Genomic DNA, 60,175 nt, shown 5'->3' on the forward strand with positions numbered 1-60,175 from the left:
CGACGCACGTGGGACACTGAAACTTTTAATAAACTTCACGTAATTAGGTTGAAACGTGGGAAATTGGCCAACTATAAAAACATGGCAAACTCAGTTTGTTTTCTGTCGTCTTAAGATAAGCCATGCGTATGACGGCCACTCCTACCGGTTAACGGGTGATTATAACCTCCTGTATGGGATAGATGTGGCGAGTCGCTCATGGTCCTTCGCGTCTTGTTAAGATGTAGAGAAGTAGAAGCTCAACGAAAAAAACTATTTTGCCCCTGCGTAGAGACCGCACATTCCCTTCCACCCGGCTATGTTTCCTGGCACAGAACAACTTCTTGACACTAATTTAGTTTCAAAATGTTTACGAGATGTTGGGACGTCGCGAGTTATTAACCCAAGAGATGCGTAGCACATCAGCTCGCTAGAAGCTTCTGCTGCGACGACGCTTTTGTAGGACACACGCTTTCCAGCTGTCGCGTTCAGGCACCCTGGTGAGGCACTAGTACGTGCTACTGTGACCGAAGTGTTTTACCACACCATCCGGTTGTGCCAACACTTTTATGATCGGAAAACACGTTACTATTCATTGCCATTATTTTAAAATCTATATAGCTTACTCATTTTACAGCCGCTATTTTCTGGCCTCTCTACAGCTATGTTTACTCTATGACTCGCAATTAGCTTTTTTTTTATTAACAACTCATCACCTTTCGCATAGTACTCGTTAGCCATAACTGGCCCCTAGCTCCATTCCACTCCATTATTCATCGTCAAAGTAAATTCTGCGGTTGACGTGTCAAAACCACGATCCGATTATGGGTGGCAGGGGAAGGATCTCGGTATAACTTTCGCCGCCCGAGGCTCCTTAATGTGCGGCAAGTGTGCGGTGAACAAGCGTTTTTTTCATTCCACTTCCAGTGGCATGCAGCCGCCACGTCCGGGCTCGTGCTCAGCGGTGCATCGGCACAGCCACTGATGCACCGTGGCCAGAATGCGATGCGGCAGCCGGATTCCATGTAAATACGAAGGGTTTCTTTGCACGTTAAGCACACCTAGATGATCTAAATTGCTCAGGGCCTGTCGTTTGCTAATTTTATAGCCAAGTATCTTGAGTTTGGGAGATAAGAAATTTAATTTACTGTAACGTATCTTGTACCTATCGCGCACATATCCGCGAAAGCATTGGTGAAGGAATATAGTTTCCCTTTGAGGAATAAACAAGACGTAAATAAAAATAAAAATCTGTCTTCGAATCAAAGTATCCTGCATGTGAGGAAACGATAGCGCAAAGGAAGAACGAAGGCCATATATGGTAAACCTAATGATAAAAAAAAGCCATCACAATTTCTATAACTGTAGTATGTTTGCAAAAACTTCGATTTCATCGTTCTACGTCGCTGATTAATGAAACACGTCAGGATTAGTAACTCACTGCCTTGCGCCTTAAGCACGTTAAAAGATTAGTCTGTAGGCATGCATGCAAATCCGCGAGCTAAATTAAGTCTGCTATATTTACATTTGGCGCATTTTGCTCCGAGTTTCACCATTTCAAACAATAATATCCCGACATATCCGAAACATCTCTGGAAGCTGTGCGTCCTATAGCAAAGGACTATTCTTTAATTATGCATGGCGCCAATAAGGGTCGCACGTGCTGCAGGGAAACGGTCTTGTTATTCCAACGACGAACTCATCAGGAGATTAGTTTTTACGCCTGGAGGGAACTCTGCATTTTTTAAAAATAATTTGAACCGTGTTCCGTGGAAACTAATGAAACAAAGTCTGGGGGTTTCCTATTTTCTTACTTTTTTCTCTTGATAGCTTGCTCTGCGATGATTTACATGACTGCTTAGGCGCCTTAATTACTCTGATACATTTCTTCTTTTAGTGCTGAACACGGGGCTAGGGATTCGCGAAACACCTTTTTTTTCTGAAAGGAGCCTATGCGCTTTCACGGTTTCTTCCTTCTGCTCGTCGAATTTGTGGTCGTAAAAGAAAATCCTTGTGCCCTTATTAGCATTTACGGCAAGTGCTGGTTGAGCTTAATGCTACTGCATGCGTTAAAGTCTTAACGTAGATCCCTAATTTCGGGTTTATGCAGTACATTTAGCGTTCATATATTTATCTCGTTAAAAATTTACTTTCGCCACACTTCCTTTTTCATCTTCGGATGCACGAACATCGTACTGTTGCAAAACGGACAGGGACCACTGCACACGCCTCACTGTCGAAGCAGCTATCGTGGCACGTGGAGGACGCGCACGCATAACACACCACTGGAGGTTGTCTACGGTTAAGAGCGCTCAACTATCACAGTGCACATAAAAGGCACGAAGTAAAAGGGAAAAATTTGCCAGTATCTCCAGACGGGGGAACCATTGAAAGCGATAGCAAAATTTATCGCAGCGCTTGGAAATCTCGCGGACGTCCTAGCTATACCGCCAGTAACGCTGCCAACGTCGTAACTCGATGGCGTACGAGATGAGAGCGACGAGAAACCGTTCCCGGTATTAAGCGTCCGGAGAAACGTTAAATGACGTTAGCTTGACGCGTACTGCCCGCTCCGCTGAGACAATGTTCAACTGCAGCTCAGCAGGAACCGCCATTCTCGGGAAGGGCTGCTAAGCACGAGGTCGCGGGGTCGAATAGCGGCCAAGGCGGCCGAAATTCGATGGGGTCAAAATACGGAAACAACAGTTTACTTAGATTGAGGTGCACGTTAAAGAGCCCCTGGTGGTCCGAATTTCCGGAGTCCCCCACTACGGCGCGCATCGTTATCAGGTCGTGGTTTTGGCACGTAAAACCCCATGATTTAATCTTATGCTCGGGAACAACATTTCTTACCAGTGCGGTGAAAGCTGCGGGACCAGAACGCAGCCTCTGCCTACGCACCACGAAAGAGCTCTCTTGATTTTTTATTAATTCTCAGATTTATGACGTTAAAACAACTACTTTTATTTATTATTACGTTAACAGAGTTATAATAAATCGTAGACAATGTGAAACCATTGTGTGCCATGGAACATAAGTTTCTCCGTCTTTACAGCGAAGCTGTTTATGGCTAGCTTCTGGCGAATCTCGTCTCCGTGGACATAGACGAACTATTTTTCATACTTGCGCCGATCACGAAGATAGTGCAATGCCGGGGCTACCTGTGACAGAGGTGAAGCAGGCGTTCAGCAGTCCTCATACCTGGACCACTCCTGAAGATACTGCAATACCGCGCCGACCCGCGGCAGAGGTGCAGTTAGCCATTAAGTCGAAGGGTGCGGATTTTTTTCTTTTCTTTTTTCCTTTCTCATATCACTCTACATTTATTGCTCACCTGTTCTCTGCAGCAAATACGGCGCGTGCTCTTGCGCTACCAAGTGGCGAGGCATATTCGGCGGCGAATGCCAACAGGAAATAAGTCAGGTAAAGTCGCAGCTTTGCCCGTAAGGCGAAGCATCGACGGCGATAGCAAATTATTAGACGGCTGTGCGAAGTAAGAATACTAGCTTTATTTCGGCCACATAAACTTATAAACGTAGGCATACTAACTAAATTAACAGGCATAGTGTCGCGCGCGGGCCGGCAAACATAAACATATCTCACTCGATGAGTGCAGACACCTGCTGTCAAAACGCTGGTGTGAGGAAGAGCGGCAGCAGCAGCGAGCGAATTGACCTGCGCGCTGTCCCTCGCATCAATGCGAACAATGTGGCGAGAACGCAGCGCACACGAAGCTATGATCCCCCGCGCGCCTAGACTCTGTACTTATCGCAGATCCCCTTTCACAAAAGACACGCACGGACACACGTGGCAGCGCCATACGCAGCAGCCGCCTGAGTTGAACGTCCGCCCCTCCACCTACTCTCCCTCCGGTGACTTGCGCGCGACTGTAGACGGCGCGCTTCCTCCCCGCTTTCTTACCTTGCGAGCGCGAGATGGAGCCCTCAGCGTCGGCTCACTTTCGTAAGCTTCCTCTCACGCTTCCACTCGCGCATACAGCATACGGCGTGTGGCGACAATGTCATCGCCCTCATGGCTCATTCACACCGGCGATTTGAGGAGGTCGCGCGACCATTTGCGACTCGCGATCAAAAAGCGACCGAAGGCGACTGATGTTCCCACCGGCAAGTCCGGCTGAGCGCGACCCGCAAGTTGCAATCCCGGAGATTATCGTTCTCAGCGAGAACTCTCGCAGTCTACGCGGAATTCGCCGCGACGCGGGAGGAGGCCGGATGTAGACACATCAAAGATCACTTCCTGTGCGCCGCTGATTGGATCATCAGTTTTGCGACCACGGTCGCGCGACTGAAAAATCGAGCAGCGAGCGACAAACCTAATGTGGTCGCTTTTCGAGAAAAGCGACCATTTGCCACTATTTGCGACTGGTCGGTTGGCGACCAACTTGGTCGCGCGACCACTGCCAGTCACCGGTTTCAATGAGCCTTTAGACTTTACACGGAGCATCACGGTGACGGCGACGGCGACGATGACGGCACAAATGCGCCTAGAGTGTCCGTATAGTTGATATCACAATCAATAAAGAGAGATAAAGACAGCAGCTAGAGTTCAGCACTCACGGCTTTGGGCCACGACAGCACTTAGCTTCGTGCGGTAATGGCGTCCGTTACTCTTTATTAGCACAGTTTCCAAATGCCAGTGGCAAAAGAGGGAAAACGGGACAATTTTTCCTCCATTTTCGGATCCTGTAAAACCAGAAACTGTAAAGGCATTTCACGGCTGAGCTATGCTTCAATACTGCCATAGCTACATGGACCTTTAAGGCAGAGATTTAAATGTCGAAAACTTTAGGTAATTATCAGGCACAGTGCGACGACTATACTCTGGCAGCTTCACTGGAATAAGGGGACAAGTAGTGATGAAGGGATACTGTTGGTGTCTAACTATTTATCGAAAGTGCTTCCATCGAACAAATCGCCATTTAAACGACGATGCAGCGGGAAAATTTTTATCTATACATTCATCAAAGCCCAATTTCAGGACAGCTTCCCTGTATAATTGCACTGATCTTTACTTTCTTTATGTACAATTGTTGCACGCTAATTTCGTCAGTGCCAGTGAAAACATTTTTGCTGCTCTTGTAGTGACGCGTAGAATTTAACTTGGGGCTGCCAAGGGATCCGCTAAGGTCGTCGCAGGCAGCCATGACCCGGCTGTCACGTACACGTGCCCGGACGACAATCCTCTTTCTTCAATCCGGGTCTTGCACAACGCCTCATAAATTGTTCAAAGCCGGGAATAAGGGGCCCGTTGCTCTGCGCTAATTTGCATCGCAAGGAATATACGGACGAAAGAGTGACGAAAGACACGGTGGTGCTTGCCGACAACCCTCTGTCATCTGGGCTTTGCTAGCCCGTTAGTGTAAAGTTATGGCGTTAGAGTTCTACGGATCTCGTGCTGCAGCAGCTGCTGTACGCCTGATATGCAAATTCAGAGGTCGAGCTCTGTTTGTTTGTTCGGCCTTAAACTTCTCTTTGTGTACCCTCGCTGCAAAAATCAACTCTGCAGCCTGAGAAAATTAATTGCTTGCACAAACGATTACGCAAATACCAACGCAAGTTCCCGCTTCGATACTTGGATCGTGGCGATAAATGTGGCAGTGTTTGGTAACTTAGCGAGGTGTGCTGACTTTGTATTGCGCGAATATATTTTGCCGCTTGACGGCCCGCGCCACTGATGTGCCGGTCGCTTAGAATTTGATTTAGTGTTACAGGTCAGCCCCATGTTACAGAACACAATATGTACAGACAACCTTTTTGGCTCACAGGGACAGTGTGGAGGTGCATTTGTCTTTTCGTCGTCCCCCTAGCTTGAATTCTCCAATTCTGATTTCTTCCAACTGTTCCCACCACGTAAGCTACTACGTATGAGGGTGTTTTTTTCCTTCATCTGGGGTTTCCATGCTGAAGTTCCTCTTGTCCATCTGCCCGGCCTTGCAACCTTGAATATCGGTAGATGTTCGAGTTAATTAACCTACAAACTGGCTGCACAATGTAAACGCTTAGGCGACGAAACTTCTGCAAGGCATTCACGAACCCGCTGTGGTCGCTTAGTGCTTAGTGTTGGGCTACCGAGCATGAGGTCGCGGAATCAATTCTTGGCCACGGTAGTCGCATACCGATGGGGGAGAAATGCTGAAGAACACCCGTCTACGTTAATTTAGGTGCGCGTTAAAGAACCACAAGTGGACCAAATTAATCCGCAGGTTCCCCACTATGGCATGCACCTCATAATCAGACGGTGGCTTTTAGCACATGAAACTCCATAATTCAATTTCTGTTTTTTCAGGCACTTACAAACGAATTCGCTGCGAGTACAGATAAGTCACTTCTCACAGTTTGTCACAGTTTGCTGTCGACGGCCACAGTATACACAGAGATGCTCAGCAGCAATGTTAGTGTGTTCATAGTGTATGTGTGCGCTCTTTGCTTATACCACCCGCGGAAGGCAGAACACTGCCGTTTCTTCGTAGCCGAGAGACTACAGCGCCGCGCTGATTCATCGCGTTCGCTGGCACTTGTACTCCGCGACTCTGGAGAAGCTCTAGCTATCCGTGCACGATCTTCGTAGGCGCTATCAGCGGGACAGACCGACAACGGCGGTGACATCAAAGGTGCTTGACCGAAGCCATGTTGGCCGATTTCGCCTCAAAACGTCTGTATAGTTACTATCTCAACAAAACTTAAAGGTAAGAGCTTTGACGAGCCGATTATCTGCGTCTGTCTTGTATGCCTTAGCCACGGTTGCGAAGCGTGACCTGCCTCGTGGCTGCAAATCCTTCCAACGCGATTTCATATTGCTAACAGCTCTGAGCCACCACAGCGCTTAGCTTCACGCTGGATTATTTATTTATTTCGAAATACTGCAGGCCGATGCTAGGCCCAAGCAGGAGGGAAATCATAAATTCTTATATACGGAAAATAATAAAAATGCGCAATTTTAACAGCACACAGGTAGAAAACACACAAGAAAGACACATAAACACAATTTTAGCAGATAAATAGACGTTCTAGTGCCCCAGTAAAATATTGGGAGGAAAAAGCAGATGGCGATAACGAATTCCACTCTTGCACTGTTCTAGGGAAAAGGCTGTACTTAAAACTGTCATTTGCAGCCAAAATTGGAGCAAGTGAATGTCCATGAACGTTACGAGCCCTTCTCACTGGAGTAGGCTTAATGCACTCTGGAAGCTGGAGGTTATTTTTTCCTGATAAAACTATTATAAAGAAATGTCAATCGAGCAGTCTTTCTGCAGGTTTCTAGTGTTTGAATATTGTGTAAATGCCATAATTGCATTTAGCTTTTAGCTTTCTTCGTAAAACCCACAGCTTTCGCACCGCAGCTGTGCAAATATTAGTAGTATTTGCTGACCATTTTAACTTATCTAATGTTACACCTAAATATTTACGTTTCTCAACCTTCAAAATACCATTACCGTGAAGCAAGTAAGGAAGCAAGTTGGGAGTTTTTTTTTTCTAGTTATTCGTAGGAGGATAGTTTTTCAATATTACATTACATTTCCCATTTGAGACACCACTCATCAACGGCAAAAATTGCTTTTTGTACGCACCTGTGATCATATTCTATAGAAATTTGTTTGACTACTACACAGTCGTCCACGAATAATTTAATCGATACATCGTCAGGGACAGCCACAACTAAATCGTTGACATAAATTAGGAACAGTAGCGGACCAAGCACACTTCCGCTACCCTTTGTTCATCCAGTTCTGAAATCCTGGCCGAAAAGAAGAGAACAAACATGAAAATTCCGCAACCACGGTTGAATCTTGTAAAGCCTAGAACGATACTTGCACAGAAAGTATCGATCAACTGTATAATAGTATGATAAGCTATAGAAAATACATGGCCACATCTTAGGCAGGCTTGAATTAGTATCCGTTATCGGCATGCCGAATCAGGCCCATAAAGCATTCCCATAGCGTAATTTCAGCACATCTGCCGCTTCACTACGGAACATGCCTGCTCTCCGGCTAGACGCAGCGCTAAAGCTGCACTAAAATTACAGTAGAAATGCGGCTTACACAGCTGCAAACACGATATTTAAAACGTGATCTATAATAACACACTTTTGCTGTTTGTAAATGGGCTTGAAATATATTCAGCTACAAGGCCTTTGTTGCTGGTGGTAAGGTTTATAGGCGCTCTTGTGTGGTTATAGTTGGTAATCAGAGAAGTGCCTGCCATAACTTCACAAAGTTTGCTGGAGTGACAGTTCCAGCTGGGCCTAATAATATGTAACCTTTCCCACGTAAAGGATCACTTCTGCGACGCTCTTAGACGGAGATAGCGTATAGGTTGAACTTCCGTTACTAAGAATAATATAAGGGGTATTTTGCAAAAAAAAAAGACGCAGTGATTGTGCTCAAGGCTCAGCAAGAGGTTGACCCGAAGAGTGATCCCACAGCCGCTCAATCAAAGCACACTTGTACGTTTTGATTGAGCGGACGTGGCGGTGCACTGTGAAGGAAGGAAAACTTTCCATACATAGCTGTCAACGCTGTGGAAGCTACGCAATGAGTTCTGCCAAGAAAACATATCCCTCCGCGCGTTCCATCTGTGCTTCGCCGTGCGCCAACAGCGTTTGATCGCGCGAACATGCATGAGAGATTCCTCGCGATGGGTTACAAATGAAAAAACACATAAAAAGAACAAAAATAAAAATGCTCTAACACAACGCATTAGCAGCCGTGTACCACACTGTATTTGTCTCTAAGTATTATAACTTGTTTCATTCAGTACTCAGCTTATGTATAAACAAAAGATGTGCACATTCGCGGCCGAGAAACACCGAGCTACATCCAAGTGCCAACGAAGCCAGTGCAAGAGGTCTCTCTACCTCCACAGCGTTGGCGCCTACGTATGGAACTGAGTCTAGAATCCTGCAAGGCAAGATGGTGAATTACGGCGAGATAGGCACTGCGATTTTCAGCCATCGTGGTCGACGCTGCACGACAAAGTGAAAGATTTATTCAGCATTAAAACTTGTTCGCTCACATGAGCGCGAAGTGCTGAACACGCCACGGCGCCACAGGACGATGAGAGAGGTGCTTCAAATTACGGCGGCAAACGGGTTTCCATAATATCTATCATCATTGTCAGCTAGAAGGTGGACGCGCAAACTTACCACGGGTAAATTATATATTGCTATGCGGAGCGGCCAACGCGGGAAGCGTTTGGAAGCGCAGTGCAGTTAACACAAACAGCCCGAAAGAAGCTAAATTCATGCATCCAAAGATCAAGGTGGGGGCCGGAAAAAGCCAAAGAAACTGAAAAAAAAGCTAGGTGTCGATTCGACGCGTACAGAGAGCGGGGTAATTAGTTTTACACTCTTACCGATAATTGCGCCTGTACGTTTCTACACATTTCTCCAGATCATCTGTGAAAACATTTATTCAATCTTTATTTTTCTGTATTTCGACCGTGTTTCATGCTGGCCTGTTTATTTTTCGGAAAATGACACGCCGTATAGATCGCATCTACCCGCAATCTCGTCATGGAGTGAAGCCAGGTAGCCTACTTCCGTCGCCGCCAAAATTGTTAACATTATCCGCAGGGTAGCCTACTGCGCTCTCAAACGTGACAGACTTAAGGCCTGGAAACACTTTTCTAACGACTCATAGTATGGCCCCCGCTAACAAGGTGAGTCGTCCCACGAACCTCGTGACGCAATAATATCTCGAATCCTTCAACTATAAGTGGAGTTATTCGCGGCGATACCCGACTTTCTCTCTCTTATAGGCTCCGCTAGCGCTCTGGAAGCTGCACAGCAGAGAAGCCAAGAGGGCCAAGCCCCGACCAACAGTTGTGTCCGATAGGGAACGGGCTCGTAGCGGCACCCTGCGGCGGCTTTGATGGAATACGCTACGCAGCACGCCGCTGCCATCTGTGCAGCAGGCGCAGCTATATGCAGTGCAGCTTTAAATTGTTCTTTCTTTCTATCTATCTATGTATCTATCTATCTATCTATCTATCTATCTATCTATCTATCTATCTATCTATCTATCTATCTATCTATCTATCTATCTATCTATCTATCTATCTATCTATCTATCTATCTATCTATCTTTGAGATATCGGAGACATATATATCTTACATTTATACAACTCGAACTTTGTAATTATGCATTACTGAGAATGTTCTCGGGCTAAAGAAATCAACCAATAGCGTTGGTCGGCCAACTACATCAGATGACGAATTGCGGATGCGAGAGCAAGCGTCTCTTCACTGCTTTTTACTCAATATTTCAAAATCTCCGCAGCATGCAGTGCAATAATATTTCGCTCGCATGTTAGCAGGAGTCTCGTCAACAGATCAGCAACGTTTTGTTACTTTGTTCAGAAAGTGTTTTAGGACCCCTTTAACAAGTAACTGTGAGAGCAAGATATGAACAAACGCATTTCCTTGAGCGAGAACTTACGAAGTGGAGGGCTACTAAACCCCGTATTCTAGAACGCTCCTCCATTCAACACTCCACGCCGATTCGAGAAATTTTCTTGTTCGCAACCTGGCTCTCAATATGTTGAGAGGCTACTCGTGCCAACTTTTATGAGAATTAGGGATATTGTGTTCAAAAATTATCGCAATTGCTCCTGTGGAGACCTATCATTTCTTTCCCTAGTGAGTACAATTATTACGAAACAAATATTCCTATAGCAAATATATGCGTCTACGTTTGACTATTCGATATTCGAATCGATATTCCATACGTACTATTCTGTTATTAAGGGTATGAAAAACCAGCTAGCGAAAACCACAACCCTTCCAATGTACTAATCGTATTCGATTCGTATTCGAAAAAAAATATATTCGCCTACCTCTATTTATTATCCCTCAGATATGTTCTGTTTACTATTAAATCTTTTTTTTTCGTTCCAACTACAACCTTATTCACTGTGTCTCACACGTAGCGGGTAGTCAACGAGAAGGGGGGTTAACCGAGGGGCCCGATTTTTATTAGTCATATCATAAGAAGATATGACGTAGCGGGTAAGATGACATAAGATATGACGTAGCGGGTAGTGTGATATAGGATTAACCAAATAAAAACTTTTCAATGTGGGTTCGCCCTTTCAACATTTACCTTCTTATGTCAGGTCTGGCGCTTTTATTTTGCGATAATTCTCGCTAAATTGGTTTCTAGTTTGTAGACGAGATCATGGCAAGAGGGAAAAAGACAGGCAGGTGATCGCTTACGAGATATGATAACAAGCACTAGATACCATTACCATTTTGAACGTTTGGGACTCTGGTATCAAGTAATGATGAGCTATTCTCTGATAAGCGAGCAGGTTTCTTTTGTAATGTTTGCGCATGCGCAGGAATCGAAACGCCACTGCAGTCGTATAGGACTGACAGACTTGCCGCCCACGTTAATGTTGACGTCACCAATGACCAAGGAGGGCAGAGCGCAAGGAGTGTAACTTTTGTAAAACAGTGTCACTATTTTCAAAAAAAATTGCTAATCAATTCTTCGCCTATTGATGGCCGATAAACCACCGCCCCAAAGGCTTCCTTAATCTTGACCGCAGAACAACCTACGCATGATGATTTTTTTTTGTACTGAACTGATTGTAATGGCATGGGAAAAGACTCTTCTTAACTACCCAGGTGTTCTAAAAACTACAACATGATGATTTTGTTGCACTTAATGCAGTTCTGTGAGCACATTTTATTTCTGAGGACAACGAAGACATGTATCCTTGCTACAGTTACCCACTTTCTGAAAGCGCTCTTTTAGGTCCATGGCCAAAATACTCCGCATACCAGGTGATAGACGATATTGTACTTTCCTTTGTTGTTTTTTTTTGTCAACGTAATATATGAGTGCGATAAGCATTTCCATTCATGGTAATCTGTTTGTTTTGTTCAAGCCTTTTCAAAATTACGTCGTCGCCCTATTCACTGCCTACGTTTCCTTTTGTTGCTCTTGCACCAACGCTAAGTCACAAGCTAAATGGAACATAGCAATACAGGCCGACCTCTCAGCTTTTCTCTTATAATGAATATATCAATCTTTCTCTTCTAACGGATCACTCAAAGATGGGTGTTAGTACAAAAAAGTTTTCTGCAGCACAAATGGAAGCTTTACCTGCTGGTCGACGTGGTCATAAGACATAGCAGCATAAAGTCGAGCATCCGGGGCTCTCAAACACTATCAGGATCGTCTTAGCACTGCGGATAAGCCTCAAGTTTTGTCGTATATATTTCAGACAAAGCTTTACCTCGGGAGCTACAATATCAACAAAAGGGAACGAAGAAACGAAGAACTTGTTTTTGTCGTGAATACCCCATCAAACTGCATATTTGATGTATTTAAAAGCAAATGTTCAATTATAGTGACTGTTTGCAGCATACGTTTTTTTATTTAAGTAGTAGATTTTGTACGAAATTTTTGAAAAATTATATTGCAAAAGCAATTACCTGAACTGCCGTATCTTCTACGACGAAAATTCCCAATAAACTATACCATCACAATTTTGTTAACTTCTCTTATAAATAAACCTATCATAGACAACAATTTATTTAACATACACCGATGTTGAGTATACCGCTAATTCGTGGGTAAAGGTTCTGCGTAACCTTGGTAAACATTGCAAAAGCTTTACGTAAACTGCATAAACGTATACAAATATTTCACGTCCGCTTCAGATGTTTCACCAGATGGCCTTTCGCGAAACTGCGGTATCTGCGTTTTGTCGCACTGTCATTGAAGTGTAGTCCTCGTGCTTCAGTTCACTTCAAGCTTACTGATCACCGACGCATTTTATAACGAGTACGAAGTCCCAAATCAGAATTCTCCTTCTCAGAAATGCTAGGATTTTCTACTTTCACTGTCTCTGAAACGAGCCAAATCTTGTTCAAATTGGTCCGACGGTTGTCTCATACAGGCATTTCTACGTTTTACGCGTATTTGAATAGAGAACTCGTAGTTGTGCCCGAGCTGAAGCTTTCCTCAAGCTAATCTCATTACCGCGAGCAGATCGCGGAATTTCCCCTTACCATCGGACCTCTGCATTCTCACTGTGCAATTTTATTCAGAGCCATCGCGGCTCCCGTCATTACATCACGTTGGCGGCTTATGCATGAATGCCCCCGTACCTATCAGGGCATGCGACGTGCCCAAATCAACTTGCGATTTGCGCATGTGACCTTTCAGTTCTTCAAAGAAACTAAACCGAAAGCGTCTGCCATATTAAATTTGCCTGCTGTCTGCCAGAGTAACGAGGCTCGGGATAATGTCACTGGAGTTGAGCGCGAGCAGTGTTATATCTCGGTTTCAGCAAGGAAGTAGCACAACCTGGTCGCAGATACTGGTATAGACTGAAAAGAAGATGAAAAGCCCCCAGATCGACGCATGTGTCCTTGGCTGTGCACGCAGTGAATAACTTTTTAAGTCTCGCCTCTCCTGGTGTTAGGCTGCTGAGCACGAGGTCGCGGGATCGAATCCCGGCCACGGCGGCCGCATTTCGATGGGGGCGAAATGCGAAAACACCCGTGTACTTAGATTTAGGTGCACGTTAAAGAACCCCAGGTGGTCAAAATTTCCGGAGTACCCCACTACGGCGTGCCTCATAATCAGAAAGTGGTTTTGGCACGTAAAACCCCATATATTATATAAGTCTCGCCTCTCCTAACTTATGTGCAAAACTTCACAGTGCTTCAGAATGTTCTGCAATCTGTGCAATCCTCTGCGTTCCTTGGCGGAAACGTGAATGTATCTCATGGTAAATTCAGATGCTATAATATAAGAACTACCGTTACCGCTCGTCCGTCCTGCTTCCCACGGCCCAAGTGTTTGTACTTTTCTTTTTTCACTTTTGAAACAGCTTAAGTGAACGATTCTAAGAAGATTAGATAGCCAGAAACTTGAAAAAAAATTTTCGCTAGGAGAACCTGTCTGGTCATCTGATATCGTCTAATCCTTCGCATTCCCGCAAGTATAGCGAAATTTTCAGAACTCGGCGGTATTAGTAAAGCTCGCTGAACTTCAATACCGCGTAGTGAAACTTTTCTGAGCTTTTCACTGTACGTGTAGAAACAGCTTGGTAACGCATATCTAGCATAAGCCGCCGTATGTTGGGGTTATTTGGCTTTCTTGTGTTAGTCCGATATAAACCACAATCCGTGACAGAGAAGAAAAAGTAATCGCCACAGCAAAGAGACGGGTACGTATGTCGTAGCCCTACAGTGCTTCACGGTAAAGCCAGGCCAGGTTTAAAGTACCACAGTAGAAAAATAGCGGGATATTAGAGAGTCTTAGTTTGCGCAGACCCAGACGTAGGTGTCTGCGCATGCGCAGTACCATCGCCCCTAGTTCTAGCGTACGCAAACCGCTTGCGTCCCCTAAACTAAACCTCTCTATTGGGAAACAAAACGCGAAAATGCAAAACTGAATAACATGCGCAACTTGCTCGTCGTCGTCGTAGGTGCTAGAAACGGTAAAAGTTAACGACGTTGTTAGGGTGTTAATGATAAATATGACGCAGCTTTAGCATGTTGATTTGATGTTTCAGCGACAGTTTCATATCATTGTGAATTTTATTGCGATTAACATTCTTTGCCTACTTCAGAGAGACAGACAGACAGACAGACATAGACTCTAAACACCTATCTGTCTGTCTGTCTGTCTGTGTCTGTCTGTTGTTGGAACCTCAGTGCTGACGCCCGTTGTTGCATCTGGGTCGCAAGCCCCAAGGGTAGCGTTGGCCTGGCGGCCTGGGGCACAACTGGAAGCATCCGAAGGTCCCGGCAAAGCATGAGTCGACTGCTAACAAAACAACTTGTTTATTCTAGCATCGCAAAAGAGCGGCCGGTCAGGTCGACCGAAGTGGAGAGACGGGAGAGCACGCTTCTCGACGGAAGAATTCGGGGCCTCTCTCTTGGCGTCCGGGGGCAGCTGCTTTTATACTCTTGGCGTCGCGGGCAAGAAGGAAGGTCACGGGATGAGACCACGTGACGGCGGGGCACGGACGAGCTGAGAGACATGTTGAGACGAGTGTAGTGACGCATCAGCCGGGGGCGCCGGTCAGACCTCCTCGCTTCACACTTGGGGAGCTCCTCTCCCCGGCTGCCGCGCTTTGACAAGCGTGGGCACACACACACACACGCACACGCACACACGAAGACACGTGGCACTGAAACATGCCGGGACGCGCTTGGCGGGGATCCGTTGTGGCCGCTCCGAACGGGCCAAAATGTCCGCCGCTTTGAACGAAGCCCCGGCGTCCGTTGCATCCGCGCTGGCTATACCGCGCGTCGGAGGCGAAACGTAACACTGTCTGTCCGTCCTAAACTAATCTAAATCATAAGAAGCCAACAAACAAAGACACCAAGGGCAACATAGGGGAAATTGCTTGTACTGAAGAGTTGAGTTAAAGAAATGATAAATTAATGGAAATTAAAGTGGATTGAAAAACTGGGCGCAGCTGGGACACAAACCCCCGTCTACGCATTTCGCGTGCGATGTTCTTACCAAATGAGCTACCGCGGCGCCACTTTCTTCGGTATTTGTTTTACTACTAGAGCTAACCCTCGGAGTGTTAGCCAGTGCCACCACTCACAAACCTTCGCTTGTGATCACTTGGCAAGAGCACCGCGTATGTAATGCGGATACGTGGGTTCGTATCTCACCTGCTGCCAGATTACTTTTTCATCCACTTTCATTTCCATCAGTTTATCATGTCTTTAACTCGTTAGTAAGTGCAAGTAAATTCCCCTATGTTGTCCTTGGGGTCTTTGTTTGTTGGTTTCTTATGGAATGGTTCATAAAAATCGGGCCTTCGGTTCCCTTTCTTCTTATTCACACACACACACACACGCACACACACACACACACACACACACACACACACATATATATATATATATATATATATATATAATAAACGAGAGGAAAGGGGGTTAACCGAGGGGCCCGATTTTTACTAGTCATATCATAAGAAGCCAATAAAAACTGACACCAAGGACAACATAGGGGAGATTACTTGTGCTTAATAAATGAAATAAACAAACGATAAGTTAATGGAACTTAAAGTGGATGAAGAAACAACTTGCCGCAGGTGGGAACCGCACCCACAACCTTCGCATTTCGCGTGCGATGCTCTACCAATTGAGCTACCGCGGCGCTGTTTCCCCACCCACATTCTTGGGTATTTATGTGTCTTAGTAGAACTCTGGGTGTACTAAGACGTAAATACTCAAGAAAATGGATGGGTAAACAGCGCCGCGGTAGCTCATTTGGTAAAGCATCGCACGTGAAATGCGAAGGTTGTGGGTTTGGTTCCCACCTGCGGCAAGTTGTTTTTTCATCGACTTTAATTTCCATTAATTTATCGTTTCTTTGTTTCATTTATTAAACACAAGTAATTTCCCCTGTGTTGTCCTTGGTGTCAGTGTTTGTTGGCTTCTTATGATATGACAATATATATATATATAGCCCCTACGCTAGGTATGGGCTATATGGTTGCTCGTGCTCAAGGTTGTAAGACTATCATGGTAATTCCATCGCTGTCATTCCGCTTCGTCATCTGATTCTTATCGTGCCGTCATCCTCACGCCTTCTACGCAGGCTCAGTAGACCAAGTTGTCTAATATGTTGGCTCACTCGGTTTGCGGTTGTGATTCCGTCATGGTCTTTGTATCGTCGATAATCAGGCTTTGTCATCCGACTCATCAGGCCACCATCGTCACGATTTCTTCGTCACACAGTGGTCATGTATTATTTGCCATGCCATCGCGGTGAGGCCGTAGTGGTAGTTCTCTCGTGAACTTCCAGTAAATGACGCACTACGGGAAAACTATTTAGCAACAAGCATATGCGCAGCCGTTTAACATAAAAGGTTTTCCTAAATCACAAAATCAAAATCGGTTGTAGTGATTGCATAATGAGATGGCATGCTGGCTTCATGGCATGTCAAGAGTTGGATATATGCAAGAAATTGCATGTTTCATACTTTTTTATAGGACACCACTTACAGAAGTCCCCCAGAGGGGCAGTGACCGTATATAAGACGCAGTGAAAAGTATGCGCTCTCGTTTATACCGCATGAGAGCTTGCTTGAAACAACACGATATCCAGAAATAATTGAACGTAACTTTACATATCCTGTGACACAACATGCTTCTCAGTGTCAAGATAATTAATTCTCCTTGGTCGTTGTTTTGAGTCCTCCTACGTGGGTGTTACTTTGTTGGTTTTCCGCATCCGTTCTCTAAACCTCCGCCTATGCCCTGACTTAAGGATGCCTAGAACGCTTTGTGGCAATTTGATTGCACGTCGTAAAATAATTTCAAAGAAGCGACGTGGTGTTGTAATACTCAGTGATCACTGGCATTTAACATCTCGCGGACATGCAAAACACCACAGAAAATGTAATGACTGCGTTTGTACTGGTGTCCGTCTCTTTTCCGTTTCTTCTTTTTTGTTCATCGTGTTTAACTATAATTGCAAGCATTCCGACCCCAGTGGTCCCCTTAAAAAATAGTTGATGAACAATACACAGATGGCCTTTAGACTCTAAATATACCACATTTTCTCGTTGTAAGCTTGCCGTTTTGGCTATAATGCGAGTCAGCGCTTTAATCGCAGCTTTTTTTTAGAAAAACGATACAACTTTGAGCGCTGCAAAAGATGACGATGCGTTTCCTGGTTGACTGGTGCGCACAGATGAAGATGTAATTCCTTAGAGTGCTTAGAGACTCTTTGTTGAGAACGCTGATATGAAACTTGTTGTCTTTGATGTAACTGTGGTAGTCATCACACATCTCGCATTGAACGGGCTCAGAGTTTCTCATCCCACCTGCGCCTGTATCGCGAAAGTCATCGAGTAGATCGAGTGCAAATAGACTATGCGGCTCGCTGTGGTCAGGATTGTATCTCCGAGTTGTTAGTGCGGGGCGAGCTTTGGGGTGAGGTGATCGACGATCTCGACTGATCGCTTAGATCACCGTGCCTTCGGTTGATTTGCCATAAGCAGCCCCATTTCCTGGCCTGCGACCCCCACATCCCAACTTGCAGCTCGAAACTGACACCTCTTCCGCACAAGGTGTCCAGTGGGTCTCCACCCGTCATGGTGCAAAGTTCAGCGCAAAGAACAGGCGCGGCAAGTGAAAATTTTATTTGCTCGCCAACGCTTTGGTTATGTTGTGGGATTGCGCATGTTCACTGTCTGTGCTTTTTGTTCTCAATATAACCGTCATTTGTAAGCGATCACCTGTCTTGTGGGCTTCTCTTTCAGCGTTTAGGGCTCCCATAAAGATGCAAGCAATAATGAAGAACGTGGCGCGGCTCTCCTGCTGTGCAGGAATCGTTAAGAAAAAGGAGCGTCCAGGAGCAGATGCCAGCCAGTGACCAACGTTCTCGGGCGTAGCAGCGTGCATTACTTTTAGCTCCTGAAACACAGTGGCACTTTGTCACGGGTGCAGAGAACATGGAATCGTCTGTGTTATCTCTTTTTTTTTCGAAACATTCCTCGGGCCGCCACGTTTTGAAATGGTCCCCCACAAACTAGTCCAACACTCGATTCAGTTTTTATGTTTAACACACGCGTCCCCAATAGGCTCGGGCCAAATGCAAGAATACGTGTTCTCAGATTTAGAATCACCTTAAAGTTCCCCAGACGATGAAAAGTAATCGGGAATCCTGGCCCATTGCGGCATCCTTTGATATCATGGCTTTGGCCCGTGAAAATGCAAGAATTTTTTTTTTACAGAAAGTCTACAGGAGCTCCGTGGAATGCACAGAGAGAAAGTGTAAGCGGTGAATGCAAATTGGCTTACACGTAAAAAAGAAAAAACGGCCAGCATGAATAATGTTACGAGCCTGAGGAGAAAGAAAAAAACTAAACACGAATGAATAACTTTTGATACTGCTCCTAACTTCCAACGCGCTAGCGTTGGAACTAAAACTTTCGGGAGTCATATAAGGTAAAAAATCGAGGTTGTAAACAAACCCGTCATCCACAGCACAATCGAACGTGCCAGCGGGTCACTAACTGGTCGAAGTCGGCGGCTTTCCTTTGATGTTCCAGATGCCCGAAGTAATAAGAAAAAAAAGTACATGTATGAAAAGAATTCGAAACAATCAACTTTAACTGGTGCCGGGAATACGAAGCTACACTTCTTTTCTTATCGATTTTCTCGATCGACAAAGCCGGACGATGCCACATAAAGATTTCACGTGGGACGCATTTCCAACGTTCTATCTATCACAGCAGCGAGTCGTGGGCCGTTGGCAGCTGATTATATTTAGGAATGAAAAACTGGCAAAACGAAAGCACTACACGATAGGACGTATACATCACGGGCTCTATGGTCACAAAAAAAGAAAACACACAAATATATTTGCTCGATGTCCCAGCTACCACTGAAGAAGGCGAAGAAAGGAAAAACTTTGCCATGTATAAAACCAACTGGATGTTGTTAGAGACGTCCAGCAGATCAAAGGCTCCAATATTGCTTTCAGTTCTCAATATTTACAGTTTCCACTGAATAATGGACTATCTATTTATTTAGTCAATTTAGGCCCACATTTCAATTCAATGCTTCTGAAGCAGATTTGAAAACATAACTTTCAGTTGTTTGCGACACGCCGCCTTTTACCTAGATCTTGCTTGCCTAAACGTGCCGCAATGTATTTAAAATCTTCGGCTGCTGCCAGTAGCAACAACCGCTGCCATATTTTTTTTGAAAGAAGTAAAGTAGTCACATTTACATACATATATACATGCATATACAAAGAAAACGTACTTTCACTTGTACATTTGACTCGACCTTGTATTGACCTTTTTACTTGTGACTGCATGGTGCAATTCATGTCCACTGCGGTTTTTTTTTTTCGCCCCACTTCCTTTTCGCATCCTTCATTGACTGAAACAAAAATTTCTGTATCTATCCAGCCAGGAGCTATTACTAATACTTTTCTGTCATATGCGTCACATAAAACATAAGAAAGATCACCTGAACTCGTGGTTACACCAAAAAAAGTACAGACCCGAATAACTCAGTAGCGTCATTCCTTACGATGGTAAATGTGACATCGCCTGCGCGGACAGCGATATGGTGTCTTTATGACGCGGAATGGTGGTAGGTCTGTTTGCCAGCTAACCAGCTAACCATTAGCCAGCTATGGGCCCCATCACTCGAAATGGAGATATAGTATCTTATTTGTTTTTAGCTCGAACACAATTTTTTTTATTGCCTGTGGCAGATAGCACTGTTTCCGCTTTGGAGTTCCAACCTGGAAGAGGTAGAAATTATCTGAATAAGGAATTTGAATGTCCAGGTAGTAGAACGGAAATTTTCAGCAGCACACTTACTTGCTACTCACTTTACTGCACACGTTTAAATTAGGGAGACTGATGACCGGCCGTAGTAAAGACACGTCTGCTTAAAAGTATACTCGTAGGGCTCACATCGTGCGCACGAGATATTCCAACTTAGTTTCCCACGCAGTAATTTGGTGTTTCAGTTGAAATTTTGCGAATTGCGTGTGTAAAGCAGTTCGCTACGATTATAGCTGGAAGGACAATTTACTATATCTAGCCGATTTTCAGCACGGATATTTCAAAGGCGCTGCTGCCTTACGATTCTTGCTGAGAAGACATTACTACTGTTCTGATCCTTTATTTCTTTTTTGTTTTCGCAAATAGAACTTGCGTCCTAAAGTAAATCGTTCAGAAAACGTTATTTTCTGAGTTTCTTTCACAAACCACCTTGACATTGCATTATGCTGGGCCAAAAATTCCCGCTCCTCCAGGTATTTCACCGCAAGTGTTGGCATCATGCTGTACTCTATAAAACCTTTTAAAAATTACGTTGAAGTTAAATAGAAAAAAAGAAACCATTTGATATATTTAACAGCGTGGCATATTGTATACAACTCGTAGGAATTGTAACAGACGGCAGTGATAGGAAGACCTGCTTCGTCATCATCAGCACCCGCAGCTCATTTTTATGGCCACTGCAGGATTGACTATCCCAGTGATCTCCAATTACCTCTGTCTTTCGCTAGCTGATTCAAACTTGCGCCTGCTAGTTTCCTAAGTTAATTACCCCATCTCATTTTCTGACGTCCTCGGCAGCGCTTCCCTTGGCAACCATTCTGTACTCTAATGGACCATCTATTATCCCCGCTACGCATTACACTGCCTGCCCAGCTTCATTTTAATGGCGAAGCTGTCAAGGGCCACAATGGTGTCCGCGTGTAGAAAAAAATCCCGAAGATAGTGCAACGCCAGGCCAACCCGCAGTAGAGGTGCAGTTTGCCATTAAGGGTCCCACACACACGCCTTCACTGGCCATCCTTCTTCACAGAGTAGAAGAGCACTGAGTTTTTTCTCGAAACGTCAGCTAGAGTATCGGCTATCGGCATCTGCTATTATATCCCCACCACCCACTTCAAGGCTTTTAACGTTACACCTAAACTCTTTTCGTTCCATAGCTCCTTGCGCGATTCTTGACTCGATCTCGAACTTGTTTGTCAGTACTTACGAGTACTTATGTATTGCTAAACGAACTTTGACCGGCAGTTATTGTAAGCTTAGCTAAAACGCTTTTACACTCGTAGTAACACGTTTAAATACAATTTCGCGACGTGTTGTTGACTACTAGAATTATTTACTTTGTGATATTCGCAGCCTATAAATTTTAAAAGATGTTCCGGCAAGCCGAAGATGCCGCCCGGGTCCAAGGAACTCGAGCCCCCACCTGAGGCCACCACAGCAAGAACTGCCCGACTACTCTTCAATAAATTTTTTTCTTCTTCCAACACACTTGATGGTAATTTAACTTTATAGGATTACTATCTTTTCTGTATATATGCGGTATCGATATTGTAAACATTTGATATCGCGGATTAGGCCAATCGCGTGGGGCGAAACCGAATGTCCGCTCGTCGAATGCGTACAAGATAGCGGCCTTGGTGTCCATTCCCTGCGGCAAGATACCTGACCCGTGCACAATCGCAAAGCGATACCTAAACAAAAAGTGTTTGTTTGCGATAAAAAGGGCTGTGACGTCATGAAAAAGCTCTGTAGGTAGGCGACCATTCATAATCCAACAAAAAAATAAGAAAAGCTGCAAATGCTGTACTTCACCACTTGAGATCTGAATCATTCTGTTGTTAATCCTACATCCACTCACGCTGCATAGGTTTACCATAGTGCGCATAAAAGATAAGACAAAAGAGGCACAGGGACAAGCACGGCCCTAGCGCAGTGTGTGTCCGTGTGTGCCTTCTGCTGTCCTGCGTTTCATTTGCGCTGCGGCAACCTATTCAAGATGCGTTACTAACAGGACCACATTGCAAACGTCCAAACATGCTGCTACACCGTTTTTATATAAATCGTTATATAAACGTGCGATTAACGCTATTTGCCATAGTCTTCAATTTAGTGTTCCAGACCGTCTCCGCTGCAAACATTGAACGTGTGCAAGGGTCGGCTGTAGTGGGAGGAGAATGTTAAAAGCGTTTGCACTCGCGTTATTCAAGCTCGGCTCCAACGATGGAGATTTCTTTATGAATGTATCACCACTAGAAATTACAGCAGGCTGACTGTGCCTCCTGATCAAGGGAGGTCATAATAGTGTTTTTTTAAGTCTTTACTCAATTTGGCATTCTGCTAGGAGCCGGTGGCCACAAATCCGAAAACACAGAACAGTTCCGTAACCTATTAGACATCGCTGGATGCTTATATTCGATAGCGGCGGTGGAGCGTTCACTGCTCATGATGCAGTTCTACCAAAATCACTGATATTTTATTTATTTATTTATTTATTTATTTATTTATTTATTTATTTATTTATTTATTTATTTATTTATTTATTTATCTATTTATTTATTTATTTATTTTATTGAAAATACCCCCAAAGGCCCTCATTACGAGCACATGGGAGGACGCGGGGGTTGCAGGCATTGGTCCCAGTTTGTACTTATAAGGGGTACTGTTACAAAAGAAGTGCAAAATAATAATAGAGTGAAAAACATAAGTATTATACAAGATGAATCACAAATATTGCAAAGAAAACATCAGTACATATTACGAGAACATAAGGTAACTGTAATGAAAGCCAAACACAGACAGCAAGAGAAAAAAAGAAGAAACACTGTGAAGTCCCAAAATAATAATAATAATAATAATAATAATAAGATTAGGCGACAAGTCGTGGGCTAATTAAATCTTGAAACTAAGTCGGGTGCAGTAGCAATGTCTGGTGGTAAGGCGTTCCATTCGGTTATTGTGCGTGGTAAATATGAATATGCATAATGTGATAACTGGCACTTAAAGCGTTTGACTTTACATGGATGGTCACGACGTGGAAAGCTGAGTTGTGGTGACTGAAAGAAATTATCATGAAGACTGGTGATAAACCTTATGGAAAAGTGATAGCGGGAAATTTTACGGCGGAGTGATAAGTTTTCCAACTCAGCTTTATTATTTAATGAGGTGACGGTGGTGGAACGTGAATAATCAGAAAATATAAATCGCACAGCATCGTTTTGAAAGGCATCAATGTTACTGATGATATAAGTTCGGGATCCCAAATGGCAGAAGCGTATTCTAGTTTGGGATGAATTAATATGGCGTATACAAGTTTTTTTATGTATTCGGGCTTCTTTTAATTTATGTTTAAGAAGTCTGAGAGTACGGTCGGTGGAGGCAACGGCAAGGGTATTATTCCATGATAAGTTTGACTGAAAATTGACGCCAGTTGTACCATTGGTATCAGTAAGTTGTGGCGAGTTCTACATCGTTGTTATCAAGGGAGTAAGTGGTAGGAATTCGTGGCCTATTGCTGAAAGACATTACACCGTGCATATATCGCGTCTTTGTCAGTTTGCAGTAAGTGGCTATTAGTGTTACGTGTTGCACTCTCGTAAACTGCACAATCAACTGCAATAGTCAGATTTTTGACGTCACGCAACTGTCTAATCATTAATACCGATTAGAAAGAGTAAAGATCCAAGTACGCTACCTTGAGGAACTCCAGACGTAACATCAGTAAGACATGAGTTAGAATTGTTAACTGAGGTACACTGAATTCTAACTGAGAGAAAATCGGTGATCCATGTAGCTATATTGGCGTGAACGCTAAGTTGTGAAAGTTTATGTAAGAACCTCTTGTGTGGAACACGATCAAATGCCTCTGAAAAATAGGGTCTGTACCCCCTACAGTCATGTAGGGGGTACAGACCCCGTCAAGCCGAATTCATTTGGCTTTTTGGCTGTACTCCTGTCATCTGTACATGTATAGATGCAAATAAACTTGAATTGAAATTGAATTGAAAAAAATATTGCGTCAGCTTGAACCCAGCGTATATCAGTGTATGTATGTCGTTAATAAATCCGGCAAGTTGGCTGTCGCATGAGTAGCCCTTGAGAAGACTACTCTGATGCTTGAAAATGATGTTACAGTCATCAAGAAAATGGATGACTTTACTGTGTATGATATGTTCAAGTAATTTACAAATAGTGCAGGTTAAGGAGATGGGACGATAATTAAGCAAAGAAGCGTGATCACCTGATTTAAGAATGCGCAATATATTAGCTATGCGCCAGTAATTAGGAATGCAGCCAGTTGATCGTGACTGGGCAAATAGAGCAGTTAACATGGAACGAATACTGTCCGATGCAATCGTTGAGATTTTATTATTGAAGCCTAGACGATCGGCACTAGAGGACATTTCAGGATAGTTTAGTAGAGATAAAACACAAGGCTCACTGATGACTGTCTTGTACATAGCGATTCCCACTATTGCGCTTAATGAAGGCAATGAGTTAACGTTTTCGTGAGTGAAAATTGTTGCAAATGTATCGTTAAGAAGTTCCGTGCAATTTGAATCGGGGATAGGAATACCACTAGAATAAGTAAGACTGATGTCAGCACAACTCCAGCGTTCACCACATGCCATAACTGACGAGTATTATTTTTTTACCGTGGATGATAAGTCATGAGAAAAAAAAGTTATGGCGAATAGGTTTTAGTAATGCCTTATAAGCCTTTTCACATGCTTTGTATTTATAATATGCACTTCCCTTTGGCCTGCCTGTGCGGTCTCTTCTCTTTGTCATTGAGCTGCCGAAGCTTGTTGATAAACCAAGGAGAACTACTTTTGCAGGAAATTGATAACATAAGAATGAACTTCTCGATAAGATGACTTAAGGTGGCTTTAAACAGGACCCAGTTCTGTTCAATAGAGCGCGCATGAGACTTACGCAGAAATCGATCTGAAGAAGCCGTTAATACTGTATTAATTGCGTCAAAATCGGCTTTACCAGCCGCATATTTCCTTTTTGGTAAGTGTCCTTTTGATAACGCAAAAGTTAACGCACCCAGTGATATCATGGTCAGTGATGCCTTCTTCATGAGTTATGTCTGTAAATATATCAAGATTGTTAGGCTAGTATATTGGCGGAAGTTTCAATTCATTACTGCTTACTTCCAGACAGTACCAAGCAGGAGAAGGCTGGCAGTTTCTTTCTTCTTAATTGAAATGGAAATAGTGACGAAACATGCAGTTTCGCCTGAAAGGCGAAGCATCGATTGCGGCAGCAAATTAGTGGACAGCTAGCTATACGAAGTAAGAATAGTAGTTTTATCGCCCGTTTAAAATAATAGATATAGGCATGCTAACTAAATTAACAAGCACGGTGTCACGCGCGCGCCAGCAAACGGACACATCTCACTCGATGACCGCGGCAGCATGCGGCATACGGCGTGCGGCGACGATTTTATCAGACTAGGACTTTATACGTAACCTAACGGCGACGCCGACAGCGATGGTAGAAATGCACCTGGAGTGTCCATTTCATTGTTATCGCAAGAAAAACAGAGATAAATTAAAGGTAGGCTGGTTGTTTGTTGTTCTTCAGTCAACTGGCTCAATCCACTCGGACGGATCGGTCACAGCTTCAACGGACGCTTGCTACTTTCACATCTTCCACCACACAGACGGGACGCCACGTATGACCAAATATTAAAAAATGGAAGTTAGCCCGATGTAGCACCAGGAAATGACTCAAGCCGTAGACGTTTGCGATTAAACAACACGATTTGCACATGTACATGCAGCAAGCACATGATTCTTTATATCAACCTGGCCTCCGCGTGGCTCCCATTCATTTGTTATCATTGGTCCCGCTACACACTTTCAAACAATTTCACGTGACAATTCTAGCTAATCATTCTCACTGAATCGGTGATATAGAGCACTTTATGCATTCGTTTACAAGAAATACCACTTTTCTCAGTTTTATTTAGCAAGTGCATCTTTGACGCCATTGTAAAAGAGCCTACTCTTGTTAAGACATCCGGTAAGTGAACAGGAAAGCAGAGCTTCCCGAAAAGCTTTCTAGCGAGGGTTCGTCTCAAGTAATACCGCGGCTGGTTTGAGCCACCGCGATAGTAGTTTTCGAGCAGCCGCTTGCTCATCTTTTCTCCAACCGGAAAGCTTTCCTGGTTTCGCTCCACATTGATTACGCTGAGAAACGTATTGCACAGCAGCTGCAGCCCATGCACACACGCTTCGAACCTATATTATGGGAACATTACAAAGACGCTGTTTCCCTTCGACTGTTGCAAGTGCATGAATTTCAGCATGTGCTTGCCAACGCCAGACACCACAAACCAAGCGACGCCATTTCTTCCTCATTGTCGTTGCCGTTGTCGTTGTCGTCGTCGCTGTCGTCCTCCTCCCACTCGTCCTCCTCCGACCACTCAGTGTCGGCCTCGCAGCCAGAGTCCTCCTCTTCGTCGGTCCTGGAGGCGCGGCGTTTCATCCGCTTGCGCCTGACGTCGCGCGCAAACCGGCTGAGTCTGCGCTTCTTTCTCGGTCGGAAACCGCCTTCGAGCTGCGACGGGCTGTAGTTTAGCACCTTGGGCCACAAGCTCTCACCCAAGTCGATGTCCGGGCCCAGAAGGAAGAGCGGCTCACCACTGTTCTGGAGTTCCTCCACTGTCGGGCACCACGTGGGAGCGCCACGACACATTGTTGTCCACGAAGTCGGCAAGCAAAATTCTTCTGGCTCTTGGGCTATCGTGAGGCCATCGTCAGGAGCCTCCGATCTCGTAACGCTCTCACTACAGTGCCCCGTTTCACCGACCGCGAAACACTCGTCCTCACAGACTTCCGCGAACAAGCGCGGCTCCATGGTCTTGTGCTCGACTTGTGGCACTGGTAGCTCTACTGGACCATCTGGAGCCCCATGAAGCTCCTCCAGGTGGACGACCTGGTCGGTGAGCTCGTCGTCCAGCGCGTTACTGGGGGCGAGCTCGTCTCCAGGCACTGCTTCGTCCTCTTTTCTGGTGCCTTCATCGTTGCTGGGAGACGCTGATTTCGCGGTCTCCGTCTGCTCGTACAGCAGCGCAGACGGTACCATCTCTGTCCGAGCTGAATGCGCTATGAATGAAATGCGAACCGGGAACACTATTCCTCGCGGGTCTGGTCGCAGCGGTGATGCCGTGGTCCATTCACACAGACGCTGTCGTTCTCGTAGCTGCGCTCAGCGTTCCCATCTTCTGGCGTTTCTTCAGCTTGGTCTTTGTGATCTGCGCAACAGAATGCCAATGCATAACGCCCGAGCAAGTGGTCGGGGCAATTACGAATATATATTAGGCTACCGGAGTGTATTACAGCCTGTTCGGAATGCACAATAATAATAAAGGCAAAGTCTCAGACTGAAGTAATGTGATCATGAATAGAATCACAACTGCCTACCTCGAGCTCCCGCCTTCGTCTTCCTCCTCCTCGCTCGTATTTTTCGGCAGCTTGTGTTTCGTCTGAACAGCATCGAAAAAGAACACCATTGAAAATCGCCCACGGAACGAATGAATAAAACTTCACTCACCTACAGAAGAGAAGGGCGGCATGAAAATTAAGATGTTTGACTTCGTAGGAACCACGGCTATTCCCCACTTTTTCCTTCTTCTTATGGCTCGCAAAACTCGTATGTTTTGGCAGCTGCAGGCCTTCCTTATTTTTCTTTCTGCCTTCAGTAGTGGTTCACGAATTCGTTAAAATGAACACGTCAAACATCAAAATGGGCGAATAGCTTATGCGGATCGCAGATATCGGATTAACGCCGTAACCACTCTTCCGAAGTATACGGCTGGCGTCGACGACGGTGATTGATCATGGAAGCACAAATGATTGTTGACGTGTTTTAGTAGATGGCATGACGGTTTGACGATGATAACGTTGGCGATGCGGTGACGACGGCGGTGTGCCGTTGGTGGAATGAAGACGGCGGAGATGACGTCGCGATGGCATATTGACAACATATGACAACATATGACGGCATATATGACGTCATATGTTGACGTAACATATGACGGCATGTGACAACAGCGAAGGGACAACACCACTAGGATGGTGCGAAAGCGGCTGCGCACCTCACGCTTTCTTGCACGCTCGTTCACTCCCCGGGTGTAAGATACTCGACTGACCATTCTCATTGAATGGTCAGTGGACTCAGGCCCAGCAATGACAGCGGCCAGAATAACAAGGGTGACATTTGTGCGAACGTTCTAAAAAACGGAGCTTTATTTGTCAACCTTCGAAGATTTTACTGACTATACTGCTGCCTCTTTCTCCGCCGCCACGGGGTGATGCTTCCATTTTGCCTAAAATATGGATATATGCTGCAAACTTTGAAGATGAACTTCGCGATGAAAAAAAATAAAAGAAGCGCTTATAGAACGCAAGATGTTCGCTGCTTCTACTGGCTAGAAAGCGCAAGAACATTTTATTATGTACGCAATGGACAAAGTAGCAGTTTTTGTATCCTTAATGGTTCTTAAATGTCCAGATAACTTTACAATCGCTAATACGTTTACTCTTATCCCGATACTTTTCATGGCGATCGTTCCATGCGAGTGGAAGCCGGAAAAATAAAGCACTGCCATTAGCATAGCATGGCTAGTGGTGCCGCTTCCAGCAATTATTTGAAATTGAATGTGAACTTATTTCCAGCAGTTAATAACAAAGGCAGTGGGGTGGGTCACCATTGTTACTTGAATTTAAAAGCGATAAGCTTGATATCATTGTCCCTGCTCAAAAGAATGATAGAAAATCAGGCGGGTTTCCAACTAACGCATTCAACATGGGAAGCGGAGACTGTCCCACTACACTAAATATGACTGCAATATGGCGGCTTTTTCACAAATAATCTGACACGTTGTCGGACACATTCAATAACTTTGGTAACAGTGTGCCTGATTTCGCCTTCTTAGGATGTCTTTCAGTTGTCGTTTAAGGCCAATTGTGCACGGAAATCTACTTTATGGCACTACTACTGCTAAAAACACCTTTAATCGGAAAACTTGACAATGCAAATCGAAGGTAAGTCCGGCATCATAAATCGCGTGAATGCCTTCTTCGAGAAGGAACTGCCTGATTTTTGATGGCCCGTTGGTTCATGATGCATGCTAATTCATGACCACGTCTCCATTTTTTCACATGGGCAAGAAAGTTGGATGTCTTATACTACTTCACCCGAACCTCTTGTTGCTTTAGCACACCACCTATGGTCGTGTTTATTCTTCTTTGTTTAAGACACAGCATTTCACTATAGTTGCACGAATGTAAAATCATTCCACACTTTCCCGAAAGCATGATGATTGTAAGCGTACGACGCCCGTGATTAGGATGTAATGACGAATTTATGTTCTTGTCGTCGTGCCGCTTGTCTGCGATTAGAAGCAGACGAACCCTAAATCAATAGCATGACGTAGTAGCAATCGTTCACGCGTATTGGCTCGTATTGGTCGCCGTGCGTAGATTAGTTCCGCTGGCGCCGCACGCCAGACGAAAATATCTGGTCAGGCCCCATCAGTTAACCACGTGAACCTCTATTTGACGCCGCCACGCCGGCCGCATGGGCATCAGCGCTGGACGAATTTCGTCGCTGTTCGACGGCGATAGGTCGCTGCCATTATTCCTGACATTTTGCAGCTCGCGCAGAGGGCAGCATGCCCCTGACAAATCGCCTTACATGCGGGATAATCATTTTTAAGTTAATAGAATTTTTAATAATTTTAAGTTAACCGGGCCGTTACGACCGCTAGGCTGTTGTAGACGTTAACTGTGCCGGCAACAACTTCGTTTGAAATAGGCGTGCGTGCTCGCATATAAAATTCCTGCTTGCGACCTGCTCCCACCATGGTAGTTTGTTCAGATCGCGTAATTTGTTTCTTCAGTTTTGATCCGATAACGTACAAATGCTTTTCTGAATATTTGCACTACAGAATAAAAAATGTACCCGCGTGCGCGCGTGGACAAAAAAAATATCGCAAGTGGCCGAGTTATTGCTCGCCTGCAGTTTGATTCCCGTCGCAGAAAGAAAACGCGCGGAGCCAGACCATTATTCCACGTTTGGCTTGCCTGTTGTAAAGAGTGTATTTGCTGGAGTGTGTCAGTCGCACTTGCTTTGTGATGACGTAGCGCCGACTTGCATGCACATGAAAGCTCAACGTTACGTGACATCTTGGGCCGGCGGGGATGGTGACGCTGTGTGGTTCCTGCAAGTGGTGTGAGCCTGGAAGACATTGCCAGCAATGGGTTGCTTGTCATTGTCGGCATTTGGGCTCGCCCTAGCTGGCGGCAGAGCTTGCTGTGCTCGCCGTGGGGAAAAGTGGGCCCGACAAATGGTCTCAAACACGGACGCTCCTTTAGCTGCCGAGGGGAACGGAGCTAGCACACAGTCTCATCCCTCTCGTTCAAGTGTCTGTCGAGGTTGTTGCACTACGCAAAAGATCACGTCTTTTCCATGCTCTTCCATGTTATAAATAAAAAGTAATAAACAATTCTACGCCTCTGTTTTCCCTGGTAATGAGGCTGGTTTCCCAGTCTCATTAAAAATTTTTTTGAGAAGGTTACAAAGGTTCACAGAGCGACTCTTGCAATAGACACACGTGGCGTTAGGTGTTATGCACGTCCAATTCGAGTACAAAGACAGTTCATCTTGTAAGCACAGGCGGAGGAATCTTTTTGGTCCGGATGCATTCATAGTGTAGACAAACTAGTGCACATGTGTATCTACACTAAAACATGCTGCAGAACTTGTTTCAGATAGATGGCCATTCTCCATGACTGGCGAATGGGTACATATTCAGAGGCCACATACCCTACGGCCCAAGATTTGAGTAGCACAAGTAAAAGTGATATTGAAATATATGGCTTCTTCGCTATGAGGTACATGTTTAGCTCGAAGTAATAGAAAGATGGTTTTTAAAGTCATGCAATAGCATTCCGGCATTTCTTCCGGTGCATACGTATACTGCTGGTAGACATATTAGTTAGCTCTATTGTTTATTGGCACCCGGCGTGAGCTTGTTATCAAGTATCGACACGCTTGAGGGTGCATTAGACGGTTTTCAGCTTCACCATTCCACGAGACGATATGTACACGCATATCTATTCGCGTTCCTTGCACCTGTCGTTATACAGGTGCATACCATGTTGTATGCTGTGGCCAATGTCTCGTGAAGCGTTGTCATTGCTAGGAAGTGCTTTTCTTTTTGGGATGTTGCATTCTGTGCCAGGGCTTCATCATACGGCACCGTGTACATCAGACGAACCCTGTGTGCGATGTACACACCCGTTCTGAGTCCTCCTAACTAGTCCGAAGTAGGCGGCTCATCGCCGGGACAAACACAGACGGACACAAACGCCCATATGTATGCGCGACGTAACACATCAGAGCTCAAGCGGTAAATGACGCCGAGAGCGCGAATGCAGCTGGAGTGTCCGCATAAAAACTTTTCCAGTAACACATACGTGAGCAACTACGTCGTTGCCCGCCCCTTTACGCCTTCATGGCAGTTGCTGTTAACACATCGTATCATTGGAGCTCAAAGCTTGTGCACTTTGATTAGACGGCGCACCGCAGCACATCACCTTTAATATCCCTACTGGTGACGAGATGGGCATGCATAAGTCTAAGGTAGCGTTACTTGGCTATAGGATAACTCTACGGTTATTTTTTTTCATATTGTTAGAACTGCTTCTCTGTTTTCACTGAGGTTGCGTCATACATGAAAGAAATACGGTCATTTCGCATTTTCTTGGGGGGGTGCTACTTATTGCCCGTGTGAAGTGTAAGTTGCTCGGTCTGGAAGAGCACGGCTAGAAAGTCCTCGTGCTGCTTCTTTTGCCACTTGCCACCTCATTGAGGTTTCTCCGAGCTCCGCCCACCACTCCCAGATGTGCAGGAAACTAGCGCATTTCAATCCTCTCATTGTTGACCTTCTCTAGTAATCTTGTTGCTATCCGTGTCACAAATCCGTAAGTAAAGTTGCGTATGGCTGTTCTAGAGCCGCTGTAAATATGTGTCCACCGATTCGCCCGGATGGCTCAGGCGATTGCTACTTGTTCTGCTACTGTGGGGTCCTTGGTACAGACGGTGATGGCATCCCGTATGTTACCTTGAGTGTCTACAACAGCGGAGGCATGCGCATCCTTATTTTTAACCCAGGCAGCATGAACGAACACCACCTGCTGCTTATGTTGATCTATGTCTTGAAGGAGTGCCTTCGCAATTGCCTTTCGTCTCTCTAGGTTATGTGTCGGGTGCATGTTCCTAGAGAACGGGGTCGTCATTATTGTTTCTCATAGTCCCGCTTGCAATTCTGTTAATAATTCTTCTTCGTTGGTGTGGTTGTTAATTTCTACGCCAATTTCTTCAATTAGCGCCCTCCCAGGTCGTGTCCCCATTAGTCTCTCCTGGTGGGCCACCTGTTGAGCCTCAGCTATCTCTTCAATGTGTTATGCAGCCCTAGGCACGATAGGCTATCATTGGCCGTGCTGGTGGGAAGTCCTAGTGCAGTTTTTATAAGTCGTCTATTTAAAGCGTTTAGCTTGTTCTTATCAGCCTGTGTCCATTGTAGCATGCCTGCCACGTACGAGAAGTGGCAAAAGGCGAATGCGTGTACCAATCTTATGGCACTGTCTTCTCCTAGCCCCTTATGCTTGTTGGTAACTCTACGCAGAAGCCTAATAATGACTTCTTCTGACTTGTTAGACATATGTTGTATCATCCTGCAATTAGATCCCTTCGCTTGCAGGAAAAGTCATAGCACTCTAATAGTCTCCACCTGCCTAATTGGTTCTCCATTCTTGGCGTATATGTTAGTGCGGGGTTCTTCCCCTGGTATATATCCGTTCGGCTTGCGCCCAGGCTTACTGCTCCGTAGTACCAATAGTTCTGATTTTTTAGCAGAGCACTTCAGTCCCATGCCCTCAAGTATTGTTTCCACCACATAAATGCCTTACTGTAGTTTGGTCTCTGTTTGTCCAATATTACCTTCGGCACTCCAGATTGTTACATCATCTGCATATATTGCAATGTGGATACCCTCAATCTGCGCGAGACCTCGAGCTACTTTTGACTTTGCCAAATTAAATAACATGGCAGATAGGACAAACTCTTGTGGTGTTCCACGATTCCCAAGTTCCAGGGTTGTCGATTGAAGTTCGCCTAAACTGAGACCAGCAGAACGGCCACAGCGAAAGGCTTTGACTACATTGTGCAATCGCTTACCCAATCCCATCTCCGTGAGGGTATCCAATATGGCCCTGTGCTTGATGTGATCAAAGGCCTTTTCTACATCTAGGCCTAGGAGAGCTCTCGTATGTAGCGGGCTCGCAAGAATAAGGTAATGTTTGATTAAAAGCATTGCATCTTGAGTCGAACGTCCAGCACGGAAACCGATCAGGTTATATGCAGAAGAACATTTCGGTTTTCTACATACTTAGTCAGTCTATTGAGTACATGCTCCATGGTTTTGCCCAGACATGATGTTAACGATATGGGTCTTAGGTTATCTAGATTGAGTTGCTTGCCTGGTTAGGGAATAAAAATTGTGTTAGCAATTCTCCATTCCTTCTGATAATCAGCGTTTTTCCAGAGTTCGTGGAAATACTTTGTTAAATATTTTATAGAATCATCGTCCATATTTTTCAACAGCCTATTGGAAATGCCATCAGGACCGGCAGCGGATTTAAAGTTGAGGTCGTACAGGGCTGCGCGAACTTCGCTTTCTTTGAAGCTCCCCCCCCCCCCGCCCCCCCGGTTAGACTTAAATTCGCAAATTTGAAAAACGTGACGTAAAATAAATAATTTAAATATCATGATCGTAATTAAGTTAATTATTGAACTGAGTATATTGGTTTCTAATAGAAGTAATGGCTGACTCTTCGAGTAATTTAGAGCAATGATTAGAATTCTGCTACCTGCCACAGGCAATTTTTAAAAATTAGGCACAGCTAAGACAAAAACACGATGTATATACCACAAAAGGTATGCACTTTCCTGGAAAAATTACTATGGCCCAATTGTTTGTGAGGTCTTCAAGCACGGCAGTTAAGCCAACATGGCATCGGTGGGTGTTACGCTAAACCCCAGAGATCAAAATTAATCCTCACGCTAAGGTATGCCTCATAATCAGCGTGGGGCTTCCGCATTTAAAATCCCAGAGTTAACTCTTTTTAAGGTTATGTCCAAGCAGTGGCACCCCAGCGCTGGTCGTCTTTCATGCAGTATAGCCCGTCCTGTCCCGACGGCGCAAACTCTTCCTGCTTTTGTTGGGCTATGCTACTAAGCTACGCTGATTCCCAGCCTTCAGTGCGGAGACGGGTTGCGCAGTAGGCTTCGTCCGTACTCATCTGCTCGCCGTGCCGAAAACTAAGCGGCAATGATGAATAATTTGATTTGCTTTACGCAATGAATTGCTTTGGGCATGCTAAATGAAGTGCGAATTCACAAGTCTATACATAACGTTTTTCGAAAAAAAAGGAAACTGTGGTGGGGTTAGACATTTGTGTAAGCTTGGTGCAAACGAACCAATCGGCTCAGTGCAAAGGCACCAACTAGGTGTTTCCTGCCATGGAGGCCACCCACTCGACCATCGCTATCGACATGGGTACCTGACGAAGCTGAAATACTCCTCGATGTTCGCCACCTCTCCGAAGCATTTGTATTGGCCTTCGGTATCGGAGTGCCCTCGAAAGCGCCTGTATTCCACTCGTAGTTCATGTCGAGCGCCTCGTTCAGTGTAAAGTCATGATAGGTGGACGACAAAATAACTTATTTGACAAAATCGCCAGATGCTTTTTGGAAACCAAACCAGGCCGGGTGATGTGGGAGATAAAAGAAAGCGAACACTTTTACGAAGCAATTTAGGGAGTAAAGCCGATAAAAACACATGTAAATAGCAAAAGCACTCAATTACCTGACAAACGCAAGTGAGCAGAAATATACGCAGATTTGAAGGCTTTTAAGAGGAAGCTTTAGCTCGGGGGCTCTTCTATAAATATAGGTAAAATGAGAGTTGGTTTTTCTCGGCAACCACTGCACCAAATTTGACGAAGTTTCATGCAGTTAAGATAAAACCTAAAACCTAGTGACTGTCGGTTTCCTATTTTTGATTTGGTCAACAATTCTTTATTAAAAGTTGTAAAAAATCGCAACCTTTCAGAAAACGAAACTACCATGTTTACAACTTCGTAACTAAGCAAGGAAAAATAATATCACAAGTCGGTGAGTTGGATCTGATAGTACATATAAAACGCACAAAATTGATATGTTACACGTGCATGTAAAAAATTCAGTAATATGGAAACACAGCTTTTGCAGAACCCTTCCACAAAACGTAAAAAAAATATGTAAAATATAAATTGACATATCGAATTTGTCCGCTTTGAATGGTCTAATGGATGCCGCTTACAGAATTACGATATCTGTTTTTGATGCAGAGCTACTAATTTATAAACTTCGTGCGTATATTTTTTCGAACTTTCGAATATTTAAAAAATGTTTTCGCACTATTCAGCCCACAAATTAAATTTCCGCTTCCAACAGCAACTAGAATTTAACTTTCTCTCTCAAATGCAACAAATTTCATTAAAATTAGTCCACGGATTATCTCAGAAAAGCATTGTTTCATTTTACATGTATTTGAGTAGGCCGCGCGGAGTTGGGCCCGAGTAAAAGTTTCCTCTTAAGAAGGTAAAGTCACCTGTACATAACTTGAAAAGGTAGCAGTGGTTACAACCGGTACGCAGAAATTTGACTTTCGTTTTTTTTTTTGTAGCAATGCTTGTTTTCCGACGATCATTTCAGGTCAACTGCAACATACTCCTATATGTTCACAACGGCCATCCTTTATCTATGGTAATTCATACCCCTCTAATAACAATATTTCAGTTTGTCTGGCTCTTTAAGTAAGTAGGATTCATGTTTTCTGGTGTCTTTTCCGTTTTAATGCATGAGCATTACGAGTGTCAAAGTGGAATAACGTGGCGCATGCGTGTGAGGTGTGTGAAGCCGGTCACGTGGTAGAAGTAGAGAGGAGATGGTAGAGGTCAGAAGCGGGCAGGCACGTACCCAGGATTTTTTTTCGGGGGGGGGGGGGGCCACCACCTCCATCATCATCATCATCATCACCAGCCTGTTTTATGTCCACTGCAGGACGAAGGCCTCTCCCTGCGATCGCCTCCCCCTGCGATCTCCAATTACCTCTGTCCTGCGCCAACCGATTCCATCTAGCGCCCGCGAATTTCCTAATTTAATCGCTCCACCTAGTGTTTTGTCGTCCTCGATTGCGTTTCCCTTCTCTTGGTACCCATTCTGAAACCCTTATGGTCCAACGGTCATCTAACGGGTGCTATACATGACCTGCCCAGCTACATTTTTTCCTCTTGATGTCAATTAGAATATCGTCTATACCCGCTCGCTCTGTGATCCAAACCACTCTCTTTCTCTCTTAACGTTATGCCTAGCAATCTTCGTTCGATCGCTCTTTGCGTGGTCCTTAACTTGTTCTCAAGTCTCTGCCCAATATGCACTGGCAAAATGCACTGGGAAATGCACTGGCAAATGTATTGGCACTGGACATATTGCACTGGAAAAATGCACTGATTGCACACCTTACTTTTCAATAATAATGGTAAGCTTCCAGTCAGGAGCTGGCAATGTCTGCCGTATGCGATCCAACCTATTTTTATTCTTCTGTGAATTTCCTTCTCATGATCAGGGTTCCCTCTGATTAATTGACCTAGGTAAACGTACTCCTTCGCAGTCTCTAGTGGCCGACTGGCCATCCTGATCTCTTGTTCCTTTGTCCGGCTAATTATGATTATCTTCATCTTCTGCATAATAATATTCAACCCCACTCTTACACTCTCTCTGTTAAGGTCTCCAATCATTTGTTGTAACTCGTCTGCATTGTTGTTGAATAGAAAATATCATCGGCAAACCAAAGGTTGCTGAGATATTTGCCGTCGATCTTTACTCCTAAGCCTTCCCAGTTTAATAGCTTGAATTCTTCTAAGCACGTAGAAAATAGCTTTGGAGAAATTGTGTCTCCCTGTCTGACCCCTTTCTCTATAGGTATCTCCCTGCTTTTCTTGTGTAGAATTAAGGTAGCTGTAGATCGATATTCTAACGCGAAAGACGACTCAGTAAGACGAGAAACAATTTACGGATTATATTTACAACGGTTGATGCGCTGACCGGTTAGATTCACAGCGCGAGCCCAGTTCGTTCTTCCTCCTCTTTTCTGGAATGATGGCGCCCACGCGACTCGTTCAAACAAACAAATACCTCACGCATGTAGCAATATTTTCCAAGCTTTTTACGTAAGCGTTCTGTACTCCTTGATTACGTAGTGCCTCTACGATTGCTGGTATCTCTGCTGAATCAAATGCCTTTTCGTAATCTATATAAGCCACATAGAGAGGCTTATTGTACTCTGCAGATTTCGCGATAACCTGATTGATGACATGGATGTGATCCATTGTAAAGTATCTCTTCCTGAAGCCAGCCTGTTCCCTTGGTTGACAAAATCCAGTGTCAACCTTATTCTATTGGAGATTATTTTGGTAAATATTTTATATAATACTGGGAGCAAGTTATTGGTCCCATAATTGTTCAATTCTTTAACGTCTCCTTTTTTTGTGAATTAGTATAATGTCTGCATTCTTCCAGTTTTCTGGGACCCTTGCAGTCGATAGACACTTCGTATAAAGAGCCGCCAGTTTTCCAAGCATTATGTCTCCTCCATCGTTGATTAAATCGGCTGTTATCCCACCTTATCCTCCCGCTCTTCATCGTTTCATCTCTTGCAGGGCCCTTATGACCTCATCGCTAGTTATAGGAGAGTTTCTGTATCCTGTTCATTACTGTTTCTATGTGAACTATCGTGACTCCTCTGGGTACTGTATACAGGTCAGCTTAGAATTTTTCCGCTGCTTTTACTGCATCTTCGAGATTGCTGATGATATTATCCTTCTTATCTTTTAGTGCATACATCATGGTTTGTCCTATGTCCTACTGATTTCAGGCTGCGTTCATTTTTTACGGCTTCTTCAGTTTTTCTCATGTTATAGTTTCGAATATCAGTTATTTTCGCCTTGTTTATCAGTTTTGACAGTTCCGCGAATTGCGTAACGCTGTGCGGCCGCCAGTCCTATACAACCGCGTAGAGCGCAGGACTCTGCGATTCTAGATGTACTGCGCTCACCGCGAAAGGTTAGAAAAACACCCACATAAGCACAGCAAAGAAGTGGCTACGTGAGGCAGTTCGACCGATAACTGTAGAAGCGTCATTCAAAACAATTGTTCTGCACTTCCGGCGGCGTTTTTTCTCTACTTCCTTTTTAAATAAAAAGATGTTGATCCATAAATATTCTCATAAACATCGGTTAACTTTTTTATTATTCGCTTTTGCTTGCAGTTTGGTTGTTGCCTTGGCTCTCCCCCTTAGTAGATCGCTTAATTTCTCAACTCCTTGCGATTTTTGTTTCCAGTTGCCAATTTTGCAGGAAAAGTGCTATACAGTTAGGGAAAAACAGATGAGGTAACGGGGGACAGTCATCTTGCTTATGGGTTTAAGGTTATTGCAGGGTTCCATGATGGACGCTCTTTCACATTATTTTATTTCCCACTTTATCTAACCCATATCGCGTCTGTATGGATCCGGACATCTGCCAACGTCGCGGCAAGCCGTAACTCAAGGAAATAATGAAGCAAAGGCATAAGTTAAACGAAATTGGCGTTTTCTCCGGCCGCAACTCGTTCCATGAGAGCACAGGCCAGCTGAGTAACAGCCGCATCCCTCTCCTGGTCCCAGGATCAGCCTAAACAAAGAAGGTTGAACTAACAAAAGCAACAGCTATGCGCGTGACGGTTGAATAGATGGTGACAACTGAACGCATTTCACGTTAATCGCGCGGGTGCGGAATCTACGAGAAAACTGTCCTTCACATTACAAGAGATGGCGATAACTACCGCCATCTAAAAGGAGTGACAAAGGCAGCATAATGCTGGCCGATGATCAGCTGCGAAGTCTCAACATTGATCTGGCGGCGCTTTAGGAATGTGTGAGGAGTGGTGGCGTGGGTGGGGAGGGGGGGGGGGGTATGCCACTTTATTTCGGGGGGGGGGCCCGGGCCCCCCCGGGCCCCCCCCTGGGTACGTGCCTGGAAGCGGGTGTATACATATATGTACATGTATAGTGCAACTGACGGTGATATGCTCTGAAACACAGCCAGTTGCAGTTCGCTCCTCGAAGAGACAGGACGTTTGTCGAGTAAGCTCCTCAACAACACTTTGCAGTGTGTTGAACTCGGTTTAAAACGTGGATCTGGGATCTCACAAAGTGCGACGTAATGCTAACGCATTTCTCTCGCATTTACCGCTTAATCGTTATTGGAACCTCAGTGCTGACACCCTTTGTTGCAAATGGGTCGCAAGCCCCAAGGGTAGCGTTGGCCTGGCGGCCTGGGGCACACTGGAAGCATCCGAAGGTCCCCGCAAAGCATGAGTCGACTGCTAACAGAACAACTTGTTTATTCTAGCATCGCAAAGAGCGGTCGGTCAGGTCGACCGAAGTAGAGAGACGGGAGAGCACGTTTCTCAACAGAAGAAATCGGAGCCTCTCTCCTGGCGTCCGGGGGCAGCTAATCTTATACTCTTGGCGTCGCGGGCAAGAAGGAAGGTCACGGGACGACACCGCGTGACAGCGAGGCACGGACGGACTGAGACATGTAGAGACGAGTGTAGTGACGCATCAGCTGGGCCGGCGCCGGTCAGACCTCCTCGCTTCACACTTGGGGAGCTCCTCTCCCCGGCTGCCGCGCTTTGACAAGCGTGGGCACACACACACACGCACACACAAAGACACGTGGCACTGAACATGCCGGGACGCGCTCGGCGGGGATGCGTCGCGGCAGCTCCGAACGGGCCAAAATGTCCGCCGCTTTGAACGAAGCTCCGGCGTACGTTGCATCCGCGCCGGCTTTACCGCGCGTCGTAGGCGAAACGTAACATCGTGAGGGAATATTTACCTTACTTCTTACTTCTCCTCAAATACTTCATCTTCCATTTCCTCATCCCACCGATTCTTGGCATTTCCTCCTAGTGGGTAGGTGCCTTGTTGAATACCGCCACTAACAACAACGTTGCCACTAATATTGATTACCACCATCACCCCATTTGTGGTCGCCATCATCATGACCTTAATCGTGATTCTCATCCTTTAGTGCCGACTTCTACCATCATTATCTGATTATTAATTTAGTTGTTACCTTCACTAAAAGAAACTATAATAGCAGCACCTCATAAATATGTCTATATTTTTACATAGTCATAGCTCATAGCATCATGTTCTTTCATCATGTTTATTAATTGTTGTGCTAGCATTGTCACATCAATATCTACTTTCGTTTTTGAAACATGTCCTTTAATTGTTGTCTACTGTTACCGATCCTTTGCCTATGCCCCATTGTAGGCCTTAGCTTAAGACCGACCAACTCTAGCAGTGGGTTTCTGCCATCGGTTGAGGAGCAGAAAAAAGGCAAGCAAAGTCGTTGAGGAGAGTGTATAGCTCAGTTTACAAAACCGCTGAGCCTTACTTGCCTGAATGGCGCTTCGCATCGTCGTCGGCTGTAGCATTTTAGCCATGGGATGGTACGCGGTCGACAAAGTGCGGCCCGGACTCCTTCCGAGAATCGACGTTGCTAGCAGGATAGCAGCCCTACGCAGTTCCCCTGCCATGACCGCTGCTATCGAAGGCAAGGACAGCAAGGACGTGACAGACACCAGACTCAAGGCAGCCCGAGAGCCTGAACTCGTAAACAACACCCAAAAGGGGGTGAACGCTGCCCTCCGCAGTTCACCGGCCATGACCGCTGTGGTCGAGAGCAAGGACAGCAAGGGTAGCAAGGACGCGACAGACACTGCACTCGAAGTAAGCTGCGAGCCTGAACTCGTAGACAACTCCCAAGGCGAAAAGAACGCAACGCTCTGCAGTTCACCTGCCATGACCGCTGTGATCGAGCGCAAGGACAGCAAGGACACCAGGGACCCAATCGACACCGGACTCGAGGCAAGCCGAGAACTTGAACACGCAAACAACTCCCAAAAGGCAGCGAATGCAGTCCTACGCACTTCAGCTGCCATTACCGCTGCTGTCGAAGGCGAGGACAGCAAGGACTTGACGGATACCGGACTCGAAGCAGGCCGAGAACCTGAACTCCTAAACAACTCCCAAAGGGGAGTGAACGCAGCCCTCGACGGTTCACCTTCCATGAACACTGTGGTGGAGGGCAACGACAGCAAGACTAGCAAGGACACAATCGACACCGGACTAGAGGCAAGCCGAGAACTTGGACTTGCAAACAACTCCTTAAAGGGAGAGAATGCAGCCCTACGCATTTCACCGGCCATGACCGCTGCTATCGAAGGAAAGGACAGCAAGGACTTGACGGACACCGGACTCGAGGCAGGCCGACAGGCTGAACTCCTAAACAACTCCCAAAGGGGAGTGAACGCACCCCTCCATGGTTCACCGGCCATGACCGCTGTGGTCGAGGGCAACGACAGCAAGACTAGCAAGGACACAATCGACACCGGACTCGCGGCAAGGCGAGAACCTGAACTTGCTAACAACTCCCAAAAGCGAGAGAATGCAGCCCTACGAACTTCACCTGCCATGACCGCTGCTATCGAAGGCAAGGACAGCAAGAACTTGACGGACACCGGACTCGAGGCAGGCCGAGAGCCTGAACTCCTAAACACCTCCCAAAGGGGAGTGAACGCAGCCCTCGACAGTACACTGGCCATGACCACCGTGGTCGAGGGCAAGGACAGCAAGACTAGCAAGAACACGACAGGTACCGGACTCGAAGTAAGCTGCGAGCCTGAACTTGTAAACAACTCCCAAAACGAAGAGAACGCAGCACACCGCACTTCACCTGCCATGGCCGCTGTGATCGAGCGCAAGGACAGCAAGGACACCAGGGATGCAATCGACACCGGACTCGAGGCAAGCCGAGAACTTGAACTCGCAAACAATTTCCAAAAGGGAAAGAATGCAGCCCTACGCACTTCACCTGCCATGACCGCTGCTATCCAAGGCAAGGGCTGCGAGGACATGACGGACACCGGACTCGAGGCAGGGCGAGAGTCTGAACTCGTAAACAACTCCCAAAAGGGAGGGAACGCAGCCCTCCACGGTTCATCGGCCATGACCACTGTGGTCGAGGGCAAGAGCAGCAAGAGTAGCAAGGACACGAGAGACACCGGACAAGAGGTAAGCTGCGAGCCTGAACTTGTAAACAACTCCCAATACGGAGAGAACGCAGCGCACCACAGTTCACCTGCCATGACCGTTGTGGTCGAGGGCAAGAACAGCAAGGACATCATGGACACAATCCACACCGGACTCGAGGCAAGCCGAGAACATAAACTCGCTAACTCCCAAAAGGAGGAAACTGCAGCCCTATGCAGTTCACCTGCCATGACCGCTGCGGTCGAGGGCAAGGACAGCAAGGACATGAAAGACACCGGATGCGAGGCAAGCCGAGAGCAGGAGCTCCTAAGCACCTCCCAAAAGGGAGAAAACCCAGCCCTCCACAGTTCATCTTCCATGAGCGCTGCTGTAGACGGCAAGGACAGCAAGCACACGAGGGACACAACAGACACCAGACGCGAGGCAAGCCGAGAGCCTGAACTCCTAAGCACCTCCAAAAAGGGAGAGAACCCAGCCCTCCGCAGTTCACCTACGATGACCGCTGCTGTCGAGTTCAAGGACAGCAAGGACACCAAAGATATAACAGACACTGAACGCGAGGCAAGCCGAGAGCCTGAATGCCTAAGCGCCTCCCGAAAAGGAGCGAACCCAGCCCCCCGCAGTTCACCTGCCATGACCGCTGCTGTCGAGGTCAAGGAGATCAAGGACACCAAGGAAAAAAAAGACACCGGACGCGAGGCAAGCCGAGAGCCTGAACGCCTAAGCACCTCCCGAAAGGGCGAGAACCCAGCCCTCAGGAGTTCACCTGCCATTACCGCTGCTGGCGAGAACAAGGACAGCAAGGACACGACCGACATCGGACTCGAGGCAAGCCGAGGGCCTGAACTCATGAACAACACCCAAAAGGGAGAGAACGCGAGCATTCTGTGAAACATACTGGGAGTGATGAATCTCAAAGGGTAGGGTGCAGCAACCGAGGCTGACGAAAATTCTTGTGCGCAGGGACTCGGCGTCCATGACGAGAGTTCACCGAGCCAAGGCCACGGCACGCGGGCAGATAATCAAGCAGCAGGAGTCATGAAACATGACGGTAGCATCGCCGGTGAGCGTTTATAATTCTGAATTTCTTGCTGCATAGACAAGCCATCGATGAACGATCGTTGCGAAGCCAGTTCAAGAAGAAATAAGTGTTCAGGAAATGGTATTTCCTATAGAAGACGCAAGCAGAAGGTCTACTCTAGTTTGCAAACATGCACAGTAATGGGTGTTCTGACAAGAATTTCAGTGCGAAAAAAATAGAAATTAGAATACATCAAGAACCGCTTGCCACCTACGGTTCGCTCAACGTGTCCATAAGCAGCACACGAAGAAGAATGCCATCCTGACGCTTTCAAGAAGTGCGAAGTACTGAGCAGAGCTTGGTAGCTGGTAAAAAACCCTTGCCACCACAGCACTGTTTGCAAGTTTATTTATTTATTTATTTATTTATTTATTTATTTATTTATTATATTCTCAAGGTACAGTTGTACATTGCAGAGGGGAGGGGCCAAGGGAGATACAGAGGCAAATAACACATACGTAATTATAGGTACGAAGTACAAATAAGCAAGGACTTTCAAAGGAAAGGTCAAAGGCAAGCACGGCGGGAGTTAATAGCTAATAAAAGAATAAAAAGAAGGAGAAGAATAGAATTGTCCTGGAAGTGTAAGATAAGTAGCTCGCACAATACATGGCAAAAAAGTATGGCATAGATGGCAGAAATGGCATGCAGAGTGACATTAATGGTAAGACACACAAAGACACGCAAAGTGCGTCGAGCGGCCAGTCACGCGCCAATTTTGCGTGTATTTGCGGGCTTTCTTCACGCTCGGAAAAACACCTTTATGTAGGACGTATTCAGCAACAGGAACCTATATCGGGAGTTTACCATGTTGCTCTACAATTTTCTTATTCCCGCTTTTTATCTAACCGTATTATTTGAGCAGTTGATTAAGACTGATTATCTAGTTAGGCGGAATGAAAAATGAAGTAATCTGAGCATTTCCAAGCGACGGCAAACAACATCCTATTGGTTCTGCGCAGCAACGTGTCATCTGCATATATTTAATGTTTGGCCCAAGTTGCGCAGGATACCCGGTATAGTGCAGTTGACCGGGGTCTACTCCCGAATACCGTCAACTACGCTTCGCTCATCGAAGAAGATGGACGAGTGTAGAGTGAGCTGCTGAAAAACACTTTTGCAATGTGATGAACGCGATTGTAATTATGCATCCGTGACCGCAAGGAAGAGTTACGTAATTCCGACGCATTTCTCTAGCATGTACCGCTAGATCGCCTTTGAGGTTGATTGAAATGCAGAAATGCTGTCTTCATTCTTTCCACAAGACCTATATCATGCCTAGCTGCTCCATCGTTAACTTCCACAATGTCAAATCAGTGTGAGGAGTACTGATAATATTGTTCTATATATATATATATATATATATATATATATATATATATATATATATATATATATATATATATATATATATATATATATATATATATATATATATATATATATATATATATATATATATATATATATAGATCTTTTCAGCACTATGTGCTCCTCACGAGGTTCATATGAAGTTCTCCGCAATGCTACTTACCGCATTAAAATAGCCGATACCGTTGAGCTGTATATCATATTTCTGAGCTGTGGAAGACAGTAGTGCCACCTAGATTTTTGTTTCCATTTCCTTCTATGACAGTGCGCGTGTGGTTGAGGGTGCGAACCATTCTTTCCGAGCACATGATGGACGCGCTAATCCCCACTGACTTGCAACGTCTTCTCCGAGCCGCCTGGACAGCTGCGCACGAGGTGGAGTGGGTGCCAGAGGATGGCTACGACAAGGCGTACCTGCTGCTGACGACCATCGTTTGCTTTGTCATTGCAATGTACGTTCCCTCCCGGCCTACATCTGTTTAGAAAAATGTGATACATGAATTATAGAATGCAAAGTAGTGCCGTAAACCAGTCAGATTATATATATATATATATATATATATATATATATATATATATATATATATATATATGCATCACATAGATACATATATAAGTATATCGGTGTATAGATGGTTTATTATTTAATCTTGCATTCTGCACGCACAAATGTGCTATATAGGAGGAGCGGTATCGTTAATTGCGGTTTTGAATTTATGAAAGCGCAGTGAGAGTACGCAGGAAAGTGAAGATTGATAATGCCGATGGTGGAATACCCATATTCAGAATTCATAAAACATTTTAGCCGGATTTAGCACTACTTTTTGGCTTGTACTATAAATTTTGCAACAACCCCGAATAGGACGATAAGAAATCGTAAAACAACATGGCTCCAGACTTATCTTACGAACTTCTTGAGTCGCAGTTAGCTTGCCAAATGTTGAATACTTCGTTTTTGTGCAAATAACTAAACGGCAAATATTGTTTCCGCACTATTTAGAGCAACGGATTTCATGTGAATCGGCAAGCATGCTCCTTGGAGGCATCCAAGTGTCAAAACCTGCTTCCGTGTGTGCGTTCATGTTGAGGCACTTAGCTCATACTTTCACGTAACAAGTTACATCTAGTTAATTACTTCTTATCTATTAATTTTTTTATTATTGTAGTTTACGACCATTATCACTGGATAACGGTCACTGTAACTCAATAACGTTTTTCAGGGACCGATTACGCGTAGTTAGTTTCTTTACTGGAGAGATAAGCGGCAGCAGTGACGCAATTTCTGAAGCCTTAATTGGCGAGAATTACAGTAGAACACCCGCAAACGCGCCACAGAGCAGCCTCTCAGATGCGCATGTTCACATAGGCGAAACCACGAGCTCAGTATTTTTTACCTCGTGTAAACGCTACACCCGATCTTGGTCGACTATTTGAGCCGGTGCCCGTATCTGTCTACAAGCGAGGACACTGATGACGTTAATGCCACTATATCAGCTACGGCCGATTTTTAACAGCTCTCTATTGGCCTATCCAGGAGGGTCTTTCTTGAAGTGCCAGCAACAATTACGCGCTATGCGTCACAGAGGAACCGGATGTTGAGCACGGACAATGTTGTGTGCAATACGTCCGCGCGTTGAAACACCGCCCACCCTCCCAGCCTGCACGTCCAGTATAGCTTTCGGTGTCGTTGCCGATGTCCTCGAAACAGAAACAAAGGGGAATATAACCGGTGAAACATTTGGAACTCACTTTATTGTGAATATAATTTTAAAATGGGGCTTTAGAGGACGCACTGAATGTGCGAGGCCAGGTCGTTCTCTTTTCGGTGTCACTGCAAAGTTATAAAAACGTTTGGAGGAAAATAAAATAGAAGTAATTGATCATCTTTGAATAATGTAACTGTAATATTAAGAGGCTACACGTATGTATGTATGTATGTATGTATGTATGTATGTATGTATGTATGTATGTATGTATGTATGTATGTATGTATGTATGTATGTATGTATGTATGTATGTATGTATGTATGTATGTATGTATGTATGTATGTATGTATGTATGTATGTATGTATGTATGTATGTATGTATGTATGTATGTATGTATGTATGTATGTATGTATGTATGTATGTATGTATGTATGTATGTATGTATGTATGTATGTATGTATGTATGTATGTATGTATGTATGAACTTCATTAGCCCTGATCTCTCTTCTGACGCTCCAGTCATAGTAAGTACTGGTACGATCTTGTAGTCACTGGTTGCCCTCATTTAATGCCTTGGTATAATACAAGAGGCCCACGTCCACGTCGATTCAACGTGTTACATAAAAATAGGACACCTAGAAGCAATTCCTCAGATATAGATGTTACTTAACGTATTGGAAATCAAGGCACATAATTTAAGATTCGTTTTCTTGGTAGCGCTTTCGACAACCACTTCAGTGAGTAGTGATGTATACGTACCGCATCAATAACGATAGCTCCACATATAAATGGGGAAAATTGCCTCCTTTTCAGTCCCTGACTGAGCATGTTCTGCGATAACTTTATTTCGTCTGAACTAAACAAAGTTAACAGAATTTTCAGTACCTCCGTAATCACATGTGTCCTTTTCAAACAGCAAGGGTGCATAAAAAACACTTCCGTCAGGTCACTTACTCGGTAACGTCGCACTGAAAGCTATCGGCAGAAAATTCTGCCGATAGCCCAGGCCGCACTGGTACACCTTGTGGTATATGTTCTCCTACTGTAAAACATCCTAATTACCTTGGTGCCTCACGTACAACAAATTCTATGAACTAATATTGTGAGGTACGTACAATCGTAGGCAATAAATAATTTCACGCAGCCCTAGAAAGTGAAGAAAAATATATCCATCTTTCTGTCATTGGGTTCAGAAAGCACCGTTAGCACAGGGGTGAAGTGGTTAATCGTAAGACGCAGTTGGCATTGCCAAGTTGTAAAAGTTGCCAGTCACTTTAGCGTATGCTAAAGAGTATGAAATCAAGAACCAGCCCGCTCATGAGACATTCATTACATTACTTGACATTTTCATTTTAATGCGTTGTTACTTCCTGTTGTTTTCTCCCACAAAAGATCGTGGGTGCGAGTGCCTTAATTGCTTATATCTTAATTAACTGCGGCTTAATTAACTTTGCCATAGTTAACCCCACAAGTCGTGGGTTCGTCTACACCTAATGGCTATGTTCGACTGGCTTAATTAAATTCGCCTAATTAACAGCAACGGTCGAGGTTGGACTCCCACCAATGGTCGTGGGACCTTCACCGTGTAATATGGAATCCAACTTGGAGATATGACGGGTTCGCCCATAACTCCAAATGGATTCGACGACTCCCACCAAAAGCCGTGGGCTCGACTCTCGACCTTCACGATATAGATTGGAATCCAACATGGAGATATGGCCGCTTCGCCTATATCTTCAAGTGGGTTCGATGACTCCCACCAAAGGTTGGGGTACTTAATTAAATTCGCCTTACTTAACACCACAGGTAATGAGTTCGACTCCCATGAAAGGCTGAAGGTGCGACTCCCTGTGAATTTTGTTGCAATAATGCTGGACATTGGATTTTTCATCCGATGAGCCGTCTAAGGCTCTCGCCTTAGTAACATGGGACAACAATATTGTTTCTTGTGCAGAACTACAGCTCTTCTCTTTTTATACGGAGACTTATCCACAGCGTCATTATAGCTACAATGACCTGGTAGCTGTACCTATCGGCTTGAGTGAGCCGCCTGGTTCGGAAGCCATGGCCCTGTATCCACAATACAAACTGAATCGACAGGATGAACGCTTCTGTAGTAACATATCTTGCATTTTGGTTTATCCCATGTCTTCACTGGTACGGCTTCAGTGAGGCTTTACGTAATTAAATCTTTCTATTTAGCTTTGTGCCGCGATGGCTCACAGGTGTTTAGCTATTGTGCAATCGTAGTACAGATCAGTCTTCAAGAAACATTACATTCCTCTTTGCCATTTTCTGCGTTGGAGCATTCCTCCGGCGATTGCAATCTTACGCTTTGGTTTGGTCTCCTACTTCACAGCGCCGTCGAATTGAGCAAGAAGAGTTCTCTAATGACCAATGAAAAATAATTTTGGAAGTGTTGTTGAGTATGTGTTGATGAGTACATGTTGAGTGTACTATGGCTTGTTGGTTGCGCCTTCTCATTGTAGAGCTGGCGCATTTGTAGAGACGCACGTGAACATACAAAACGAAAACCATCAATTTTCATGTCGACGTTTCCAAGAGCGACGACAGATGTTCCTTACGAAGAGTTCCGGCAGCGCTTTCACATTTCCACGCAGTTTATCATAATAAATCACAATTTATTAGGTTGAGGTTGAGGCTGAGGTTAGGTTGAGGTTGGCTGAGGCTGGTTGGCTGGTATTAGGCTGAGGTTGAGGGTTCGATCCCGGCAGCGGCGGCCGCATTTCGACGGGGCAGAAATGCAAGAACGCTGGTGTAGTTGGATTTAGGCCCACAATATGTGCAGTCACCCGCAAAAGTTCACAAGATAGGGTGTTTGTGAAACAGCCAAATTTCCGCGAAGCCTTTGCACGTAGCCTCCGATCAAAAGCTTCGATTCGTAGCAGTTCTTGCGAACTACACTGTGATCCATTAAATTAGAAGCGCTACGCCTTAACGGAGCAGAAATTCACATTTGTCGTGAAACCGGTGCCAGCTAAAACTTTGCGGGGAACTGTACACATCTCGTGATTTTTACTAGAGGCGTAATGCAAAAAAGCCGTGTGGCTGCGCTTTCAAAGCAACGAAGCACTAACAGCACCTTTATGGTGGAGGGACAACCCGTCGCGTTCGCTGAATGCATGGGGCATTCTCCCGGCTGCATAGCACGAGGTCGTAGGCTCGATTACCAGCCGCGAATGCATCATTGTTATGGCGGAGAAGTGCAAGATCATTCGTGTACAATTAGATTTAGCTGCACGTAGAAGAAACCCATGTGGACAAAACTAAGCCCGAGCCCTCCTCTATGTCACCCCCTCGTGACACACTGCGCCTTTGCGGGAAGTTAAGCCGAACTTTAGGGAATAAATTGGTTGTCTAGTTATCCGGCATCTGGATTGACTTTTGGCGTCTCTTATCTGTCCGCTGCATCACGTTTAGTAAGCGTGTGTCCCAGGTATATCGAACCTACTATGAGGCGAACTATACATCTTACGAGAACAAAATTAGCAGTTGGTTCTGCAATAGTATTTGCATGCGCTTTCTTTGCTCGAAATAAGCTCCTTTGTCATGGCAACCACAGGCTGAGATACGCAACAGCAATGTTTCTTGCTACAACAAGAGCTGCCGTTCAAAAACAGGGATGTTATCACGCAGCCCCAACATGTAAGGAAATAGCATGCGACAATAATTTTGGTTTCTCATCAACTACAGCTCTTCTATTTTTAAACGGAGACTTCTCGACAGCGTCCGAATAGCTAGATTGAGCAGAACACAACATTAGATCAACTTCACTGAACAGTAGACTACTCCTGCCACTCTCATTCGGAAATCAAAACTACCCCCGCTGCGGCAATGTGAGGCTACTCTTCTACATTTCCCTATTACGCGACAATACGGGTTAGATAATATAAGAACGCAATCCCACCTTGACGCATCTGGGAAGTGTGTCCGTCCTCAAATAAGAGTGTCTTTGGCGAAAACATTTCACAAATTCCACGCAATGTGAAATTAGTTCTGATCGGACACATTTGCCTGCACAACGCGCGTAAATTAATGTTTATTTATTTGCATTTATTTAGTTACAAGGCAATGTCGGATCTGAATAGCGTTGGGAAAATGTCGATGGTTGATGTGGCCAACGCGTGTTTTCAATGACCGCACATGAAATGTACATGCTTGCTGTATTGAAAACATCCTTTATTGACGTGCTGACGTTCATGTTACACAGGTTTAGCACGTTTATGTTGAGATACGCTGGTCTACTGTACCACGTTGGGTGCCGCTTTGGGAAGGGTAAGTAGACTGACTAAGGTGGGAGATGTAGCTGTGGATTTTAAAATTGTGAAGTCCTCTTGTGACCGCATTATCAGTGGCGCCCTAGGTGCGTGATGATGTTAGTTTGTCCGAACTTCCGAGGTTCAGAACAAGTGCCTCCGTAGTGAAGGCAAGAATCCCTTTGTTTACTAGGTTGCAAATGTCGATAATGAGGTATCCAGCATAAAGGCAATCGGCAATTATTTACGTCTAGTATTGGCATAGCGTGACTGCATCGCGTTGCGAAGATTTTGGTATCAGCACGTCAATGTTTAGGCGTTTCAAACGGTTCCGCTGTTATAGCCCGCTTTGTACCCATTGGCGATATTTTCGATTTCACAGTTTTGACATCTGCCCCCGTAAAGTGTCGTTAGGAGACCAATTTCATGCACCACAATTATCACGTGTGCAGTAGACCAAGCATCTACAGAAAAAGGAAGTGAAGTGCACCATACTACAGCGAGTGGCACTATATTACTTTCCGCACATAGCAGTCAACGCTGTTGAAGCTACGCAAGAAGTTCGGTCAAGAAGCGGTATCACTCCGCGCGTTCCGTCCATGCTTCGCCGCACGCCACAGCATTCACTCGCGCAAGCATGCACGTGAGGCTCCTCGCTACGGGTTGCAAACAGAAAACCCGAAATGAGCAACAAAAATAAAAAGGATCTAAAACAAAGCATTAGCAGCCGTACACCACAGTATGTTTATTTCTATGGATCAAAACTTGTTTCATTCAATACTGAGCCTGTATTAAAAAAAAATGTTGGGCACATTTGTGGTCAAAAAAATGGCTGTGGCTTAGGTAAGGTTAAGCCCAGGATGCGAAGCATACTAGCCTTTATTTTAGTTGTTGAACCACTGTTTAGCCTGGTGAACTGCTGTTGCTTGGCTATATTTGGTTCGGCTAGACGAAGAAACAACTCATGCATTACTTCTTCGCCTTCAAGAGTGGAACGCGACAGCGTTCCCGTCGACCCGCCAAGGGGTGTAAGACAATGGGCTACAGGGCAGCGACTACGCGCCCCGCATTGGACGCGGTGAGCGTCGAGCAAAGCAGCGTTCGGCGCGGCAACGAAATGTGCGCCTGAGCAAGAGACGCACGCCTTAGAAACAGCGCGTTTCTAAGGCAACACCGCATTCACTAGAGGCGCTTTTGTACCGCTTTGAAGCGTTGTACTCGTGGCTCAGTGGTAGCGTCTCCGTCCCACACTTCGGAGACCCTGGTTCGATTCCCACCCAGCCCGTCTTGCAAGAGTTGAGCCAAAGCCACTTCTCCTCTGTCGTGACGTCACGGTGTCACGTGATTTCATGGTCACCGCCGCGCCTGAGGAGCTGGGTTGAGCCCTCGTAATATGCTTCGCATAAAAACATCGAATTGTATCCAAGTGCGTGCGAAACGACTGCAAGGAGTCTCTCTAGTCTCCACAGCGTTGACTGTTACGTATAGAACGGAGTATAGTTGCCTTTGTAGATAAACCGTAAATAGCGGCATGTTGCTCCGAGCTTAGTTCTTTCGTATTGTCCTTCACTCCCTAGTCTGTTCCATTCATTCATTCCGTTAAGAGCTCTGTGCGTTCTAAAAATGTAGATGAGAAAACATTGTTCGCAAATGTTTTCTGGCGTGATTTATTGCTTTATTGAGCACAACAGTTGTGCGCTCTCCGGCGCCGCATTGTAGGTCAGTTACTATATTACGCGGCCATCCGTGCAAAGAAGGTCGCAGATGAATCTCAGTTCGTTGCTCGGCCCTTTCGTAATTTTTCAGTGCACTCCTTCCGAAAAAAAATCAAATTCTCGCCACCCGTATCTCGAATGTAAAACCATGACCAAGCATGGCCCATACATACACCTTTATCGCACCGTCATATTCTACACTATCGGTCACACGGGTTAAGCGTACGGCAACAAGGGGCGACCTCACCTGGCTTTTAGTTGGAAATAACTACTTGCGATTGGCCTGCCGTGCATGCTAACATCTTCACTTTCTCTGCATACAGACCGAATTCCCCACGTTCAGAGCGCATGCGCAGATTCCGTGTCGGTGCTATGATGATGTATAGTCCTTGCCGGGTTTCTCCTCTGCTTGGGTTCAAGGCAATGATGGCAGGAATTCCAGGGACAATGGCAGCGTGCATTTTTCAAGCTATATTTTGGGGGAAGTTGAGCGGTAGGTCTCCTGAACCACGCTCCTAGTGTAGAATTTTTAATTCTATTCTCCTTGGCTTTTTATCTCGATGGTTAAGCTGGTTTGTGATGGCAATATACAGCGTGCTTTTTACCCCAGTCGCCCTTAAGCTCACTATGGACAACCTTAGGCACGCTTTGCGGCAGTGGTGGCCACGTGAAATTGGTCGTAAACAGGTCCATTACCTGCTACATCTCCAAAATATCCACCCCTCAACCTCCCGGGTTTTAACGCGACAGCGTTAAGGATCTCGTGTCGCAGAAAAGCCGGTGTCGTCGCCGTCGTCGTCGTCGGCGTTGGCCGTGAGCGATAAATCCCAGCAGGCACTTCATGAATAAAAAACAACTTGCAACATGTGCTGGGTGGGAATCGAACCAGGGTCTCCGGAGTGTGAGACGGAGACTCTACCATTCAGCCACGAGTTCGATGCTTCAAAGCGGTACAAAAGCGTCTCTAGTGAATGCGGTGTTGCCTTAGAAACGAGCTGTTTCTAAGGCTCAGGCGTGCGTCGCTTGCTCAGGCGCACATTTCGTTGCCGCGCCGAACGCGGCGCTGCTCGACGCTCACCGCGTCCGATACGGGGCGCGTAGTCGCTGCGCCGTAGCCACTGTCTTACACCCCTTGGGGGGTCGACGGGAACGCTGTTGCGTTCTTCTCTTCACGGCGAAGCTTAAGCGTCCTCCAATTTTTTTTACATGCCAGAACCAAGATAAGATTAGGAGGCACGCCATAGCGGTGGATTTAGGATTTATTTTGAACAATTGGGGTTCCTCAAGGTAAACTTAAACATGAGCCCACGAGCAATTTCGCCATTCGCCCCATTTGAAAAGTAACCACCGCGGCCGGGGTCGAGCATGCGACCTCGAGCTCCACCCGCAAACGTCATATCCATTGACCTTGTGCGGCGTTTGCTGAGCATTTACTCATTTGCGAGTTTGTGTCTAAATGTCCTTCGTGTGCCTGGTTCCAGTGACGGCGACGGACTCTCTGGTGGTCCCTTGAGGGAGCTCTCCTAGCCTCACGAAGATAAGAAGGACCTGAATGATAAGCTGTTAAAAAGGCTGAAAAAGCAATTGAAGCCCTATAAATAGCAGAACTACACTCCGTCAGACGACGGCCTGAAGAGTTCGTATATTCATTTTCGGACAGACAGGGTGCAGATCTGCGTCTATTCGGCTGATTTTGTCCTAGTCGTGCCCAGAGGCGAGATCTTACGAATAAATGTCAAAATCCTAATTTTCGAGAGTTCGTGCGCTTCTCGGTGAAGTGCGTGATCTCAACTTAGATTAACTATTATCTCCCAGAGTGTACAGTGATCCTAGTGAGCCTCGGGAGTACAGCTATTGCCACATTGAAGTATATTCTTCTGCGGCTTACTGACTGGGCTTACCCTGGGCTCACTGGGCCGCAATAAAAAAATCTATTATATAGTTGCAGTTGTGGAGGCCGTGCCAAGAATACAAGCGAGGTCGAGACATCGCCAGCGATGCCGGCACATGCCATGGCTGTCGACTGGAAATCAAACTTCAGCATCTCCGAGATGGCTCGTCTGAACATCCACGGTTACCGGCACCAAGACAGCTACATCTACCCAGGAGGTAAGCGCTCTGCCACGTGCACTACGGGTGCCTTGCACTTGGCAGATGGCGCCGCTTTCAGTTCTTCACTGATCGCTCCACGTGCCGCATAGGCATGTACCGATGTTACAACTAACGAGAAACGCTTCAGCGCTTCGCCGCTCGTAGAAGCGTTAGGCACTAAACTCTGCCCCGATGAAAACTCAAGTATGGGAATGTTTGTGCTCACACGTTCGAGATCATCATGCCAAGTCATGGCATTGCAGCCTGCACAGCCGAACATTTGCGGATGTCGGAGGCTCTTGTACTTCGATAAGCAATCGACGCTGCCATCACGATTGGGAATGGTCTGCTTTCTGATAACGCTCCTTCCACGTACTAGGATGTGTACGCAGGCGCTCCTCGTCGTCTAGGAAAACGTTCGTGCTAGCTGCCTCCGAAATTTTACTGCGAGATTTACTTTGTCTCTCTGAATCGATACGATATCGTAAGGTTGGCGAATTTTTATATTGGCCTTCGTTTTCGAGCCCTCAATTGTGATGGCGGTCGGCTTGGCGAGTATATTCCAGCACTCCAGCGATGGCCAATCTCAATTATGGCAAGAAAATTAGGGCATGATTGCAACTTATATAATAATATTGGTCGAACAAGGAGATTGCAACGCAGGTTGTCGCCTGTTGGAGCCTGAGACTACAGCCTGCGTTGACCCTTATTTTTGGAGCAATATTACTCCCTAAGTTGACATCTTGCCCTCATTTTTCTTTTACGATAATTCAGATTGGCCATCTCTAGCGTTCTGTTCCAGCCTTAGGCTTCCCATTTGCAATCCCTGATGATTGCTTTACGTAAGACATGTTTTGTGAGTGAGGGCAGATACTTCTGTTTTTCAAACCACTGCAGGGAAATCAGCCGAGCAGTTGTCCAGGGAAGACCACGCTGCGGCCGTGATTCAGCGCTGGGTGCGCTACGAGTTTAAACGGTGGCTGCGAGACGCCAAGTCCAAGTCCAGCACTGATCAGACTCCGTTAAACTACCAGCGCTGGATCGACGAAGACCACGGCGCTATTGTCAATGCGCCGCTCGAGGATGCCAATGTTAGCAGCAGCGAACTCGGGCCTCTGGGCGGCAATCTTCGCACACACGACGCGCGCCTCGCAGGAAACAAACACTCAGAAACCAAAGACAAAAGTGGTGACGACGCGGAAATGCGTCCAGCTATTCGTTGCCAATGGCAGCCATCGCTTTCCTATTCCCAACTTTCTAAGTCTCTGCTAAGACTGAAGTGGCCCGTCGACAAGCTCGATACGAACAGCCCGGAATCCGTGCAACCTTTAACTTAGCAACCGTAGGTTAGAACTTTTGCGAAGTTTATTTCACTTGGTCGAGGTAGAATCACTCGAAGCAGGATCACTGCGTATATTTTACCTGGCTCTGGAATCGATAAATTCGTTCTACAAAAAATATTTTCTGTTAATTGTCGAAATAACACCCTTATAATTTTTCTGTCTGTGTGTGGGTCTCCTCGCAGGTGAGGAAGAGAGGATCACTATTCCCAATTCACAGAACTACGTTCTGTTTTAGTTGCATTAAGAGTTATAGCACGGGCGCTCTAAATGCCTTCACGTTGTCGCCGGACGGGCACCACGCCCGCCCTGCTGTTACACTATCGATGCGCGTGCGTGAACCCTGGGAGGGCGGCCACAAGGTCTCCAGAAAGGAGTATTGGCCATTTCTGTGCAAAGGCGACGAAGCCAAGTGGAGGCAGCGTAACGATCCATTTAATCGCCTGTGTTGGAGCCAGGCAACCTTGCGTGAGTGTTGTGCCGTGCGCGCCCGCGTTAGCCTGCCTCTACCGAGCAACTGTGTACGCAACCACACCATGATGCAAATGCTGCTTTGAGCCGTATATTAATAGTTAGCATCAAGCTCAACCTGCCTAATACTTTCCCGGGATGCTGACAAGCGACGAAGACTTTTCCGTCAGTCTCAGCTCGGGCACAATCCAAGTGTGGCGCCGAGGTAGTGCCGCCGACGACGTTCGTCACTGCGCCAGCGTTGACGTCATTACGAGACGCCCGATTTCTACCGTGGCGTTGTTCCTGTTGCGCCGCAGCACTGCGTTGGGAATTGTGGGAAGGAACATTGTTGCGGGCTTGCTCCTCTGGCCGAGCTGTGGGGCAGCAAGGTCGGCGAGAAAATTCGATTCCGGTGGCAACGCCGGAAGCGCTGCTTTGCCTTCTGTGTGCGCCGCCGTGCGGCGCCACCATCGCACCAGGGGTGATGCGCTGCATCCTAATGCCTGCGCATCGCGTTACTCGTGATGTGCTAGGAAATGTGATGTGCTACGGTCGCATTCTATTGCATTCGTGAGAAACGTGAAACGTACGTGGCTCTTGCATCTCGTGCTGCTGTACTCCATGTCGCCTCCGTAGTGTAATCAGAACGCCGTGTTAGAAGCTCGCGCAGAACGGTATATGCATTTCCATTGCTTCCAAACATTTGCCTCAGTGCGAACTAACTTTTTTTGTCTAATCCGATCAGCATTCATTAGGGACTTCACGCACTTCGCATTACGTCCGTCCGTATCCAACCTCTTTCATTGCAACTTGGGCCACATAGTATATGACAGTGGGCATGCGCCACTGAATGTGTGATGGAATAGACAACGTCGCAGTAGACGATTTCGAACATTGAGTACGTGCAGCAGGCCATGTCCCACTGGATATGCGTAAGGACAGAAGGCTAGCGGCACTGGATATGTGCAACAGGGCATGTGACTCCAGGTACGTGAAAATACATGGCCAATCCCATCGAATGAGTAAGTGCCCCTGCGTACGTGCTCGGATAGACAAGCACATGAAGCCGCAAGACGTTAACGATAGGCAACAATAAAATGGAAGAATGCAGTAACAGAAAACTCGGAATGAAAAGCAGCCAAGCGTGGAGAGAAAAAAAGTGAACAAACCTGAGCAAAAAGGTGCATTGAGCGTATGTCGTTGCTTAACGAAGAAGCAAAAAAGATGTCGCTAACAGAATATTGAAGAACGGCGCTGCACAGACGTTTCGAATAAAAGAGACAGGTATGTGAAACATTTTTTTTTTTCGGATATCATCGGCTAACGCATGAATGCAGTTCTGAATATTTGTTGTCGCGTAAACTTAAAGAAGAAAGAAAACATTCAATAATTTACACACCAATCCATATATATTATGGTTTTATGTGGAAAGCCCTTTCACTGAGGCAAATGGAAAATATTTGCAAAAGTACTCCACATATAGCTGGGACCAAGTGAACCGAGTATGCACCCTAAATCTCTTGCCACTTAGATAAGAGCTGTCAGGGGAAATTCTGTATTAAGTAGGTGTATTACACCAACTTAAATGGAGCAGTGTTCCGCTCGAAATTGCAATACGCGTGGAATGGAGTCCCATGTAATGAAATATTTTTTTTATCATCATCAAATCTGTGACAGCGCTTTACTGAAGCAGAGCCACTGTTGTGCGGAACAACGCCTCACATATTTATACATATTACCTGAAACATTCTTCGAGGCAAGTGTAGCGGCAAGCATGATTAAGCAACGACGCCACAAACACTTAAACACGCTAACTGGTAAAGGTCTGTGGAGCAATGTTTCCGGTAATGCGTACGCGTATGTTTTTTCCGTGTAATAGGTACGCGTAAATGCACTCAAGTGTTCTTTTTTCTTCTTCCGCCCTACTACAGCGTGAGTATTGGCCACTCCATGGTATTGGGTTGTAGTGTTCCATTTAGGGACCAACAACCAACCCTGGCAGCGGGTTTGTGCTATGGCAAGCTGCCACCGGCTTGTTGACGATGGCAAAGACAGGCCTCCGCATAAGCCCTGAGCTCTAAATTGTATTCCAAAAAAAAGCGCTGCTATAAACACTGAAAGTTTTCTCTGCTTTTGGTTGTCTACATCGGGTTTTAGCCACAAGAATGTATGCATGACAGTCTGCGAATTCCTTTGTGACAAAGGAGAATACCTGGTTACCTTATTACTGTATTATTTCATATTTCACAAATTGTAAGTTAATATTTTCTACAGTATATTGCCTTCAAATGTTCTATCCTTTCATAAAGCACCCGCGTACCTCTGAAGAAAAAAGAAAAGTGTACTTAAAATTATATTACCTACTTTATTTATTTTGCGGTGTCAAGTTTACCCTGATATATAGATATTTCTCACAAGTTATCCCTCCCCCTATCCGATTAATGACCGGTTTCTTCCCCAGTCCCCACTACCCGCTAAGCAATATTGCACCCTTGAGGGTGCATTTTGCTCTATGGCACTCACTCTTTACAACCTTCAGAATAAGCTATTTAAGCGAACTAATACACCCATTTGAAGGCGCATTTTCCTGCATTCTTTTTTTTTTCTTTTTTTAGCTGAATTGCACCCTTTTGCCCAATGTCTGTTTCTCCGGAATTCATAACGCGTTTTATTTTTCCAACGACATTATTATGTCGCTACGCTATCATTTAGGACGTCTGCCATCGTAATTGTGAAGTATTTTCCTAGGCGTTCATAAATATAAAAAATAAACAATAAATATAAAAAATATTTAAAGAAAACAAAGAAAACAATACCCAGACAGCCGAGATTGTAACTGTGAACCTACAGAGAGCCACTCAGAAGTGTCACTGCTCGAACACTCTGCATTTGTATTATTGATTACGTACGAAACAAAACTGGAAATATTCTACATTGCGAACATCACTGCGCGCTAAAAACTCGGAGAAACGCACCCATGCTTCCAACAAGTGAATCCACTTGTTGGAAGCATGGTTGCGTTGTTGGAATCCAATGTTGCGCAGGCTCCGAGGATACATCACAAAAGACATGCCCCTGAAGATCCATGATTCCCTGATGCGCTATGATTCGCGGACTACGATTACAAATAACGGACCGTAAAATGACAACGAGCTCAAACAACTTAAATCAAGCCAGTTGTGAAAATCGAAGAGCAAGGTAGAAAATAAAAGGCACTGCCTTTTCATTTCAACCATCGGGGACGCCATGTACGGGAAGTAGCAGATTTACATCCATAGTCTATGGCTGCCGTATGACGGGCTCGAACACTGACTTCGCTTAAACTACTCGGAAATAGACACTGACGTCTTTTTTTTTTTTTGCTTGAAATGTTGAGGCGCCCGAGCACCCTTAATTTCTGGAAGGTCTAACTTTTGCAGAAAACACCCGTTTATCACCCTGAAATTAATGAAAGGGTGCGCTAGGGTTGTTCTGTTAGCGAATGCACCTGCTTTTAAAAAATTACGGGGAACGAAAGGGTGCCAAAACATTGACTCGCCATCCCGGCACTG

The 60,175-nt window shown here is 45.4% G+C and overlaps 2 protein-coding genes and 1 non-coding gene across 3 annotated transcripts; 2 read left to right on the forward strand and 1 right to left on the reverse strand.

The window, feature by feature from the left end:
• Positions 1-16,242: 16,242 nt before the first annotated feature.
• TRNAS-UGA (transfer RNA serine (anticodon UGA)) lies at positions 16,243-16,315 on the forward strand. The gene has a single exon. It is a non-coding gene; the product is annotated as a tRNA-Ser (tRNA).
• A 10,222-nt stretch (positions 16,316-26,537) lies between these two features.
• LOC135907829 (uncharacterized) lies at positions 26,538-27,924 on the reverse strand. The gene is made up of 3 exons (XM_065439588.1): positions 27,867-27,924; positions 27,737-27,798; positions 26,538-27,567 (listed from the first exon to the last, which is right to left on the reverse strand). Exon 3 carries the CDS (start codon positions 27,396-27,398, stop codon positions 26,613-26,615), a length of 786 nt encoding a protein of 261 aa, XP_065295660.1. The 5' UTR covers positions 27,399-27,567; positions 27,737-27,798; positions 27,867-27,924; the 3' UTR covers positions 26,538-26,612.
• A 12,937-nt stretch (positions 27,925-40,861) lies between these two features.
• LOC135907813 (uncharacterized) lies at positions 40,862-56,331 on the forward strand. Its single transcript, XM_065439565.1, has 5 exons — positions 40,862-43,416; positions 43,552-43,651; positions 45,306-45,492; positions 54,683-54,849; positions 55,729-56,331. The coding sequence occupies exons 1-5, from the start codon at positions 40,939-40,941 to the stop codon at positions 56,166-56,168; spliced, it is 3,372 nt and encodes a 1,123-aa protein (XP_065295637.1). The 5' UTR covers positions 40,862-40,938; the 3' UTR covers positions 56,169-56,331.
• The last annotated feature ends 3,844 nt before the right edge of the window (positions 56,332-60,175 follow it).

The sequence above is a fragment of the Dermacentor albipictus genome, chromosome 6 (genome assembly GCF_038994185.2).
Source record: "Dermacentor albipictus isolate Rhodes 1998 colony chromosome 6, USDA_Dalb.pri_finalv2, whole genome shotgun sequence".
In the NCBI taxonomy this organism is placed as follows: domain Eukaryota; kingdom Metazoa; phylum Arthropoda; class Arachnida; order Ixodida; family Ixodidae; genus Dermacentor; species Dermacentor albipictus.

Bases quoted from the DNA above. Each gene is read 5' to 3' on its own strand.
- LOC135907829 (XM_065439588.1), bottom strand. From the start codon at position 27,398: ATGGTACCGTCTGCGCTGCTGTACGAGCAGACGGAGACCGCGAAATCA.
- LOC135907813 (XM_065439565.1), top strand. From the start codon at position 40,939: ATGGCGCTTCGCATCGTCGTCGGCTGTAGCATTTTAGCCATGGGATGG. The intron at 45,493-54,682 runs GTACGTTCCCTC...TCTATTATATAG, and splicing joins GTTTGCTTTGTCATTGCAAT to TTGCAGTTGTGGAGGCCGTG. The intron at 54,850-55,728 runs GTAAGCGCTCTG...AAACCACTGCAG, and splicing joins CAGCTACATCTACCCAGGAG to GGAAATCAGCCGAGCAGTTG.